We start from the raw sequence: 60,948 nt of genomic DNA on the forward strand, positions 1-60,948 counted from the left end.
CTTACATGTAGACGCCTGACTGGGGCACATGATGGACGCCTACATGTAAGTTTTTTTATTTAAATACATGTAATTGTTCTATTTTATATTTATGCTTGACAAAGGCACGTTTGTACCAGTGCCGAAATGCGTAGCATTAAGAATAAAACCTATTGAACCACACTATCATGTACTAGTGCTACTTTTTGACCCTAGCAGCGCGGCACCACGTTTTACTATGTTATATGTTGTAAGCAATGTCTTTCAGCATTTAAAGTGGTATTCCCATCCAGGCCTCTAACTTCTTCCTGCCCCATTTTGTTTGCAGGCTGTCACATCCAACCCTTAACTACAGCGATCCATTTTAATAATAAAATAAGTTTAACTATAGGGCATCTTCTAAATATGACAGCATAAAAAGCTATAAAAATCACACAGAAAAAAATAAAAAAAGGAGAAATTACCATATTATGTAAAGAATTGTCTGCCTGGTTCAAAAGCAAAAGTTAATCACAATTTGCAAATTTCTGTAACTTGGATGCTTATAAAAAAAAATCAGTTTATTTACCTAATTTCTGTAGTTTACTTAAAGGGGTTGTAAAGTTGGTGGACAATTTTTTGGGAGGGGATAAATAAAACTTTATTAAGACACAACTGCAAGAAGATTAACAAAGAGTGGTAACAATATGATACTTATACTTTTTTTAAAAATTGCATAATTTACTTCATAACTTCCAATTTATTAATATAACAAAAGCTGTGGTACTTACCCGTCCTCTGCACCAGTGATCCAGCACTGCAATTCTATGATCCTCCCGATCTTTGTTGTGAAACAGATACCACCTGACCACTGCAGCCAACCGGAGGCCATAGCAGTCAGGTGCTGTTCCCAAGGCATCACCACTCAGATGCTGAGAGACATGATGCCAGGAGAACAGCACCTCATCACTAAGACTTCTGATTGGCTGCAGCGGTCAGGTGGCAACCATTCCTATACAAAGACCAGGACGGCTGCAGCACAGGGGCAGAGGACGGATAAGTACTGCTGCTTTTGTTATTTTAACACATTGTAAGCTATGCTTTAGAATAAACAATCAAGCAACCGGACAGTCCCTTTAATAAGAGCTCTAATTGTACTGTGAATGGAAACAGTCAGTATGCAGGATTAAAACAGGTGATGTTTCTGACACACCATTCACTTTTTGTTACTGTAAGAAATGTATTCCCTGTGGCTGACCTTCCCTATCTTTCTGATCTTGTCTTTTCAGATCGCCCTGGATGTTGCAGGATGTAAACCTATTGCGAACGTTGTAGATACTGCAGTAGATGTCTTTTTATGCAGCTATATAATAGATTCAGTGGTAAGAAATTTCCTCTTTCACATCCAATCCATTGTCTGACGTCTTCCAACATTCTGATTGAAACCTGTACAGCTCAGATGTTGGAAGATGTCCGGCAGGGTATTCTTACTGTATATTACTGGCTGCTCTGTTGTCGGGGGCCTCTCCAGCATGTCACATACTGCAGTACTGGCTCTAGCCAGCAGATGGTGCCATTGTATAATTACAGAAAGAGAAAGCCCCTAAGAAACCCTGAATCCAAAGTTGGATTGCAAAGGGTTAATAGGAAATGTGAGTTGCAGTTATTGTATAGTACATTTAAAGTGGAACCGGGGGCATATACTGTGCACATAGAATTATCTACCCCTAACATCCAGGATTTTGTTTCTCTTGTGAGATGTACTGGAGTTATTACTTCCTTTGAGAAACACAGCCCAAAACTGAGCCATTCTATCCTATTGGAAATGTGGCCTCTTATAGAATATGCAATGTATCAGCATCAGCTGCCCAGACTATGTTGATTATGTGGAAGCAGAAAACAATAGGCTCAGGGCATCACACAATGGGATGTAGATGAATTGTAGCTTTTTTTTTTCACCCTCTATACTCTATGGGGACAGGTGATGTGATAAAGACACAACGGTGCACAAAGTATTCAGACTGCATGATCTGAACCAGCTAGTGAATGTGAATACTCTGCTAACAAGAGACACATTATATTGTGTTCATTAAATATAAAAAAAACGTAAAACCAAATCCGTCACCTACTTTTAGCCCTATAAGCTGAGCTCTTGGGCTAAAAGTAGGTGACCCATGCAGCCCGGGGATGTAAGTGTTACACTTACCTTCCCCATCATTCCCCCAATGTGAGCACCGAAAGCTGCAGTGCATTGGGTAGTGCGCTAAGTATTCCGCCCGTTTTAATATTATAATGGGTGGACTACTTAGTGCGCCGCTCAATGCACTGCAGGGAAGGCTTTCACTGCTCACATTGGAAGAACAATGGGGAAGGTAAGTATAAGACTTGCAATCCCGGACGAAACAGGTCACCTACTTAGCTTAGCATAGAGGGTTAAAAGTAGGTGACAAATTCCCTTTAAATTTTCACTGCACTTTGAAACAGCTTGTTTTAATATGATGGGCAATATAATAAGTAGCAAAAGTGCACAAGTTTATTTACCTAAAATGATGTTTTTGTGCTATAAAATCACTCCAAAGTGCTGACCCCAAGGGCTTCACTTCCTCCTAATTTACTGTCAGCTTTTGTTGTCAATTGAAATCCGTCTCTAGTAACAGAGCTAACCAGACAGAACACAGGAAATGACTCGTGCTGCCAATAGAAGTCTATAGAGAGGAAGGGATAGGAGGCAGTAACAGAGGAGAGTGACTCATACAGATGCCAGAGAGAACTGGAAATTACAGACACATGCAGAAAAGAATACTGGTGAAAAATGCAGAATGCAAAGTGAAATACTAGCTAGGAATGGGTGCTACTGCCTGCGTAATGGCAGCTTATTCTGAAAAGCCATCTATCTGAAATTGCTGATCTGTTTTAAAGGAACACTCCAGGCAAACCGGCTCCCACTTTATAGCTGGTACAGGGCCTAAGGGGCGTAGAGCATGAAACACTGATTCTCTGGTGGTTGTTTAAATTCTTATCCTGCTCCGGGTCCTGCCTGTGTACTAGACATAACACAGCATATAAGTTCTACTTCGTGTTCCTTAACAATATGTGAATTTTATGAATTGGGAAAGTGATTTTTTTTTCTTTTTTTTCCCCTTAGAATTCCTTCTGGTTCGGTTTGGGAGGCGCTACAGTATTTTTAATCCCTGCTATTATTTTTGCTATCAAGTTAGCAAAGTTCTATCGTAGAATGGAGACAGAAGATGTTTATGATGAGTAAGTGGACCTTTTATTGGAGGATATTATTGGTCTGTGTTTTAATTACATTTACAGTAAAGGGGTTGTTTTAAGATTAAGAATGATCCTCTAGCCAGAGGATAGGGGATAAACTGTTTGATCAGTGGAGGAACAACTGATGGGACCCCCATTGATAACAACGAAAGGGGTCCCATGTCTCCCACGTGAATAGAGCAGCGGTTGAGCATGTGCACTGCCGCTCCACTCATCTCTATGTGACTACTGAGTGCTGTACTTGGCTTCTCTTTGGCAGTCCCGTAGAGAGTAATGGAGCAGTAGTGCAAATGCTCAAGGGGACATGGGACCTCCAGCAATCAGATGGTTAAATGTGTAGAGGGATAACTTTAAATCTTGGAATAACCCTTTTTAAACTCCACCACATGAACATGTATTATGTAAACCACTGGACAAAAAAAAAAAAGAAACCCATCTGCATCCATCGTCTTGCTATTCTATGTTTTTGTATTTTTTTGTTTTGTTTTTTTGTGTAAGAGATCTGGATTTGCCTATAATGTTGAAGCATATAGAGCCTCGTGTGGCGCAGAGTGTAAGCTCTTGCCTACAACCTGAAGGTTGCAAGTTCAATTCCTGCATGCTTCAGGTAGCCGGCTCAAGGTTGACTCAGCCTTCCATCCTTCCGAGGTTGGTAAAATGAGAACTCAGCTTGGTGGGGGGTAATGAGTAATAATTACCTGAAAGTGCTGCAGAATAAGTTGGCGCTATAAAAAACCCAAGATTTATATAAACGAGGTGCTACTCTTTTCTTCCAACTTATTGTGTTGTATTACTAGTTAGATGCAACCTGTGGGCTGGGATCAGCTAGTTCTCCAGAAAGAATAAAGAGAGCCAGTAAAGTGCCCAAACTGCTTCTGTAAATTTCTGGCTACCCCTGAAGTCTGAATATCATCATAATGTTTCTTGGCAATAACATAGAGTTAGTTCATGATGTCATCCCCTGATGTCGGTCATTGTCTATGAAATATCACAAGATGACTAAAGATTTTATTGCACATTTGGTGTGTGGTTGACAAAACCGTCTTGAATTGTTTCCCTGTTCCTCGGGCACATTCACACCTGTAATGACCGGCTCTGTTCTATCTCTCTTGTTTGGCTCCATCCTCAGGCTTCTGCTGTGGCTGAGTAGAGGAAACTGTAGAATCTTTAGAATGGTGTAATTGTAAGAAAAATGTTTTGAGAAACTTGGCAGTGCGTTGGTGCAACCTGAAGCTGAGTTTTCAGATTTTTGTCCAAAGTTACATTTTAAATATCCGTAGTTTGTAGAAACTATTTCCTAAGGAGTTCCCTGACATCCTTTAAGGTCTAGATAGTTTATGAATCTGTTGCACAAATAGAAGATTTTTTTAAAATGGTCAAGGAAGAAAAATCCCTAATGATTAGATTTCAACTGCACAGAAATAAAGTGCTGAAAAGATACCAGGTAGATCCCGAGCTCCTGACATGGCCATGTACATGGGGTAGGTCAGTGATTTTTTTTTTCCTCAAAGGCCTATTTAGATGCAACAATTATTGCTCAAAATTCGCTCAAAAGCCATCTTTTGAGCGATAATTGTTGAGTGTAAATGTACTGATCTTTCACTTACCTGTCGAACGATAAATTTCCGTTCGGCATGAAATCGTCAGAACAGCTGATAAGGACTGCATGTTGTGTTCTGCCCGGGGAGCGCTGATTACATTGTCTCAGCTGTCAGCCCTGTGGCAGAACAAAGGGAATTTATTCAGAGAACAGCAGGTGGTCTGTTCTCTGAATACAGCTCCCTGCAGCTCACACGCTACTAATTGGTACTAATAGGCATTAGTACCAAGTAGTAGTTTTATGCAAAATGATCACTCAAAAGCCATCTTTTGCGCAATCTCTTGAGTGTAAATGCACTTTTACCCCTGGGTGAGCATTGTTTGACATTAGCTGATTTTCTCTTCTCTTTGAAGGAGTTGCACATGGAGTGTGAGATCTTAAAGTTTTTGGGGGGGCAAATACTATTGATGACCTATCTTTAGGATAGGCCAACAATAGTTGATCGTCAAGGACCTGTCACCCAGGATCTCCAGCGAATTTCTCGGGCTTGCAATCAGTGCAGCGGGACTGGACGATATCATCCGGGTTGGAGGAGGAAGTCCAATAAGCCGCTTCATTCCCATTGAAATCAATGGGAGTGAAGCTGCCTATTACACTTTTGGCTCCACATTGGGGTTGGAGCTGCCAATTAGATGTCTGGCTTACTGCATTGACAGCGGACTGGCCAATCTGCTGATTGCCGGTGATCCTGAGCGGTGGATCCTCAGCGCTCAACTATTGAAGACCAGGATAGATCATCAATAATATTTGCCAAGAAACCCTTTTAATTTGTGATTTTTGAGGATCATTTTGTACTGCAGTCTCAAATGTTTCAAATGTTGTTGGGTATGATGTCCTAGATCTGCATGGTGTAGAGTAGCTATACAATGCCCTAGACTTTCGTTGGCTTTGAATTAGTGTAAGCAGACCCTGACTTTGATCATTTTGGACTACTTGTATATGAATTGGCTATTTTCTGTGTATAAGGCATATACATTGTTAATGCATCAGTACTATTAATGAATCTTGGGGCTTTGCAAAATGTCCTAAGTAGATTAAATTAGAGACTCTATAGAATTTATCTTCCTCATTTTAATGTGTCATCAGTAGTAGCGATCATACTACCAATATCCATAGTGATGATTGGCAATCTAGCCATCTTTGTTAGCTTCAAGAAGAATTTTTTTACTTGAAGGATGATAAAATGTCTCACTGAGGTTTTGCCTTTCTCCTTCTTTTTGCTATGTACTGTCTCACTGTGGTGAAATCTGTCTGTCCTAACTAGTTTTTCTTCTCTTATCTCCAGTACTTCTGTTTCAGGGACTTGGCATTTCACTTTATGATAACTGTTTTTACCATTGGACCTCCAATCATGCCTCTTCTGTTCTAATCCACTCTCTGACAACCTCTACCGCTCTACGTTCTCCATATTTCCTCTTGTATCTTGCATTCACCGATGCAGACAATTCATATAGATTGCATTGCATAATACCGGTGCTACAGGAATGCACTGCATTATTCCAAAGGTGCTTCTGGCACTTAAACTACGAACCAAAATCAGGACTGACTCCTTGCGTGACCCACTAGAACACAAGCTTGTGACTTTTTTGTACAAGTAACTTATTACATACTAACTTTGCCATTTTAAAGTAATTTTCCCTCTTTTTATATCTTGTAGTGTTGAAACTGTCCCCATGAAAAAGTAAGCTTTTTATGCTATTTTTGTGTTTTTTTTTTTCTTTTTGTTTTATTTTTCGTTTTTTTTTTTGTACAATCTTTACACAGGGGCTATCTTGTATTTTGTGATACCTTTTAATGTGTCAGTCTGTGCTTATTTCTATGTATTTTATACCAGGATCACTAATTTTCCAATTATATGCACGCTGTAAGATTATGGTAATATAAACTCTCTATATTTTAATACATTTTTGGATTTTTATTGCATGGCACTCTTTTAATTACCCTGTTACTGTCACATAATATCACATAAATATATTATTACATGTCACATTTTATTTTAAAGTTTCCCCATTATTTTCCCTTTTTTTTTACATGAGACATCAATTTATTTTTTTCATGCAATTGTTTTATTACAGTATGGAAAATGGTAATAATGGTTATCATAATGAGTATTTGTATGGTATACGCAATCCTATAATGACCAGGTAAAAAAAAGAAAAAGAGCATGTCTTTCTGGTTTTATAATTCATTTTTATGCATGGTGTTTTTTTTTTCATTTTTGCATGATCTATGGCTGTCCTTGTCACCAGGGCAGGTTGCATGGGCATATTGTAACATATTCTTCCATTTCATTTGCTAATCTAGACAGTTGGTTTAGTTTTTCATTAAAGGGGTTTCCAACTTATTCAATTTTTATCTAAATGCGCTCCCCATGATAGAAAATTACAAACAAGCATGTACTGTACTCACTTCTTCCAGCTCCCCTCTATATCCAGCACTGTCACTCCAGGTCTCCCTGTGATGTTTAGTTTACAGGCTGCTGCAGCCAATCACAGAGCTCGGTGCTTGGTTACTTTTACACATGGGGAACCTGTTTAGATAAAAATTTAATAAGTCCAACAACCCTTTAAAGGATATTTTCAGGCTAATAAATACTTTTCAAACAAGCTGTAGATCTATTAGAACAAAAATAACTGTACTCTCCTTTGTAGACCATCCTTGATGGCCCCGTGGTCCTGCCGCTGGCCTTTGTGTACACTACTACAGCAGTGACAGGTCATCCTAACCCATGAACGAAGGCAACCAATGCTGTTGCAGCTATGATTTGGCAGCCACGGTGCTGCAGTCAGAAATTGGCTATCACGGTCTCATGTTGGAACACATGTCATTGCCGCAGTGGTATAAATAAAGATTGAAGAGCGACAAAGGATCCATCGGTGGTGGATTTAAAAGGAGAGTGAAAATGTTTTAAAAAAATAAGATTTAGATGCCTGGAAACCCTTTAGGCTATGTTCACAATGCACTTGGCACATGCTCTAAATAGAACCATAGATCCCTATATGCCACATGGATGCCAAAAGAGTGTCCTCCTGGCATCCATCTGGTATGTCGATATATGCACTTTACTATATAGTTGGCCACCACTAAAGAAAAAAATACATTGCACGTTAGAAAAAAAAGCATATTTTTCTTGTAATCCAATGGTGGCATACCAGTGACCTATGCAACTTTCTAACCTATGCATCGGTGCCTCGTGTTCATTGCGTGCCTTGGGAGATTTGCCCATCCTACATGTCAAACATAATTATACAAGATGTGAACAAAGCCTTAATAATATTTGCATGTTTTTAAGATATTTGAAAAGTTTAAAATGGAGTCTATACCGGTGTGATGGAAAAGTGGGATGAGCTTGGTTGAACTATACTTTTTTTTTAAGCAGGTCTGATGATTGAGCGCATGGCTGTTGTAGGTTCCAGACAAATGAAGCATGAGCGTCTAGTTAATGGCTGCTTGTTAGTCTGCTTTTCTCCTTGCGTGTCTAACTAATTTTAGAAACCTAAGATTATATACTGTATGTTGTTCTTTTTCCTAAAAACATGTCTAATCAGTCAATAGTTACAAACTTCTATGCTGAAAAGGTTAACAAATTTCTGAAAGAGCTATCTGGTAATTGCCATACTCCTATTAGAGGGGTTGTACCACAATTGGCTTTTATCACCTATCCATAGGATAGCTGATATAAGCATGTCTCACCGCTGAGATCCCCACCGATCCTGAGAACGCTGAGACCCCCACCGATCCTGAGAACGTGGAGGCAGTGTCCTCCTCACTTCCTCACTGTGGGCTCATTGCACCTCCAATAGTGAGAAGGAGATTGAATGCAGCGAGAGTCATGTATGTGCATTGCTACTACATTTATTCCCAGTGGGACTGCCGGAAATGGCCATGCGCTTGTACTTGTCGACTCCCGTCAGCCCCACTGAATAGAATGGACTGGTACTGAACATGAGTAACCACCACTCCATTCAGTCTCCATGTCACTGCTGGTGGGTGCAGTTAGCCCACAGTGCCGAGAAAAGGGGGACATGGGACCCCTGCTCCTGGGTTCGATAGGGGTCTCAGTGGTGACATCCCCACCAATCAGACCTTTGTTATATGTCCTATGCATAAGTCGTAAAAGTGAATTATGATACAACTCCTTTTAACAGAATTCTGAATATATTGTGGCCCAGTAGCTGTTCGGGGAATTCAATGTTGCGGTTTGCCTTTTTAGAATAGTCTTAAAAGGGGTTGTCTGGGATATTGATAAAACATTTTTTCCCATTGATTTCAATGAGGGCTCCACCTGCAGTTACAAACACTGGCTATACACCAGAGTCTGTGCGGCAGCTTCTGCTCTAACCCCTGTGCATAACCACGCTAACATCGGTCACCCGCTCAGCTGATCGAGTGGGATCCCAAGCGGTGGAAACTGGCCGATGAATTATTAATGACCTATCCAGAGGATGGGTCATAATTAGCATTTTGCCTGGAAAACCTCTTTTAAGCCACATTCAAGTAAATGAGGCCGAGCTGCAATAGTAGTTAGTGGGTCTATTGTCCACAACCAAGAACTTAAATATAGACTAAATAAAATAGATTTTACATATATTTATACATTTTGTCTTTTAAAACACACTAGCTCTTACTGCAGATTTAGCAGGGTTCAGTTAATGAATTCCAGAAATGCTGACCTGTTGCATTATGTTAATTTAAATACCGTATATACTCAAGTATAAGCCAACCTGAATATAAGCCAAGGCACCTAATTTTACCACAAAAAAAGGGAAAACTTATTGACTCGAGTATAAGCCGGCACCCCCCCACAGTGATTTTTGGGGAAGGGCTTTAAATATAAGCCCTTCCCTGAAAATCATCCCTAGTTGTAGTAAAAAAAAAAAACTATACTTACCTCTCCGCTGCTGCCAGGGCTCAGGTGCATCTAGTCACTTGGGTCCTGTCACTGTAATGAAGTTCTTTCAGCAGGCGGGGATTTAAAATCCCCACCTGCTAAAATGGCTGCGTCTGATTTGGCTGACTACTCAGCCAATCACAGGCAACGTTCAGCCATTCATTGAATAACAGCTGACTGCTGCCTGTGATTGGTCACAGAGCTCAGCCAATCACAAGCAGCGCTCAGCCATTCCCCTTTTCTCATCACTGTGGGCTTATATTTAAAGCCCTTCCCCAAAAATCACTGCAGGGGTTGCCGGCAGACTATTGCTTTCAATGGGGCTGCCAGCAGTCAAGTATAAGCCAGGGGGGGCTTTTTCAACATAAAAAATGTGCTGAAAAAGCCGGCTTATACACGAGTATATATGGTAGTTATGGAGTGCAAGAAGAGAGGAAGGTTAATGATATATCCAGCTCCTCTGCACCTATAACAATGCATTTTAATGGGGTAGAAACCTAAAACTGTGTATAGCCACAATCCTTAAGTGTTGCATCCAGACAGTACATTGGGGGTTTTGAAAAGCCTTTATTTTGTTAATTAGCGGGTTATGTTTTGTAAGTCTTATTTGTGTTTGTTAAAGGGGTTGTCAGTTTTGGATAATTCCTATTGGAGGAATGGGGGACCTGCTATTAATTCAGAATCTCTTAATCAGTTGTTTAAAATCCGTTTTCTAAAGCAGACAGCCCCCTTTAACATGTGCCTTTGGCTCCCCCCTATATCATCGTTTTGCTTTGCCAGGCGTCTTGCTGTGCTAGCTTTTGTGCAGTATGTAAAGGTTTCAAATTTTACAGCTTAAAACAATGTTTAATTTCCTAAATAAATGCTGGCTTGCACCTAGTGACATCTGTTTTTTGATACTACGTTCCTTGAATTTCCTACTTGAATAGCTTATCTTCATTTGAAAGTGTGAGTAGATTCCCTCGAGCTTCTGCCCCGCCACCACGTCAAGATGATTGATGAAACCTATCCAGTTGTTTGAGATTGCGGAGGTATCCTATGTGTTCTCTGTAGCTTGACTCTTGTTCACCATGGCTCCAGCTTTTGCCTCTATCTTTTCTTGTTAATAAGTCCTCTAAATTTCTATTAACTCGTTTCTTCACAACTTTGTAATTTTTCTAATTCACATAATTCTTCACAACTGTCTTAATTCAATGAAGTAAACCAAAATGTTTCCTATTGTTATAAAATGTGTGTTCATAGCGAAAAGGAATAAAACACAATGTATGTTTTAACTTAAAATGGAACTAAAACTTTTGACATGTCAGAAGTTTAGATTGGTGGGAGTTCTAAGACCGCCATGATTACTAAAATGAAGCGGCCAAAGCTCTCAGCCGAGTAATTTGCCTCTTCGGCTATAATCAGCAGTATGGACTTTCAGACTTTTTATATTGAGCCTGTACACAACTCTGAGCAGAGCCCAAAATAGCAGAACTGGCACAGTGCTCAGATGAGCACTCTGCCACCTCACTTTAGCAATCAGTGAGGGTCTCAGCAACTGAACCCCCACCTATCAAAACGTTTGACATTTCACTATGACATATCAGAAGTTTTTTAAAAGTTTAGTTACACCAAATATTGAACAAAATTGCACAGATCAGGTATCATCCTGCGTCTGCTATCTGTTCTAGCAGTTTCAAACAGCATGCAACTAGATGGGTCAATTATAACTGTGTAGTACTTTAGAGCGAGTAGTGCCTTTTGCGAGTACCTGCCCGCTCGTCCCAAAAGATTCGGGTGCTGGCGGGGGGGGGGGGGGGGGGGCAGGGAGCAGCGTGGGAGAGCGGGGAGGAACAGGGGGGGGCGGGAGATCTCTCTCTCTCACTCTCTCCCCCTGCTCACTCCCACAACTCACCGCTCCCCCCCGCCGTCACCCGAATCTTTTGAGACGAGCGGGCAGGTACTCTCATAAGGCACCACTCGCTCGAGTAGCCTTAGTGATTACACTCGCTCATCTTTAAACTCCACCATTCGTGGAAGTTCACAGCATACATATTTTTATAGCTCCATTACGTGCTGTACTAGCTGTGTATATCAATATACAGTGCAGTTCTTTTCCCTAGTGGTGACAGCATGGAGCCAAAATTATATAATTTAACAATGGCTGGGTAAATAAAAGGAACTGTGTATCAGAACTGATGCCTGATCCCTGTAAACATACAGTATACTGTGAAATGGTGATGGGTATTACCCTTTTGATAAATTACTATATTTGGTAGAAAACCTAAGTAGTTTTGTTTGGAGCCCTATGATTTCTCTGCCCACCCCTGCCTGCAGACTTCTTATTTCACAATCCATGGTCCACTATGTGGACTTATGTAAATGAATGAATGTTTTGAGTAACAGAAGTATATATTAAATACCCAGTCACTACTTCAGGGTCCAAGATGGAAAATCATGCAAGTATGGAAATGTCCTCTAATGAAGTTTCGGGTGATTTTTTTTTTATCACCTGGTATTGAAAACATAAAAAAAAACAAATCCATAATTTACCATTGTTTGTAATATTAAAAAATCTATTAAAATATCTTTTAAACCTACTTGGGCATAAAAATATTAAAATGATGTAGATTTTGAGGGTCTAAAGAGCTTTAAAATGTAACCGTGACTCAAGTACTAAGAACACATTATAGGCATAAGGGTACGTTTACACAGTGTGGTCAAATGGCGTTATTTTGCCAAAAGTGCAGTAAAATTTCTTAGTTAAAATTTTGTTATAATAATAATAATCGCAACAAAACCTTAGATTTGACCGCACCGCCTAAAGGAACCCTAAAGTGTAGCTGAAGCCTATGCCGTGATAAGGTATTTAATTTGATTATCAAAAAGTGATCAGTTGTAAGTGATTCATGTAAACTTTGTTATAGAGCAAACTTTGTGTAGGGTTAATCTCCAAAAATAAAATTACACAGAGTAAATGTTCCTGAATAGAGATGAGTGAGTATACTCGCTAAGGCATATTACTTGAGCGAGTAGTGCCTTAGCCGAGTATCTCACCGCTCATCTCTAAAGATTCGGGGGCCGGCAGGGGGTGGGGAGCAGCGGGGAAGAGCGGGGAGGAATGGAGGGGAGATCTCCCTCTCTCCCTCTCTCCCCCCCGCAACTCACCTGCACCCGCGCCGGTCCCCGAATCTTTAGAGACGAGCGGGGAGATACTCGGCTAAGGCACTACTCGCTCGAGTAATGTGCCTTAGCGAGTATACTCACTTATCTCTATTCCTGAATAATTAAATTGGAACTGGGCCTTCAATGGAACATCCATGACTCCTACAGCCATTCCTAAGATTTCTTCTTGTCATACATTCACCATCTATAAATTGTAAGTGTTGAGAATATTTACGCTCTTGCAAAACCAACTGTGAGCTTTGGAGTAAAATAATCTTTTAAGTATTCCTGACATTACTATCCTTACACCAGAATTAGAAATTTGAATGATTTATGTTTGCATAATTGTGTTTTTGTTCTGGTGAAACTGGCCAAGTTGTCTGTTTTTGGCTTTGTCACATGTAAGCTTTTTATTGTTGTTTTTGTTTAATGCTGCTTATTAAACGCTATTGACAGTGTCTGCAAAATCAAATGTCATGGTATCATGTCTTTTGGGTTTATGTAGCTGATTGATATGGTTATAGAGGTACCAGGTGACAAATAAAATCTAGAGTATACAAGTGACAACATACGTTAGATGTTAACTGTAACCACTACTGAAAATGTGCTTCATGATTTACATATTTTTCATTAAAAATGGCATACATGACTGTTATGGTTTCTAAATTTTAGAATAAAAATCAACAGGCAAAATATTATGAAATTGAGAATCAAGTTAAAACAGATGGTGGTGGTTCCTCATCTGCTGGTCTTTTCACTTTTAAGATGTTGAAGCTTTTATTGTAAATTAGGTGAATTACCTTGCGATTTATAACTACTGGAAAAATTTCTACGAACATTTATAAATGTCACACACAATGCTTCCTGAAAAAGTTGGGAATTCCAAAAAGAAAATCTGAAAGGACTGCCGCATTTGAAAAATGTTTAGCATTAGCCCCTTTACCATTCCTCAATGAATACCCAACTTGATGGGGATGGGAGAAATATCAGTCGAGTTTTGGTCAGGGTGATCCCATGGTGTAGCAGCTATTTTTATAATCATTGACTAAATACAGGGTTATTACAAATGATTAGAGATGAGCGAGTATACTCGCTAAGGCACATTACTCGAGCGAGTAGTGCCTTAGCCGAGTATCTCCCCGCTCGTCTCTAAAGATGCGAGGGTCGGGGAGGGAGGAACGGAGGGGAGATCTCTCCTCTCACTCGCTCCCCCCCCCCCTCCCCCCGCTCTCCCCCGCCGCAACTCACCCGTCACCCGCGCCGGCCCCCGAATCTTTAGAGATGAGCGGGGAGATACTCTGCTAAGGCACTACTCGCTCGAGTAATGTGCCTTAGCGAGTATACTGGCTCATCTCTACAAATGATCTTCCCGATTTGGAACACTCATAACTAATGTTTAATGACATTCAGATACAACTATTTGATATCAATACCGAAACTCAAAAAGTTTTGTTGCACAATATCAAAAATGTTTTCCACATCACAGGTGATCAATGTGAGCCCACTTTGTCACTCACACACATCAAGCCTGTAGTCAAGTTCCTGCCATACACATTGTAGCGTATCACAGTTGACTGATGTAGATCATGCATGGTGGGTGGTGAGCGTGGCATGTAAACTATTTTTAACGCTCTCCCAGAGGTAAAATAAATCACAAGGCACTAGGTCCGAGAAACTTGAAGGTCAAGAAAGAAGTACACTATCATCACGGCCTGCACGGCCAATCCATTTCTTTGGTAGTCGCCTTTTGAGCTCACTGCTGACTTCATTGTGAAAATGAAAGGGGGTTGCATACTCTCGCAGAAAGAACGCCCCCTCGCATTGCCGTTTGGTTTCAGGACCTGTAACAATTACAATTGTTATGCATATCATCGCAGAATCTTCCACACAGTCGGCTGCAGAATGCCCAGTTCTCGGCTTGCTTTGACGGTGGATTTCTGAGGACTTCGCGTGAAATTTGCATGACATGTTCCATTGTATCCATGCTTACTGGTGGACAGACAGATGATTTTCACTTACAGATGCAACCTTTTTCCTTAAAATACGAATTGTGTGCCCGCTGGGTGGACCTTCACCAAACTTTGTTCAAAAGTGATGTTGCAGACTGCTAGGCGTGAAAATCAAGAACACAAAGTGCTCTCCTGTCTTTGTTAGCAGCCATTTTGTCTCCCTTTTTAAGGCTCATTTAGCAAAAAGGTCTAGCAGTAAGACGTTCGCCCATAGCAACCAATCACAGTGCAGCTTTCATTTTGCCTCAGAAGCTTGAGAAATGAAAGCTGCACTGTGATTGGTTGGTTGCTATGGGCAACAAGGTCAGGCTTACTCTTAAATATTTTCATTTATCAAAACTGAGTCCGTTTTTCATTGATATCAAATTTATATATCTGCGTGTCATTAAACGTGAGTTATGAGGGTTTCAGTTTGGAAAGATCGTTTATAATAACCCCGTAGAACAACTTAGAATAGATTATAGTTGAGCAGAATGTTGCAAAAATATCTACTATTGGCAGTAAGAGAAATCAGAAAAGTAATACATATCCAATTAATAAATTAGACTTTCACGTGTTTCCAATCTGGGTGTACAGAGGGATAAGTGAGGAGTGCAGGTATAGGTTGTAAAGTGTAGGTACAGACGGGTACAGGTCAGGGAAATTGGCCTAGAGCAGGACTCCTCATATCTAATAGCAATTCTGTAAAAATAAAAACATTTGAAAAGAAAAAACCTTCCAAACTCTTTTACATATAGTAAGTTATATCTCCGTTTGTTTGTTTCAGTGCTATGGAACAGTGGTAGAAGACAATGGAGATTCTGGTGAGTACAGCTAAACATCCTTGTATGTAGAACATACAAGGAGAGGAGTCGGAGAGGAGGCGGGAGCTCAGTTCACTGCTCCCGGCTCTTCCAGCCTCCTCCCTCTGTAGAGAGGGATGCCGAAAATCGGCCGGGCGTGAATACCCGGCCGATATACGATCGTTTGAAGGCACCCTGAGAGAAACATTCCAAGTTACAAGCAAGATGATAATGGAAAGTGCTTATATAAATTTTGCTTTGGGCCTGATCTCTAAAATTCCACTGTGACTTTGCTGTATTTTAAATGATTATGCTGTTGGATGAAATCTAACACATGAAACAGCTGTTCCTCCATCGCCCCACCACCACCTTCCCTTGCAGGGTACAGAAGATGGGTTCATGGAGGTCTGTGTCAGGGCTTAATAGACTTGTTAAAAATACAATACACTGCATTACTGAAGTACTGTTGTATATTGTAGAAGTGATCAAACTATTGCAAGTTTAAGTCCCCTAAGGAGACCCCCCCCCCCCCCCCCCCAAAAAATGAGTTAAATAATAGAGATGAGCAAACTTACTCGTTTCGAGTAATTACTCGATCGAGCACTGCGATTTTCGAGTACTTCAATACTCGGGTGCAAAGATTCAGGGGGGCGGGCGGAGGCGTGATGGAGCAGGGGGTAGCAGCGGGGAACAGGGGGGAGCCCTCTCTCTCTCCTTCTCCCCCCCACTCCCCGCTGCAACCCCCCACTCACCCACGGGGCCCCCCGAATCTTTTCGCCCGAGTATGGAAGTACTCGAAAATCGCGATACTTGGGCGAAAAAGGGGCGTGGCCGAGTAGGCTCGCTCATCTCTATTAAATAACCTTTTTTAAAAATATTTTTTTTAAAAGTTCAACCCTCCCTCCTTTTCTCATGTAAAAAACGAAATAAAATAAACATAATTGATATTGCTGCATCCAGAAATGTCTGTACTCTTGTTATATATAATGTGTGCCAGTTTAATTATGCTTATTTTTACACCAATAAAATATATATCATAGGGATCACAAGTCCCTATGAAAAATGCCAGTGTATGTATTTAATGTGACATTAAAGGAAATGTAGCACCAGTGTTTTATCCTGCACAGTATAGTGTGTCTCATGAAGAGAATGCAGCCCGTAGTGACAGCATTCAGCGTATTACTTTGCTGTCTGTGGTTGATTGGCCATCTGTCCTCTCCTCGCCTCTTCTCCGGTCAACAGAGATGTTTAACACAGCCGGCCAGTTCCTCAATCATGAACGGTGGAGTGATATACTCAATGCCACCACTACCTGTTGCATTCTCTTCATGGGATGGTCTATAATTCTGCTCATAGGTGGGCAATATGAATTAGGAATAGAAGCAGCAATATACTCTTTTTTTTTTTCTGTCCCTCCACTACCCCAAAATCAACTAGGCACATGACGTCAGTTACGTCACTGCACATGTGCCTAGTCAAAGTGCTAATGACCACTTGTCCGTCTTTCCGCATGTGACGGGTGAGTTAAATTCAGAGCCTGATGGCACCTGTGCATATCAGTTATCGGCTCTTAGCTCCCCCCACTGATCACATGACTGTTATGTCATCACAGGTCATTTATTCTTGTGCACTGAATGAAGGATTGTGTGCGGACTACATCCCCCACAAACTCCTGCTGCCTCAGTTGCTATGGATACAGCAGTGCTCAGTCTGGAATTTTGTAGCTGGACAACTGTGTGGAGAGTCCAATAAATGACACCTCACAAATGTCCACATACATAGTTGGTGGTGCATATTGACCAACAACAGTGAAGCATAGTCCTTCACATCTCCTGAACGTAATATCATGTCATCTCAAGTGCTAATGCCACCAACACCAGTCCAGCCTTTATCTAATTGTCAACCGTTGTCCAGTGGTGAAACAAACTGTCACTGTCGTTCTAACATGTCACCACAGAGGGCTCAACGCCGCCGTGAAGCTATTGCAGCTTATATGACACAACGACCAGCCATGATTTCACCTCAGCTGAAGTTTGTAAATCTCGTGCAGCAGATATGTGAAAGCTACGTGTCAACATGTCTCCTCAGCGAGCTGCTGAAGTTCATAAATCACGTGCAGCTCCTATGCAAAAGCAACGTAGCATCCAGAAGACGTGCATGTAGTAGAGCTGTGTGTGTGTGACGTGCATGTAGCAGGGCTGTGTGTGCGTGACGTGCATGAAGCAGAGCTGTGTGGCGCATTGCACCACCAGAAACACTGGTACTATAATTTCCTAATAATTACTAGTCTGGTCTGTAGATCACATGGCCTTTCCAAATGGAAGATGGAGACCTCAATTTAAGGGATGGGGTTTGGATACAACATTGGAGAGAGAGCCCCTCCAAGTCCAAAGTATCAGACCACCCATCAGTTGGTCTGCTGCTAATTTGCATGGAGCATGTGCTACCGAAAAACAGCAATTTTGGGGGTAATGGAAGGACTGATAGAAAGAAGAAGAGCATGTTGCTGATTCTATTCATGACCACCACCTATGAGCAGGATTAGTTTAACAGCATAAAATGCTGCTGCCAGATTTCATTTAAGATCTCTGATGACTCTTAGGTTGCATTCCCACGAACGTATATCGGCTCGGTTTTCACGCCGAGCCGATATACGTCGTCCTCATCTGCAGGGGGGGGGGGGAGGATGGAAGAGCCAGGAACAGGAACTGAGCTCCCGCCTCCTCTCTGCCCCTCTGCACTATTTGCCATGAAAGGAGGTTGGACGGGGGCGGGGCTAAGTTCAGATAATTAGCCCCGCCCTGCCTCTCCCCATTGCAAATAGTGCAGAGGAGCAGAGAGGAGGCAGAGAGGGGGCGGGAGCTCAGTTCCTGCTCCTAGCTCTTCCATCCCCCCCCCCCCCCTGCACACGAGGAGGACGTATATCGGCTCGTCGTGAAAACCGAGCTGATATACGTTCGTGTGAATCCAGCCTTAAAGATTGCTGGACCTTTAGACTAATTAGTAATTGTATCCTATTATGAATGTAATTTTAAGTCGGTTTCCTTTATAGGTGCAGCATTATACACTGAGATCACACTATTCCAGTCTCCACAGAGTGTAAGCTTTTTTTTTTTTGTAATACGTAAGACACGACTGCCTGACAGACAGTAAACCTTCACAGATTTCCAGTCTTCAAAAATGTCCTTTCCAAGAAGAGCAATTCCATGTGGACTGTAGAGAATAACCAAGTTCCATATTCGTGACACTTCTTTTAATTATATGTAAATCTGTCACTGCCAAGAAGTAATGCTATGCATAGCAGAACTATGGGGTTAAGAGCAAGTGTTTACACTAGTACCAATTTTTGTATGACAATCTTTTGTATTTATATTCACTATTTATTATGGCATTTTAGTTACATGTTCTGTAAAAAGAGGAAAAAAAGGGTAATCGCGTACCATTTCAGTTTGTAAATCTTCACTTGTATGGTCAGTAAAAGTAAACCTTGTTTAATAACTATGTAATGTGGAGTCGTCATTTCATTTTGGCAAGTTAATGATTACATGTTTCCATGTTCTCATCAGAGCTGGCAATCTTATATATTGAATGTATGCTCCTGGGATATGACAGGCTGCTGGTTTACATGAGCCCTTGTGTGACAGTGTCACCTTAGGAATTTATAGGCCCCGTTGTGGTCCTTGAGTCATTTATAGGCCACACTGTGTCCCGACAATAAAATAAACTCCTTTACTTTAAACATGCTCTTGCAACATCCGACATCTTCTGCTTTTGTCTTTTCTGGCTATTATCACGCAGAACGATGCAGGCAGTGTGATGACATCAATGCACCACCTGTGAGACAGTAAAGGCGCCAGACAGCAGAACAGGAAGTACTCGGCTTGTACAGCACCTGACCACGTTTTCTGGGTGCGGACCCTGGCCCGACTCTGAATACATCCTTTGGACTTACTAAAACCAAGGGTGTAACTATCAGGCTACTATTACAAAGCACTTGTGGCTGCCACTAGTGCTCACGTTTTCCTGACAGTTGCTGGGCTAAACTTGCAAGTGCATGTGTAGGACAATTAGTGCTATTACATAAGTGCTAATGAGCCTTATGTACGAGGGTCTGCTGATAAGTCTTTGGCTTTACCCAGAAAGAAACGAGATGGGAAGATGAAACTTTACATTTATTCCACATACTCTCCACTGATGTCAACACACTTCTTACGGTATTCCAAGTTCTGTAAGCCTTGCAAAAAGAAGGATTTTAGTTGTGCCTCAAACCAGTTATCCATAGCAGCCATGGCATCAGAAATGGCTTCAGGTTTGGAAACAGATGATAGTCGGAGGGAGCTAGATCTGGTGAATAAGGTGGGTGGTCAACCAGCTGGAAGCCTTGCTCCACCAGTTTTGCCGTGGTCGCTTGTGCAGTGTGAGCGGAGGCGTTGTCTTGCAGGAACAAGATTCCTTTGGACAGCTTGCCGCGCCTTTTGGCCTTCAGAGCTGCCTTAAATTTGGTCTAAAAGTTCAATTTAATACCTTGATGGTGAAACCACTTTGAAGGTAGTCCACTAGCAGCACGCCCTCCGTATCCCAGAGCATACAGGCCATCACCTTAGTGGCTGATTTTTGCACCCTGATCTTCTTTGGGCGAGGAGAACCACTGTGCCTCCACTCTTTTGACTGCTCCTTGGTTTCAGGGTCATACAAATAAATCCAGGTCTCATCCATAGTGACCAGTCCATCCAGGAAGTTCTTATCAGTCTGGAAACGCTGACAAATGGCCCGGGAAGTTTTCACTCGCATGATTTTCTGATCTGTTGTCAAACATTTGGGGACCCGCTTTGCAGATAACTACTTCATGTTCAAATGTTCATGGATGATGACAGAAAGACGTTCACGAGAAATCCCCATGATGTATGCTATTCCTTTAGCTAAAATTCGCTGATTCTCCATTATGAGATTGTGCACAGCATTGACGATCTCCGGAACAACAACCTCTCTCGGTCGTCCAGGACGTTCCTCATCATTGGTGCTGAAGAGGCCCGTTTTAAATTTGGCAACCCAGTTCTTAACTGTAGAATATGAAGGGCATTGATCCCCCAATGTCTGCGACATATCACCATGAATATCCTTCACAGGCTTTCCTTGCAGAAACAAGAATTTTATCACTCCTCTGCTCTCATTTGCTGTGAATATCGCCTTAGACTCCGCCATTTTGTTTTCCCGCGTGCCTAGATCACTGTTGGCATAAGCTACAAACACAAAATTTAAAAAAAAACATATATTAGACACATAAGGCTTTCATGTGATGTAACATTCGTTACCATAGAAACAAAAAAAGAACACAAAGCCAAAGACTTATCAGCAGCCCTCGTACTTGTGTAATATTACCCTTACATGTTTAAAGGGGACATGTGAGGATCAGCTATTTTGTTGGGTCTGTGCACTATTGTAATGAACTATTGCCAGAAACACCCAGCTCTCAGGTCTTAGCAACCACCAATTATAAGCTGTTCACATACGTATCCACTTTCTGTGCTGTGGAAGCTTTGGTTTTGCACAGATGGAAGAGGTTTAGCCCTAGCACTTGAATTTCTTCACAATGGACGAAGTAATTTATATTCCAGAATTTTTTAAAGATAATTATCAGTCTTCATGATTTTATGATTGAAATTGTTTATCAAAAATTATTTTTTATACTAAAAGTGGTGCTTAAAAGTTTGTGAACTCTTCAGAATTTTCCATATTTCTGCTTATATTTGACGTAAAACTAGAGATTTTTACACAAGTCCTAAAAGTAGATAGAGAACTAAATTGAACAAATGAGTAAAAAAAATATTGTATGTTTATAGAAACCCACACAAGCATCTATGCAGACGCTGTCCTTGATCATATTTTAACATAGAACCTCAGTGCTGCAACGCAACATTTACGAAAAATAGTTTTATGAGTTTTAGACAGTTTTATACACCAGTTTTAAGGGGATTGATGAAGGTTTGATTTGAACTAATTCGGACCAAACCAAACTTTTCTAAAGTTTGCTCAACATTAGTCTGATACTTCAAAATGTGATAAGAAACCAACAACCAAAAAACCTTCACCTACCAAGAAACCAGATCCCAGGGCCATCCAGGTGGAAGAGCGAAATCCCAAAGCCGTAGGGATGGTAAAAAAAAGCATTGTTCTTGTTTCTTGAAGACACTCTGATCCAATATCACAGAGATTTTCTTAGTCTCTAAAAGGTTCACCATTACTGCTATAGATTATGAGTGCCCAAACTGCAACCCAGAACCCATTTATCTACTGCAAAGGGCCAACACGTCAGGGGGTGGGGCTTATCACGATGTAAGATTTTACCCCCGTCGTTCTAAGAAGAACAGCGCCACTTCAAAATAGACAGCGTGCAGATTTTGACTGCTTTTAAGATGCGGAAATACTGCAGAATGTCCTCCAGCGGAAATTTCTGTGGCGCATTTCCGCATCCAAAAAGCAGTCAAAATCTGCATGCTGTCTATTTTGAAACAGCCCTGCCCATTTCCGCCACATGTAAACATACCCCAGCGATAATACCCCCCCCCCAGCGGCCCCAGCAATAATGGTGACCACCCCCAGCGGCCCCAGCGATAATGGTGACCACCTGCAGCAGCCCCAGCAATAATAGTGACCCCCCAGCGATAATAATGACCCCCTTCACCCACAGCGGCCCCAGCGATAATACTGACATCCCACAGCGGCCCCCAGTATAATAGTGACACCCCCCCCCCCCCCCAGCAGACATAGTGATCCTCCCCACAGCGGCCCCCCAGTTTCGCAGTGACCCCCTCCCCTCCCCGCAGCGGCCCCCCAGTAGAACAGTGACCCCTCCCACCGGTGGGCCCCGAGTAGCACAGTGACCCACCCACCCCCCGCAGCAGCCCCCCCAGTAGCACAGTAACCTCCTGCAGCAGCCCCCCCAGTAGCAAAGTGACACCCCACAGCGTCTCCCCAGTAGCATAGTGACACCCCACAGCAGCCCCTTAGTAGCACAGTGACACCCCACAGCGGTTCCCCAGTAGCACATTGACAGCCCACAGCGGCCCCTCAGTAGCAAGGTGACACCCCACAACGGCCCCCCAGTAGCACTGTGACACCCCACAGCGGCCCCAGCAATAATACTGACCTCGCACAGCGGCCCCCAGTATAATAGTGACCCACCCTAACAGTAATAGTGACCCCTCCCCACAGCAGCCCCCAGTATCAGTGACTCCCCACAGCGGCCCCCCAGCAGCACAGTGACCCCCTGCTCGGCCCCCCCAGTAGAACAGTGACCCGACCCCCCCCCCCCCCCGCAGTGGCCCCCCCTCCAGTAGCACAGTGACCCCCTGCAGCGGCCCCCAGTAGCACAGTGACCCCCATCGCAGTGGCCCCCCCTCAGTACCAAAGTGACACCCCGCAGCGGCCCCCCCAGTAGCATAGTGACACCCACAGCAGCCCCTTAGTAGCACAGTGACACCCCACAGCGGCCCCTCAGTTGCAAGGTGACACCCTACAGCGGCCCCTCAGTAGCAAGGTGACACCCCACAGCGTCCGCCCAGTAGCACAGTGACACCCCACAGCAGCCCCCTAGTAGCATAGTGACACCCACCAGTGTCGCCCCAGTAGCACAGTGACACCCCACAGCGCCCCCCCCCCTTCCCCCGAGACCCACATACTTACCTCCTCCTCATGGAAGCACCACTCCTCCTCCGCCCGGCATGCATATTAACTTTTTCTACACCACTTCTGCCCTATTCAGCAATTGCAGCAACCTGATTAGTTGTTTGGGTTGACTGATTCACCAATCAGGTTGCTGGAATTGCTGAATAGTGCAGAAGTGGCATGGAAAACGTTAATATGCCTGCCAGACGCCTCCTGCCCCTGCTCTCGCAGAGCCAAGTAAGACATGTCGGGGGAGGGGGAGGAGGATCACGGCTGCACACTGACATCACAGTGTGCTCCGGGATCAGCAAAGCTAGCAGCGCTGCTTAGCGAATGCCTGCAGGGAACCCACGGCTCCTGCAGGTATTCACTAGCGTGGTGAGCGGCCGACGGTGATGCGTGACAGCAGGGAGGTCTCTGCATGCCGCCTCTGGCACGTGTGCCATAGGTTCGCCACCACTGATCTATAGGTAACCTCAACATTAATTAAATCTTGTATACACACGGTTCATAATTTTGATGCATAATGGAAAGAACCTATAATTCATCTATAGTTAATCACTGCTTGCACTGTTTTGATCATGACCCAATTAACCTGTTACCTTAGCTATTATTCCACTGTGCTTTTCTAAATGGTAATTGCTTTTTGTAAAAGCATAAAACTAGTAATATAATCTTTTTTCAAGTAAAGAACCCATTTCAATAGAAATAATACATATTTCTACTATTGCCCAATTGTTATTTTTATGTAGAATATGCCCTAGTTAGTCCATTCACCATGGACAGTTTCACAAATAATTGGCAGGAGGCATTTGTTTTCTGCTTTTATTTTTTAAATACTAATATTTCCTTTTATCCTTTACTTCATTTTTTAGGTAAATTCCCCAAAAAGTCAGAAAACCCCTTCAGGGGCCGTGATTTGTTTAACAGATATTTTTCTGACAGCTGTCACTGTTAGGGCTGTGCTGTCCATGGCTATGCAGGGCAACTGAAGTTCCGCTTGAGAAGAAAAAGAGCTGTGACCTTGTATGTAGATTTATACAATTACTCGGCCCTATACCCGAGACCTGAAAATGAAACGGCATAAAATGTAAACACTTTCAGGCTTTGCAGAATTTAGAAAAATGGATTTTTGCATTAAAGGGGTTGTCCCGCGCCGAAACGGGTTTTTTTTTTTTTCAACCCCCCCCCCCCCCCCGGTCGGCGCGAGACAATCCCGATGCAGGGAGGTAAAGAAAGCTTACCGGAGCGCTTACCTTAATCCCCGCGCTCCGGTGACTTCAATACTTACCGCTGAAGATGGCCGCCGGGATCCTCTGTCTCCGTGGACCGCAGCTCTTCTGTGCGGTCCATTGCCGATTCCAGCCTCCTGATTGGCTGGAATCGGCACGTGACGGGGCGGAGCTACACGGAGCCTGCATTCTGCACGAGCGGCTCCATAGAAGACTGCAGAAGACCCGGACTGCGCAAGCGCGGCTAATTTGGCCATCGGAGGGCGAAAATTAGTCGGCACCATGGAGACGAGGACGCCAGCAACGGAGCAGGTAAGTATAAAACTTTTTATAACTTCTGTATGGCTCATAATTAATGCACAATGTATATTACAAAGTGCATTATTATGGCCATACAGAAGTGTATAGACCCACTTGCTGCCGCGGGACAACCCCTTTAAGTAATACATCAATTAAAACTACAATACTACGTATTAAATTCCTTACATAAATATGAGGTTTTTCCATCAGTCTGTGATTAGAGATGAGCGAGTAGTGCCTTAGTCGAGTATCTGCCCGCTCGTCTCTAAAGATTCGGGTGCCGGCAGCGGGAGGGGAGCGGCGGGGTAGAGCGGGGAGGAACGGAGTGGAGATCCCTCTCCCCCCCCGCTCACCGCCGCAACTCACCTGTCACTCGCGCCGACAGCCGAATCCTATCCTTAGAGATGAGCGGGCAGGTACTCAACTAAGGCACTACTCGCTTGAGTAGTTAGCCTTAGCGAGTATGCTCACTCATCTCTATCTGTGATCCATGGACCAACTTAAAGGGGTTGTCTCACGGCAGCAAGTGGGGTTATACACTTCTGTATGGCCATATTAATGCACTTTGTAATGTACATCGTGCATTAAATATTGGCCATACAGAAGTTATTCATTTACCTGCTCCGTTGCTAGCGTCCCCGTCGCCATGGATCCGTCTAATTCTGATGTCTTCTTGCTTTTTTAGACGCGCTTGCGCTGTGCGGTCTTCTGCTCGTTCCAGGCACGAGCGGCGTTCTGGCTCCGCCCCCTTCTATGCGTCATCGCGTAGCTCCGCCCCATCACGTGTGCCGATTCCAGCCAATCAGGAGGCTGGAATCGGCAATGGAACGCACAGAGCCCATGGTGCACCATGGGAGAAGACCCGCGGTGCATCCCTGGGAAAGGACAGGCGGCCATCTTGGGAGAAGATTTTTTAAAGTCCTTATTTCGTCGGATCGGTAAGTAGCAAGCGGCTTAAAAACCGCTTTACTTTGCTATTTCATGCCAGGGGGGTGACAGGGGTTATGGGGTAAGGTAAAATTTTGAGGTTTGCCGCGAGACAACCCCTTTAATGTGAACCCGGCAGGTGATTTATGCTGCCCTATCTAAGAACAACATATGATAAAGGAAGAGAAGATGACCTCTGTAATGCATAGATTTATATGATGTGGTGTATTGTTTTTGATTAAAATCCAGAGAAAGTCCTGCCAGAACTCCAAGAAGAAACAGTGAAAGTTCTCCTTACCCCACACAGGCGCATAGACTGCTTTTCCTGTGATCGATCGCTGAGCTCTGTCATTAACTGCAGCAGCCTGTGACTTCCTGTATACAGCTGCTGCAGCCTGTAAATAATACATCAGTGAGGAGACCTGAAGCCATGAGCAGGGAGCCAAGAGATCTGATTATAAGCTGATATATTATTTTTTTCACATGGCGGACCAAATTTTCTCTTTTTTACGCCACCTGCACACGGCACATGCGGATTCCGCGTGCAAATTTTGACCACGGAAGACCTGCGATGGAGTTGACTTTATAATGCTTGTGGTTAATCGCGGATTCAAGAGTTTTTCCGTGAGGATGCATAAGTGAATCATCTGCGCAGAAAAAATATTTTAAAAAATTGCAAGCCCAATGATGCTTTTCCCCACCTCCCTGCCTACCTGGTCCCCAAGTAACCTGAGAAGTATCCGCCAACAAATTCGCAATGCATCCACAATGTAATTGCGGATCAAACACTTCCATAGAGACCAATGGAGCCTGTCCGAGCGGAATCCGCACTAAAATCGAGCATGCTGCGATTTATTTTCCACCCACAGAATCTGCAATTCAAATCCGCATTTCGGCACTGAGCTGCGGGGGCTCATGCTTTTCTATGTGCAGTGGCTTACTGCTGGCTGGCTGACTGAACCGCCACAATGAAATGAGAATTGAATTGTGCGGCTGACAAGCATGCATGGTGCTGCACCACTCTTTTCAATGGGGATGATGGAAATAGCAGAGTATAAGCAGTCGACTATCTCCAGAAGTCCAATTGAAGATGAATGCACAGCACAGAGCATGCTCGACTGCTACTCCATTCAATCACCTCCTCAGTGTGGACTATGCAGTGAGGAGGAGAGGTGGACATGGGACAGCTGTCCTCAGGAACTCTGGACCTCTCAGTGGTGTGAGAACCCCACCAATCAGTCTTTTAATCACCTATCAAATGGATAGGTGATAAAAGTCAAACTTCGGAATACCCCTTTAACCCTATTGAGATGCTGTAGCATAACCTGAAGAGGACTTTCTTTGTACCCAAGGCATCCCAGAAATGTTGAACTAAATTGCATTTGCAGGCAGGAATATCGCTAAAATCCTTGTCAACATTGTGCAAATTCTAGATATGTTTAATGTAGGTGATTGCTGATAGAGGGGGATCTACAAGTCATTTAAATGCAAGGTTTTGCTTAGGGTGACTTTACATGGATTGACCGTTGGGTGCATAAGTGGCCGACAGTTATCCCAAGACTTATTGCTCCTGTGTTTTCACATAGGAGCTGTAGTCGTTCCATGAATGGATACCGAGTGCAACAGAGATCTCTTCCAGCCACCTGCTTCTATTTTCTATCAACAGGCAGTCGCAAGATAAAGTGACTGGTGAGCAAGTTTTTACTTGTTCCTTTCAGTGAGCTGAAATTAAGCAACTAGTGACAATTGTGATCTCTCGCCCCCAGTACCCGGTTGAGTCCAGGGTCTACACATTAAGCTAACGCTAAAAGTTGCTCATTTGGGCAATAGTTGGCCAGTTTAAAGCCATCCTCAAGGTCCTTTTACACGGGGCGACTGTCAGGTGCTTCAGGGTTCAACAGTCGTTCCAGTGATAATCGTTCCTGTACTTTCACACAGGAGTAATCTTGCTCAGTGTATGAAGATGGAGTGAGCTGAAGATCTTTCTGGCCGCCTGCCTCCATTGACAGTAAACAGGCCATCATTCATAGATGAACCACAGCCTATTAATATAAGCAGATTGTCATTTGATTTTTCTGCCTGCAGAAACTGAACGACGAATGACTTATCATTCATTGTCCACTCACTGCCAGCATTTATATTGAATGATTATTATCATTCAGATTCCCATAATCCAACCAGAATCTTATTCTTTAGTGTAAAAGGGTCCTTACTTTCTTTCCTGGAACTGTGGATGTTTACTCAATGTGCTCAATAAAAGCTTTGAATGATACAACTCTGTGTGTGTTATTAGTTTAATCACAAAAACCGACTAGGTCAAAAAGCAAGTCTGAGATCTCAGGTGATAAACTTCAAGAGTAAAAAAAAAATTACAACAAATATAGAGATCAATAGACTTTTGTTTCTAGATTAAAACTTAACTTAAAAGCAGAAGGCCATCCTAATGTACACACTACCTATTCTGGGCACCCGCCCTGATAAGGATGACCCTGGTTGCCAGCCTTTATACTACGATAGTTTCCAGAGTAATATAAAAAAGAAATAGGGAGGTTAGAAAAAAAGAGTAAGGCTACTAATGCAGTAAAATTGTAGTGTAAATTGTTCTTGATGATAAAACCAGTCATATCATTCTAATAATGTCAACATTACAAAACTGTTACACAGGCTGGATGGTTTGGAGTAAACAGTATCCCCAAGGGCTTTCCACAAAGTCTGAAATAAGAAAAAAAGTACACCCAAACAGGATCGAACTCTGATTTACCAGGAGCTGGATGAATGAACACCTTTACAGCAATGTGTCAAATAAAACGGCACATGATAGTATTAAAGCAACCCTTTAGGCTTCGAGAAACAAAGACGGCCACACCAGCTTCTCTGACTACCTGGGGTGCACTGAGCATTAGTATAGAAACTACATCTGCTTTGATGAACCAGTGCTGTCCACATGAGCAGCCCTGACCAGTCAGATCAGCAAGTAGTGGCAGACCACAGATGCATACTAGACACAGTGTGCATCAGAAAGTTGGAGAAGGGGCTTGGCCATCTTTCTTTCTCCAGGCAAGCTTTAAAAGAAGGTTCAAAATTATGCACAAATTAGTTATCCAAATTGCATAAATTCATTGAATAAATAAAGCAATCAAGTTAAAATCCCTAATTTTGAAGATGCTGTCAGTTCATGGGAACAAACCTGGAAGAGAATTTAATTAAATTATAAAATTGCAACACTGTTCCACATACTATGACTACTCTGAATCAGAAAACCGCTTTAACCCAATAAAGATGCTGAAGAGCATATATTAGCATCTAGACATGAAGATTACTACTGAAACAGATCAACTACAAAAGCGGAAGCACTATGGGGGAGGCCCCCCGCCCCCCTGCCAAAGAGCAGCATCGGGATAACTAGCGCCAGACACCAATTTGTTGAGGCCTCTTGTGAGACTGCTGGAGAAGGCTCCGCCTCCAGAATGATGTGGTAGCGACGTGATTAGATTGTCACCACCACAAGATCCAGCCCCTGATAGGGCAGTATATAGAGAGACTAGTCCCCAGCCCTGAGAGTAAGTCCAAAGGCCTGCGGGTGATTTGGTGGTGGCCACTAGACAATGAGAGCAGCACGAGCAGTGCTGTTCCTAGGCCAGGGAACCATGCAGGAGAAGGCCAAGCAACCATATATCGAAAGGGCCCTGATGACTCGGGGTGAAAACTTCTAAGTCACGTGGAAGGAGAGGGAGGCTTCCATCCTGCAGGGGACTCAGTTCCTAAAAAAGTAGACAATGCCATTGATCCAGAACAAAAACAGTGCTGTAGGACACATAAGTCTGGTCCAACAACGTTAGTTTGTGCACACTAGGGACGACAAATGGACGTATGCGACAGATGGAGTATCTTCCCAATAGGGACTGTGATAGAGGATTGTGAATACACACCATTTTTAGCTAACTGGGTTCATAGTTGTAGCAATGTTACATGGTGATATGATGTTCTGTGCCAGGGAACTTTGTAGCAGTGGCACTCTACACTCAAATGAGTTCACAAAGGCTTTTGCCGAAACGCGTTCAGCGTGCACTTGTGAGCTGTATGCTTTATTTTATTCAATAAAGAAGGAAATTTTTAACGGTAGCAGCTCCCCTCCATCTCTATTTTCTGCTCATATGGAATCTGGCCGTTTGCCGTCGGCCACTTGAGGATGGAGCTCCTGTTGGATCCTAGATCTTCCTGCAACATTGAAAGTTACTGCTGGTGAGGTGAGCCCACATCTCTCTTTTTTGGCTGAGTTCACAAGAGTCAAGAGTGTTCAGGAGATGCCTATATGCACATATGGTGTGTTGAGTCTGTAGTAACGCAGAGCTCCTAAATTGGTGACATACTCTGGCACCTACAGTTCATGAGGCTGCGATGATGCCATGCCGTGAAACTTCAAGAATGTCATACGGAGTACAACGATTAATATGGAGTACTACGAGGACAGAGGTTAGTAATGTTTAAAGTTTGAAATGTTTTGTCCCGCCAAAGGGCTCCCCTGATATAGTTATCTGTTGTAATTAAATTACAAATTATGCAACATTTAAGTACGAAATGCCCCCTTAAAAAAAATGTATGCTGCCCCCTTCAGTCATCGCTGTGCCATACACAACACCACCACCTGTTTCAGTATTCCATTCATCAATATTAAATCCTTAAAAAGACTAGAGATGAGTGAGTATACTCGCTAAGGCACATAACTCGAGCGAGTAGTGCCTTAGCCGAGTATCTCCCCGCTCGTCTCTAAAGATTCGGGGGCCGGCGGGGAGCGGCAGCGGAGAGCGGGCAGGAATGGAGGGGAGATCTCTCTCTCCCTCTCTCCCCCCCCCCCCCCCCCCCCGCTCCCTGTCGCAACTCACCTGTCACCCACGGCGGCCCCCGAATCTTTAGAGACGAGCGGGGAGATACTCGGCTAAGGCACTACTCGCTCGAGTAATGTGCCTTAGCGAGTGTACTCGCTCATCTCTAAAAAAGACCCTTAACTGTGCCTGAATGCTTGTGTGCAGGCTTTCTCTAGTAATCTCATCTGTTTGCACTCCAGACTTCTCCTGTCTCTATTTCTGAGACACGAAGTTGCTGTCGGCAGATATTGTACTCAGCCAACTTAGCTCCTAAGGACTGTGGCTTAAAGGAGATGTCCCGAGGCAGCAAGTGGGTCTATACACTTCTGTATGGCCATAATAATGCACTTTGTAATATACATTGTGCATTAATTATGAGCCATACAGAAGTTATAAAAAGTTTTTTACTTACCTGCTCCGTTGCTAGCGTCCTCGTTCCCATGGAGCCGACTAATTTTTGGCCTCCGATGGCCAAATTAGCCGCGCTTGCGCAGTCCGGGTCTTCAGCAGTCTTCTATGGAGCCGCTCGTGCCAGAGAGCGGCTCCGTGTAGCTCCGCCCCGTCACGTGCCGATTCCAGCCAATCAGGAGGCTGGAATCGGCAGTGGACCGCACAGAAGAGCTGCGGTCCACGGAGGCAGAGGATCCCGGCGGCCATCTTCAGAAGGTGAGTATGAAGACGCCGGACCGCCGGGATTCAGGTAAGCGCTGTGCGGGTGGTTTTTTTAACCCCTGCATCGGGGTTGTCTCGCGCCGAACGGGGGGGGGGGGTTTAAAAAAAAAAAAACCCGTTTCGGCGCGGGACATCTCCTTTAACTAAAATGATTGCAACAGGCCCCCTTCCAGCATTAGAGCCTAGCAAATCCAATCAAAGCTGAAGAGGCTCCAAGTCTAAAGCACCCGATTCCTCACTTATCAATACTTTAGACATTTCATTATGATATTTTAAAAGCCTTATATAGAATAATAACTGTTATTGTTAGCCGTTTAGCCTTTCACGACCCCCGGTGACCCTAAGGCCTCATGTCCACGGGGAAAATCGGGCCCGCTACGGATTCTACATGTAGAATCTGCAGCGGGTCCCTCCTGCCCCGCGGACATGAGCGCTAAAAAGGAGAATAAATGACAATAAACTCACCTCCCATCCGCTCCGTTTCTTCTCTTCGCGGCGGCGTCATCTTCTCTCGTCGCGGCCGGATCTTCATTCTTCAGCTCGGCGGATGTGCACGATGACGTCGGTGACGTGCCCCGCGCATGCGCCGGGCCGAAGCAAAATGATCCGGCCGCGGCTGAGAGAGGATGGCGCGGCGCCGAAGAGAAGAACCGGAGCAGGTAAGTAAAATGTGATTTTTGTGTCCCGCGGATCCGGACGGCTTCCGTAGGCTTCAATAGAAGCCCGCGGGAGCCGTCCCCGCGGAAGACCCGCATGAAAATGGAGCATGGTCCAGATTTTTTCATGCTCCATTTTTTTTAAAATCACTTTTATTGACGATCCACGGGTATTTATCTACCCGCGGGTGGTCAATGCATCCCTATGGGGTGCGGATCCGCGCGCGGGAGAAGAGTTAAAATCCGCTGCGGATTTTAATTCTTCTTTTCCCCGTGGACATGAGCCCTAAAGGCAAGCTCCCTTCATGTTTTTCGGTTTTGCACTGCTTCTTTCAGTTGTGCGATTTCCATGCCAGTATCAGCTCTGACAGTATCAGCCATCACGTCCTTTGGCGGTCGGGTCTTTTTTTGCCACTGATCTGTCCAAGCATTATAGATTTTTCTAGCGGCTCTGCTCTCATTACATGGCCAAAATCCGTGAGCTTGCTCATCTAGTACGATACACACCCTTCTCCTTCTTGGATTTAAAATTGAAATCAATATAAATCGGCAACCTGGGAGATAACAGCATGGAGAGAAATGTAAGATATGGGATTTTAAAAAGTCAAATGTAGCGTGTATATCTCTATGAGACATTTTTGACACTGCAAACAAAAAAAATCATCAAAATCTACATGCTGGTTTTCGGCCATGCATCTTGTACAGGTGTAGCCCAAATTTTCAGTGTGTGTTATTTATGAGCCACGTGGCTGAAAACCAGTTTGCAAAACCGCAAGAATTGTCAACTTAGTCCCTGAGCCAAGAATATATTGTAGGACTGTCTCTGGGCACTACCATAAAGAGACTCTTGAACTTCCGTAGACTCCCTGTATGGACATTTACTACAATGTATTGTGGGTTTTCCTTTTTCCTAACCTCTCTCTAGAGCACCACAACCTATATGGTTATAATGGCAGTCGGAACAGTTATATTCTCACATGTACTCTATGGCTGTATAATGAGAACATTTAATAGCATCCTTGCGCTAACAGATATAATCAGAGGCGTAACTTAGAAGCCCGTGGGCCCCAATGCAAAACCTGTAACAGGGCCCCCAACTATAATGCTTTATTCATATGACTGGGCTCCCTATATGGAGAAGAGAGGCCTTATGGGCCCCCAAAGGCTCCTGGGCCGGGTGCAACCACATCCCCTATAGTTACGCCCCTGGATATAATGTCTCTAATCACATAGAGGAAACTTGTCAGAAAACCACCTGCAGAAAAAGCCTTGCTGCCGCCAAGCTTGAGTAACACAAGATACACTTGGGCAGATGTATCAATGTATTTACGCCCCTGCACCAGTTTTCTTGTCTTGTATGAATGAGTCTAAAAATGTGGGTAGCATTTAAAATGTTATTACCTTTTCCTTGCAAAACCTTAATAAAAATGTATGGTGTAAAAAAGAATAAGCGTGTATGGCACCCACAGTTTAGACTCATTCATTCAAGACTGGCAAAGTGGTGCAGGGGCGTAAATACATTGGTACAAAGCAAGGCAATTCTCTTTCTACATCATACTTTTTTAGTAAGGTTTTACAAGGAAACAATAATAAGTAATTTCATAATGAATTCAAACAAACTCATTTATCAAGTTTTTTTCTCTACTCCATGTTGATAAATTGGGGGGATGCTCTGAAAGAACAGTGCACTGATTATATGGTGTGCAGGTATTTAGAAATCATTGCCATTGTATTATATAGGTCTGGGATATCAGGAAAAGGGATCTTGTGTTCTTTTTTTTTAATTTAGGTCCTATGACTGCCTCTATCCATTGATGTAGAAGGACTTTAAAAGGGGTTGTCCAATTGTTAACTACAGATGGACTATCCTCAGGATAAGTCATCAAGAGTAGGCAGCCAGGGGTCCGTTGCAAGGGAACTCCAACGATCAGCTATTCTCTGGATTGGTGCTCTCACTGCAGTGGCCAGACTTGGTATTACACCCAATCATTTAAGTGTGAACCTAGTTTGCTGTACAAAGCCAGACTACTGCAGTAGGAACGGGGTTGTCTTCTTCCAGCAGAAATCAGCTCAATATATGAGCCAACCGACCCAGAGAACAGCTGATTGTCGGCCGTCCTGGACGACTGACCCTCCCCAATCTACTATTGATGGGATATCCTGAGTACACTCAATCAATAGTTTACAAACTGGACAAGCCGTTTAATACTGCATCTGCTTATTAACCTGTTCCTATGCCTTTTGTGCCTATTAAATGAGGAATGCATCACAGAAGGGGAAATCAAGAATTAAAAACAATCACAGAAAAATGGCCGTTACTTACTGACTGAGGGGTGCATATAGATGCATCCTCTCACCATGCAGGTAGCTGACTACCAAATGGAGGAGCCAATAACACCTGTGCAGGACACCGATAAGACAACCACTCACACTGCCTCTTAATAATGAGGGGGGTGGATGATTGGTGTAAACTCCCACACATAGTGGATACAGGGTGCCAGACCATTCTGATATATGTAGTTCACCATGCAGACCAGCAACCTATTAATGATGCCATAATAATTCGGCGTTGTCTTCTTCCAGCAGAAATCAGCTCAATACATGAGCCCACCAACACAGAGAACAGCTGATTGTCGGCCATCCTGGACGACTGACCCTCGCCAATCTACTATTGATGGGATATCCTGAGGACATTCAATCAATAGTTTACAAACTAGACAAGGCCTTTAATACGGCATCTGCTTATTAACGTGTCCCTATTAGAGATGAGCGAACGTGTTCGGCTCCGCCCCTTTTCGCCCGAACACCGAACTTTGCGAGCAATTCCGTGCTCGGGCGAAAAAAGTTCGGGGGTCGCCGTGGCAGCGCGGGGGGGGGGGGGGGTGCGGCGGGGAGTGGGGGGGAGAGGGAGAGAGAGAGGGTTCCCCCCTGTTCCCCGCTGCTGCCGCCCGCGCCGCCGCGCCTCTCCCCGCCCCCCGGCGCCCCCCGAAGCTTTACGCGCGGACACTGAAGTCCTCGGCAAAGCCGGTGTCCGGGTGCGGAAGTGTTCATTAAGAACACGTTCGCTCATCTCTAGTCCCTATGCCTTTTGTGCCTACTAAATGAGGGAGATTCACCAGAATTTCATTGCAGACTGTAAAAAAAAATGGAGTACATGGAGCGTACCTCAACAGTTTGAAAAATATTAGTAGTAAATGCATGGCTAAAAGGAGTTGCAAAGAGTGCTAATTTATTAACAATAGGCACCTTTTTTTGAGCACAAATGATTGATGCATGTGTATACCAGCCATGGGATGTAAGAGGGTGTCTGTGACCGGTTTCACATCTGCGTTGGAACCTCCAGCTGGTATTTTGAACCGGACGTGACTGAACCCCCAGACGGAGGTTCTCTCCCAGATCCAGCTCTATATACCGGAAGAAAACCCGCTGCAAGCAGTGCTTTTTCTTCCTTCCAAGAGCCAGGCAGCTGGGTGGAAAGCGGACGAACCGCATTATAGACAATGGGGTCTGTCCAGAGCTGGAGCTGTTTGGATTCCCCTTTCCTGCTCCCTAGATAGAAGCAGTATCTCAAACGCAGGTATGAAAGCACCCTAAATGCCTAGCCAGCTGGGCTGGTTATATTGTATGCATGTGCCGTTTTGATAAAGTATGTTGTCAAATCTTAAATGCATGCATGTTATTGATTAATCTGCACCTCTGCAGGCAAGATTCTGCATTTTCTGTGATGTTAAAAGGAATGTGTCATCAGAATAAGGACCTATTATATAAATCACAATTTTGTATTAAACATTTTTTAAGAATGTTTGGTGGTTTTCTTTTTAACTATCAGTCACAATCCGTATTAAAAAAAAGAAATCCTAGAATCCTGCATTTTTTCCACTGACCACAGAGCCTAATACTAATTGGTTACATCTTGTTGTGTACAGAAAGCTTTGCAGCAGTCATCTCAGTAAAGTCACAGGCTGGATAAAGCCTCATTTATATGGGATGATTATCACTCAAAATTAGCACAAACAAGGTCTTTTGAGCGATAATCGTTGCGTGTAAATGCTACCATCGTTCGCTTTTCGGCCAAATAATGATTTTATGTTGAGTTTAAAATCCATCATTTGGCCGGGCAGCTGATAGCAGGGACCACACGCTGTGATTCTCCACAGGAGCGCTGGTAATATTGTATTGAGCTGCAGTGCTGTGGGAGAACAAAAGGAGCTGAATGTAGATAACAGACCACCTGCTGTTATCTGCATACAGCAAAGGGAGCCTAATTTACATGGAAATGAAGCTAATAAGCTACTAATGAGCATTAGCGCCCATTAGCAGCTTATGCAAAATGATCAAACTGTCATTTTCCCGATCTTTTGAATGAATTTTGCGTGATCATCTTTGTGTGTAAATGGGGCTTTACACTAGGAGGTAACACCTATATGTAGATTTCACAGGATCCACCATTCACAAGAGGTGATGAGCTGTGACTATTTATTTCCCCTGCCTGGAAAATAACCACCTCACAGATCACAGAAAATAACCTCCACTTATCTTCAGGGTAGGCAATCATTAGTAGATTGGTAAAGGTCTGCTGCTTGGGATGCCCACCCTGTAGGCCAAAGAAAATAACCTCCGAATAGGACACAGAGCATGTCTAGAACAGTCTCCCATATAAGTCAATGGGTCAGCTCCTGTCCATTGTGTGCATGGCCCATGAGGCTGCTGTAAAGCATCTCCCTAAATGCTGTACATGCAGCTCAGGAAAGATGGCCGACCCCAAGTTATGTATAGACAGTGGAATAAAAAAATTCTACAATCAGAACATAAAAACAGATTAGAAAGATTGAAAATGTTTAATTATCTGGTTTTAATTAATACAAGGCAATTTGGGTGATATAGTCCCTTTAAATATTTTTTTTCTGAATTATTGATTTTATATAAATTTTGTGCTCTCTGTGCCGAAAACTATATAAAATGAATGTACTGTGGTCCGTCTCTTTGGCGGTCCAGCGCCACAGTATTGGAAAGGTGGCGTCATCCAGTCAGAAGACCAGGTGACGTCCCGTAAACCTGTCACATGGGCTTCTACATAGGCAGGTTTACAGAACCTCGATTACGTCCTTGTCTGGTCTCCTATTGGCTGCAGTGGGTATGTGGGAAAACAACCAGGTAACTGCCACAGCACTTGTAAAATAGAAGACCAGCACAGCGGCAGGGTAGCAGAGCACAGAGGGATTTAAAGATTCTGTTTTATTTATTTTTTTACTTGGAAAACCCCTTCAAGACCGGTGACACAAAAGCGTACTACACCTGCATTTATTCATCTATAATATGGATTTCCTATGATGCCCTGGGCTCAGACTGGGCCACTCACTCATCCATATTACAGATGTATAAATATGGCTGTTCAGAATGAAATACATTTTCTAGAATCTTGTAAATGTGCTCACGGTAAATATTGTACATTGGACAGTACGAGCCTGCCCCTTGTGGTACATCAGTATGTATATTTTAATAAAGAAGAAATACAATTAATTTATATACAAGATAGATTTTGAGCTGAAATACAATGCCTAGAGATTTAATGATGTCATAGTACAAACACCAATAAGCATTGGCATATTAGCAAACAGATGCAGATGACCCTTCCAGGACCTCTCCATATCACTGTTCACCCTGGGACACATATGATCAACTAGCTGATATACCCGGGTTTCCCCGAGTTAATTGATACAGATGTTTACCTGTTTGCACGGAAAAGTTTATGAAGTTAAGGTTACTTTAGAGGAACCAAGGAATAAAATATGTATACACATAGAGGAGTGTTAGATTCTCCCCTGGCTGCATGTACCAATGTCCCTCTGTAGAATATGCCACCCCTCCCATTCTCCTCATTTAGGACTTAAAGAATGCTAGCGCCAAATTTCACGCTTGCACAACACCGGGAAGTTAAATTGCATTGGGGTGCACTTACTTTTGCAATTAGCATTAATTAATCGAGTTGTGACACCTTAACTTTTCCTATATAGGACCTAAAGAATGGTCGTGCCACATTTCATGTTTGTACGACACCGTGAAGTTACATTAAATAGGGGTGCCAATACTTTTGCACTTAGAATTGAATGATCAACCGCTTTACTTTTCCTATTTAGGACCAAAAGAATGGTTGTGCCAAATTTCATGTTTGCATGACACTGGGAAGTTAGAGAATTAGATTAGGTACATTACATAGGGGTGCCAATACTTTTGCACTTGGCATTGAATAATCAACTTGTGACCCCTTTACTTTTCCTATTTAGGACCTTAGGAATGGTCCTGTCAAATTTTATGTTTGAACGGCATCGGAAAGTTAGAGAATTAGTGCTAAGTCAGTGAGGGCTTTCAACTATATATATATATATATATATAAATTAATTAGTATCCCCCTCTCAGATGGCCTCACCGTGGCTTCGTGCAGTAGCTGTATATTTTTTGAACAAGAACATCTTACTTAACGGGATTGTCTAGCTTTAAAATATTGATGGCTAATCTTCAGGATATGCGATGATTGGTAGATCAGTGAGGGTCTGCTGCTTGGGATGCCCACCGATCAGCTATTCTTGAGGACAATGTGCTCATGCACATGGCTGATGTGTGCAGGGAGCAGACGGCTCCATGCACAGTACAGTGGCTCAGGTTGGTATTTCAGGCAAACCTCCCATTCATTTCGAAAGAAAATTTTAATGTAATCCCAACCCAGTCCACTGCAGTAAGGACGGAGCTGTCTGCTTCTTGCACATATCATCTCCATGGACAAGCACAGCAACTTTCTTTTCTGATTGCTCTAGCTTGCTTATAAATAAGTATACATACTACATAAAACCGAACACTTGAATTGCTTTGTTTGCTTGGTGCTAGTTGGGAACAGATGACATATAGAGAATCTAAGTCAGTAAATGTCAATGGGCATGAAACAACTGAGCAAACCCTATGTTGGATATATTGTGCACCAATCATTCATAGAATCAAAGGGAATCTCTCACCATAAAAAACTGTACTATTGTATAATGTGTGGATGGCTGAAAAGATGCAGATTCCAAGGATGTCAGTCTCACACTAATTTCGAAAATCACTTTCAATCCTCTACACTAAAAGCTTGCAAACACTCCAATCCCTGTATGCTAATGAACCATTTAGTCTTGCTATACTCTTTTGCCCCTTTTCTACAAAGCAGATCAGAGTGTGGACAGGGAGGAAAGCATCCAAGTCTTCAGGGAGGGCAGATCACGCAAGCTGTACTGTATCAGAGTGTAGATCGTGAGGAACAGGAGGGGTGTTGTCTCTCCTTAGGGAGAGCGCCCAGAAGGTTTATGGAGACATCTACAATGGTGAGAATGTCGGGAGGGGCATCGTAAAATATGCAAATAAGGAAGATGGAACAATACCTCTGCAGCGCCACCTATTGGATGGCAGCATTCATTCAAATCAATGTAAAACTTTTTAAGCAAGCCTTTGAAATGTTGATTGGGAGTAGGGAACCATGCCAGAAAACCATACACAGACAACTGTTTCGGGATAACACATGGAAGTCTTAAGAGGGAGGAGGTTAATCACACAATCTAAAGTATCACTGTACAGAGAAGGGAGAGCACCTATGGCAGAATCACACACTCATCAGCATCATTGTTAGCATTGGGAAAAGGAGATTATAAATAGGCTAAAGAAGGTGAAAGCAATACAGAAATTAAACTGTGCTTTTATATGAGAGGTAGTGAGGGCAGCAGCATCCAAAAGATACAGATCTCACATCCAGCAAATATTACAGGGAGGAACCCACAAGAAAAAAGTCTGAAAGTAAGAGCAAGTTACAAACTGAATATTAGAGGGTTGGAAAATGAAGAGTGCATCCTGAAACTTAGTGCAACTTGGTAAACTCCAGGTAACCACTAATACAGGGGCGTAACTATAGGGGATGCAGGGGATGCGGTTGCACCCGGGCCCAGGAGCCTTAGGGGGCCCATAAGTCCTCTCTTCTCCATATAGGGAGCCCAGTACTATGAATAAAGCATTATAGTTGGGGGCCCCGTTCCAGGTTTTGCATTGGGGCCCAGGAGCTTCAAGTTACACCTCTGCACTAATATATGTGCTTGCTATCCATGTAAAAGGTGTCCATGCACGGACTATGAAACTCTTGTAAAGTGAAGTTTGGCGCTCACCACAGCCATGAAGTGTACTCAGTGTCAGTCAACATACCGTAGACTTTATGAACTTATACCACAAGAAAATGTGTTTCTACACTGAACACCATGACTTGGCTGGGTCGTTCCAGTAACACACTGCCCACTAGATTAAAGCAAGGGGGGCATTTAATTTATTGAAGGTTTGTCAGTTTCACGTTTTTTATTGTATTGATTTCTTTTCAACCTACTAAAGTGAATACTAGTATTATCCTGTATAAAGTGCAGCAGGGTGTCAGGAGGTGTAGCATATATTTTATAAGGTCTTAGGACAATATTTTGGAAAGATCTGTCACATATAAAGTAGGCAGATAATATAGGAGTTGAACTGACAGTAGCTATGACATGTCTTCTGTTCATTCAACAAACTGAAGTATCTGAAGGAGGTTATGCAGCCAATACAACAACTACAGAAATGTGATTTCAAATCAAGGCTGAACCCTGCTGCTCAGGCACAGTGAAGGTGGCAAGCGCATGTTTAAAGGGATTGTCTACGATTAGAAAAATATGGCTGCCTTCTTCCACAAGTTGTTCCAAGATATTCCAGCATTACAGATTGCATATGAAGCCATACCTGTGGCGTGGCTTGATAAATTGTCTGTCAGATTGTGGTTAGAGATGAGCGAGCGTACTCGTTAAGGGAAATTACTCGAGGGAGTATCCCCATTTTTGAGTACATGCCTGCTTGCCCGAAAAGATTCAGGGGCCGGCAGCAGGGGAGACCGGGGGAAAATGGGTGGGGGATCTCTCTCTCTCTCTTCTCCCCCCTGCTCACTCCTGCAACTCACCGCTCACCCCCACTGGCCCCCGAATCTTTTCGGACGAGCAGGCATGTACTCGAAAATGGCGATACTCGAGTAATTTGCCTTAACGAGTACGCTCACTCATCTCTAATTGTGGTATAATGTAATACTATGGGCTCAGATGGAATACACCCAAGGGTTCTAAGGGAACTAAGTGACATGATAGCTAGACCGCTATTTCTTATATTTATGGACACCATCAAGACCAGGGTTATACCATTGGATTGGCGAATTGCCAATGTGGTTTCAATACACAAAAAGGGATCCAAAAGAGAGCCTGGTAACTACAGGCCGGTAAGTCTCACTTCAATAGTTGGAAAAAATTTTGAGGGGTTTCTGAGAGATGCCATCCTAGAATACCTCAAGGAAAACACCGGTATAACTCCTCATCAGCATGGGTTCATAAGGGGTCGATCATGTCAGACCAATCTGATCAGCTTCTACAATGACATAAGTTCTGGATTTCTCTAAAGAATTTGACGCCTTGCCGCATAATAGGTTGATATGTAAAATGAGGCAGCTCGGTCTTGGCGATAACGTGTGTATCTGGGTTAAGAAGTGGCTCAGAGGTAGAAAGCAGAGGATGATAATAAATGGCTCATACTCTGATTGGGCCACTGTTGCTAGCAGGGTGCCACAGGGTTCAGTACTAGGCCCCATTCTGTTCAATATATTTATCAACAACCTGATAGAGGGACTGCACAGTAAAATATCAATATTTTCAGATGACACAAAATTATATAAGATAATTAATACAACGGAGGACAAGGTACGGCTACAAAAAGACCTAGACAAGCTGGGGGCTAGGGTAAAAAATGGCAAATAAAGTTCGATATTGATAAATGTAAGGTTATGCACATGGGCAGGAGAAACGGATGTCACCAATATACACTAAATGGGGTACTGCTAGGGAAAAGTGAGATGGAAAATGACCTGGGGCTACTAGAGGATTGTAGATTTAAATGGAGCAATCAGTGCCAGTCAGCAGCTGCAAAAGCTAATAAAGTCTTGGGATGCATTAAAATAGGTATAGGGGCGAGGGACGAGAACATTATTCTTCCACTATATAAGGCACTAGTCAGGCCCCACATGGAATACTGTGTACAGTTCTGGACATCAGTGCTCAGGAAAGATGTTACAGTGCTGGAGGGGGTTCAAAGATGGGCAACTAAATTAATAAATGGAATGAGAGGACTGGAATACCCAGAGAGGCTATCAACATTGGGATTATTTACCCTGGAAAAAAGACACCTAACGGGCGACCAAATAACTGTATAAATACATTAGGGGACTATACAAGGATCTCTCCTATGATCTGTTTATACCCAGGACTGCGATGGTAACAAGAGGACATCCTCTACGTCTAGAAGAAAGCAGGTTTCATCACCAACACAGAAGGGGGTTCTTTACTGCAAAAGCAGTGAGACTGTGGAACTCTCTGCCTGAGGACGTAGTAATGGTAAAATCCATAGAGAAGTTTAAGTGGGGACTAGATGTCTTTCTAGAGCGTAATGATATTACAGGATATAGACATTAGGTGACCGGCGGGTTGTTGACCCAGGTCTTACATTCAGGTAGGAACTGTGAAACTTTGATCCAGGGATTATTCTGACTGTCGTTATAGAGTCGGTAAGGAATTTTCCCCCTGAATCGGATAACTGGCTTCTGCCTCGTTGGGATTTTTTGCCTTCCTCTGGATCAACAAGAGGGTCGAAACAGGCTGAACTAGATGAACATTGTCTTCATTCAGCCTAACATACTATGTTACATACAAACTTTTATTAACTAATAAGCGTATGAATCCATGAAATCATTCCATTTTTCTATCCAACCCTTGCCATATTTCTCTGGGAGAGAATATTGCACAATACAGAGGGACTATATAGGGACACAGAGTACACATAACTCTGTCATGTGTATAAGGCATAAGCTACTTTTATATGGGAATATTATCGCCCGAATTCTTGCTGGAGACAGCGAATTCGGCTGATAACCGTCCCGTGTACACGTAGCCATCGACAGGGCACTGAACGAGAAATCACTGACTTGTAGGAGTTGCTTGGTTTTTAACAAAACTAAAGTCCAGACAACTGTTGGGCCCTATATACAGGAGCCACTCAATGTTTGAGGGACTCCCGTTTACTATGAATAGAGGCAGGTGTCTGGAATCTTCCCCAACCCACTCTGCCTCCATTCATTTGAACGACTACCATTCCTGTGTAAGCACAGGAGCGATAGTCGGGTGACAGTCATCCCTTGTATATGGACCTTTAGTATGTATGGCAGCTCTAAACTATTATTCTGTTGGAGAAAAACATACAAAAGAAAAAATGTATCAGTGTTCAGGGTGCATTACGAAAATGTGTAAGGATGCTGAATGTTAATGTCAATGGTGAGCAAACTCTTTGCTTGACTCCCGAAACACACTGCATGTGTCCTGTTCATTTGCAGTAAAAGCCCTTGACTTTATGGATTGCTGCTGGTAGACGCCTTCCTAATACATTGCAGATGGGTTACGGATTTTGGATTATTCTTAAGTGGACCTGGAAGAGGGTAGGCAGCATCTTTTGCTATCCCCTCTCAGAAGTGAATATCATTGATATTAACATTCAGTATCTTTACACATTACCGTTAGCCATCGCATTGCTTCATCGAGCAAGAAGCATGTTGGAGCTCTGAAGCGCAGCGGGAGGGACCTAGACCGAGCCTGCTAAGTATAAGACATTCCCCAAAAATAAGACCTAGTGCCTCTTTTGGTGCAAAAATGTATATAACACTCGGTCTTATTTTTGAGGAAACATGGTACTTGTCGCGTGATGCCAATCCTCAAGCACAACCCCTGGCATGTATAGGAGCTAGAGATGAGCAAGCACCCAAATGCCCGGGTCCGCGTTATTTGAGTCGAGCTTTTCGTAAAATTCGAGAGCTCTACTCGAGTAACGAACCCCATTGACTACAATGGGAGACTCGAGCATTTTTGTATGTAGAACGCATGGTCCCGAGCTTGTGTTTTGTTTTTTTCTTGGTTTGTGTCTCCCTCTCCCTCTTCCCCTCCCCCTCCCCCTCTCCCTCCCCCTCTCTCTCTCTCCCTCCTCCTCCCTTTCAGACCAAAAATTTTCAAATGACGCGCGCTGCATCACAGCAGGGAGGGGCAAACACAGGCACGTCACAGCGGGGAGGAGCCAAAAGCTGGGGCGGGGTCGAACGGGATTTGATGCTCGTTCGAGTAATGAGCACCATCGAGTACGCTAATACTCGAACGAGTATCAAGCTCGCCAGAGTATGTTCGCGTAATACAGGCCAAAGATAGAACATGCAATTTTTTTTGTGCTCGCATTTCACACGGCTCGTGTGAGCGGCAACATGGGGATCTATGGGGGACTGGTACAGCGTACTAAGCGTGCAAAAACTGCACGCATAATACGCAATGACCATACGTTTATGTGAGACAGCCCTAATTCTGAAGTCCCATGGGCTGAAATTAGAAATGTGAAACAGGCCTGCCCAATGCATTGTATTTTTACACGAAGTATCTTATTGCAGAGCACATTGAAAGGCCTAGAGATGAATTGGCTTGACGTAATTTTCCGAATCAGTTTATTAAATAATTAAGTAACACAAGCAAATAAAAACAAGTTTAAACACATAGAGAAAATTCTTTACAAAAAGATGAACAAGAAAACCAGCTCTCCTGCATAGTGAGGATGCTTGCCTTACAGGTAGAGCCCGGAAGACGGCTAATGCGGGAACAGAGATATGAAAGACGTCTTGGCAGTAACTGCAAAGCAGGTAATTTAGCAGTGAACAATAAAACAACAAAAGGAAATATAGTAATATGGTTGTCAGGTAGCCCATCGTATGCTGGCCTATATCCAGGAGGTGTGTCTCATAAGAGTCTATTGAAACAAATATTGGAAGACTGTGTCGTAATCCTAAACTTAGGTGTGTCCTCTGCACTTTATATATACCTCCCATTTACAACTAGCAACACATGTGACACCACACTGCAACAGAAGACATCCGAGGAGGAAATCATCAAACCACAAGGTATGCGGAATGATATTTCCCTTTAGTCATAGATAGCATGGCATTGTTTTCAATGAACTAGTATGAAAAACTTATCTGAGGGACTATATAGTATCATATATTACAAATAATAACAGAAGAAAATATATTGTATAGGGTAATAAAACTGTATTCATAGATGTCTAGAGAACTAGTCACCCATTGCAGACCAAGTACATACCACTTATTATAAAGAGTTGCAATACACAGTGACTAACCCAACATACATTTATTTAGACTGGTCATTAATATTAGAGGTGAAAGGAAAAGGGTATTAGTTAAATTAATAATTTGGGCAAAGTTGATACTCTGGATTATGTTGGAGGGGCAATAGATGACCTGCATTTTCCCTTTGGTGGTCTTTGAATCCCTGTGTCATGCCACGACCACTTAGGCTATGCACTAGATGTAACACAATGAATGACTTCTTGCCCAAGGAGTTCTCTAAGACCAGGGTAGAACTACGTTGCGAAGTGAGTCATCGCGTGGTTTAACTTTCCCCTGCTTGAGTCACACGTTAAATGGATGCCAACTGCAAATAGCATCTAAGCTGCACCACAATGCAACTTAGGCTTTATTTGTCTAGTACAGAAACGGAAACCTTCGCAAGATGAAATTTAGTGCATTCCTATCCTAGCACACCATCATGTCAATGTCCAGAACCGTGAAGTTTTTTCACAAACTGCTTACAATGCTGTAAAGTAACAAAAAGTAGTCATACTCATCCTACCAATCCCCTGCTGCTCCTGTGCCAACACTTTCTGGGTCCCCCATTGGTCTCAGTTTACTGGGTTCCGGGGGCGATGTGGTGTGTTAACACTACTTAGTTTCCCGCTATAGCCAGTGATTGCAGTAGGTGGAGGACATAGACCATCTGGGAACCTGGGAAGTGTTGGCACAAGAGTAGCAGGGCTTGGTAAGGTCAGAATTACTCATTGTGTTATATTATACCATTGCAAATAATGTAAAAAATATCATGGGTCTGGATACTCCTATTAATGCATATATTTCCATTCTATGAACTCAATGTAGTGTTGCTGCAGCATCTTGGGGTAACATAAAAGAATTGAACAACTGGCAATATCTGGGTTATCATAGGAAAGCAGGACTTCTGTAGCCCTAGTCTAAAACTGTATCACTAACCTTTTACCTTGCTGGACTTGGCAAAGGGACATCAAATTGAAATGATCTCCTGGTACAAGTGCAGCAAAGTTTAACATAACTTTTAATATCCTATAACTTTCTGTGCCGCAGTTTGCTCACCCTTTAATATGTTATAACTTTCTGTGCCGCAGTTTGCTCACCCTTTAATATGTTATAACTTTCTGTGCCCCAGTTTGCTTACCCTTTAATATCTTATAACTTTCTGTGCCCCAGTTTGCTCACCCTTTAATATCCTATAACTTTCTGTGCCCCAGTTTGCTCACCCTTTAATATCCTATAACTTTCTGTGCCCCAGTTTGCTCACCCGTTACATTATTTACAAAGGCTTTTTTGTGTTAAGATAAAAGAACACTAGCTTTCTAAAAGCTTAAGATAACTTGTTGAAGAAAGTTTTCACAGACAAATTAAACTCTGCTACATCTGGAATGTGACAAATATGTGAAACATTCACATTGTGGAAGTTTGGAACCACTAATTTCCCAAATGAAAGTACTCTGTGATTTTTGTTGGAAAACGCTCTTTTGCCAAAAAGGTTATAGAAATGTCTGAGGAGTGACAAAGGGGTGTACGTGAAAATTCACTGATGGTTCAAGATCACAATCTTTGCCAATGTGATCTCCTCACATGCATCTTCTCACATCTCAGAAGAGGATTTCGATTGTAATTTCCCTTAAGGCTCCATCTGGCATAATTAAGGGGTCTTTCCAAGATAAATCTTTTCTTTAAAATCAGGTCCCTCATATGTAAAAATAATAAATCATCTCATACTCACTGAGCTCTATAATTGGCTGCAGCAGCCTGTGACATCCTGTACACAGGCTGCTGCAGCCTGTAAACTATACATCATAACGTAGACCCAGAACTGCTGACAGAGAGAGAGGAGTATGAGCTGGTTTGTTTTACACATGGGGACCTGATTTTAAAGAAAAGAAAACCTCTATAGGCATTCTAATTAAAGGGAACCTGTCATGACCTATGCGCCCCATAAACTGAGATTATGGGCTTATAGGACAGGGGGCACCGAGTCTGTATGTGACTTTCCTACTCATTTGCTTTCCTGTTTCCTTACTGTTCCCTTGTGTGGCCGGCAATCAGTGCCTTGAGTGGACTCTTTCTCTTCATTGCGCATGAATACACTGTCCTCTCATTAAAGACAGTGTGTGTGCACAAGTCTGCAATAAAGAGACGAGTAATCACAATACACGGAGCATCGGATTTGCTGTTGGACTGCAAGGGAACACATAGGCTGATGAGTATGAAAGTCACAACCCTGAACTCAGCTCAGCATTTTGTCTCATGAACCCATAATCTTACTTTATGAGGGACATAGGATATGACAAGTTCCCTTTAATGCCAACATTTTTCGTATTCGTAGATGCTGATATCCTACATCATTTACAATCAGTTATATTAATTATGTCATGCTTTCATTTTTCATAAATAGCACATCATGAAGTTGAAAACGTTTGCCCTACTTACTGCGGTGACCCTTCTGCTCTCACAAATTCTCCTGGTGGAAGGTAATAAGCAAAAAGAAGGAAAAAAGGACAGACAGAAAGGGGCAGGTAAAGAAGAAAAGCAAAAATCTCCCACTCAGAATAAAGAAAAAGAGAGAGGATCTAAAGGTGGGAGAGCCTCTCTTAAAGGAAAATTTCTCAGTAAAGACAAAGCAGAATGCATCTGGTCTGTATCTGGAACGGAGACTGTGACTTTAAATGTTGAATGTACTAAAGGAGACACAAAAGTATCCTGCGCTTATGGAGGAAACCCTACAGGATGCCCAAACTATGCTGCAAATCAGAAGTCTTACTGGAAGCAAATCACTCGGGCTCTGAAAAAGAAGAACATTTGCCAGGACCAAAAAGCTGTCCTAAAGTCTAAGGAATGCAAGAACGGACCACCCGAGGCACACCTAAGGTATCTCCCTTCTAATGTGCCAGTACCAAACCACGGAAGCAAAATCCATGAACAACCTAAACCAACAACTAAAGTCAACATCACTGAACCGAATAAAGACTGTGAAAAGGACACAGATGTTGAGAGGGAAAAATTAGCCAAAGAGTACTGTGGAGGCTCCTGGAGCTCCCTGTGCTCCTTCTTCTTCTCAATGGTGCAGGACAAAAGTTGTTAAGCTGAAATAATCGATTTTGTTAATATTAAGAATTGTTTTTTATTCCTTTTATTTCTATGTATAAATGCTTCTATATTTAAAATGTTAAAGGCTTATCCAGATTACTTCTCTTCAAATCATATACTGCATACAGCTTGTACAAGATGAATCGACTTTCTAATTTGTGGACTGGTAAAGTTAGTGGAACTGATTCAGCGCTGCAGTACTATGTACGTGACGTTTTATATGTCTTTTGTATGAAATAAAGAATTTTTTTTAAACAATGATTGATTTATATGTAACTTATGTACTAAAAAACGCACATATATATTCACATATATTTATGGGAAAAGGACAAATATAACAGACCTGTCAGCTGCTATAAGGTCTGTGGAGAAGAAGGTGGGGGGTGGGGGGGTTGTTCAACTCAGGTTAGAAAAACTCACCTTCCTCATGGGTGGTGTGAACCGAATTCAGGCTCTCCCACTTTGCAGGCACCACTTTTTTTTAACAAGGTATACGGGAACCAGCCTGAGATTGCCCTTTACTCCTAAAGCAGATTGCAAGCTTGTGTGTATCCGTACAAGCATGTGGCTTCTGAGGGGCCCTTTTCATATTGCATGATAAGTATTCATGTAAGATTCCATTATATAGGAGGAACTGCAATATTAGCAACAAAGGGGATTCATATCTGTAACAAGAGGTTGAAAGAGCATGGACAAGAAAAAACAGCAATCTCAATAGTAGAAAAATCAGGCACTGTAGTGGGGGAGTGCCATGGATGATATGTGCCATTGCCATGGGTTCTATGTGCTGTAAGTGAACTAATCAATATTATAAACATTTTTTATTCTTATTTATTACTTGTTTATATAAATGCCTAAGCCGTCCTTTTTCCTACTGCAAAACAGTAATACCAGGTCATATGCAAGCATTGAGGTTATTCTGCTGGGGCTACTCGTGAGGCAATTTCTATGCAATTATCATGATTTAATGATACTATACATATGTTACATTCACACTTTATTTAAGGGGTATTCCTATCTGATAAAGAGATGGCACATCACTTTATGATTGGTGACAATGGTCTTGAGAAAATAAGGGGCAGCAGCACTGGTGTAGCGCTGTGTCCTCTCCACTCCTTTCCCCCGCACAGCGGTGCTTTCAGCCAACCGGCTGTGCTGAGAACCGCAGCTGGCGCCATTCACTTCAATGGGACCATGCTACAGTTCATTGCATAGTAGGGTGGCCGAAGGGCCACAATGCAGGGAAAACCAGTGAAGGGAACACAGGGCTACATCATTGCTGCAACACTTTCTTCTCAGAATTGGTTGGGGAAACCATCTAGCAATGTGCCTTAACTTTAAAAAATAAGAGTACCCTTTAATATTTTCTGCGACCTCAGAGATGTTTTATACTTTATAAGGTATAACTTAAAGGGGTTGTCCCGCGCCGAAACGGGTTTTTTTAAAATTCAATAGGCCCCCCGTTCGGCGTGAGACAAACACAAGGGATGGGTTAAAAAAAAAAAAGGTTTAGTACTTACCCGAATCCCCGCGCTGCGGCGACTTCTTACTTACCTTACCAAGATGGCCGCCGGGATCTTCACCCACGATGCACCGCGGGTCTTCTCCCATGGTGCAACGTGGGCTCTGTGCGGTCCATTGCCGATTCCAGCCTCCTGATTGGCTGGAATCGGCACACGTGACGGGGCGGAGCTACGAGGACCAGCTCTCCGGCACGAGCGGCCCCATTCACCACGGAGAAGACCGGACTGCGCAAGCGCGTCTAATCGGGCGTTAAGACGCTGAAATTAGACGGCACCATGGCGACGGGGACGCTAGTAACGGAACAGGTAAGTGAATAACTTCTGTATGGCTCATAATTAATGCACGATGTACATTACAAAGTGCATTAATATGGCCATACAGAAGTGCTGAACCCCACTTGCTATCGCGGGACAACCCCTTTAAATGTATACTTGTAAAACCACTTTTAATTGAACCTTCCTACATTTATAAATACATTTTAAAAAGCCCATAAATAACTTGCTTGCTGTACTTTATCATGACTTTATAAATGTGTAACATATTATTGTCTTTGTCTACATTTACAACAAATACATACAGATCCATCAGAAAAAGAAAGGGAAATAAAGTCACGAAAATCTGACTCTTCAGAATCCTGTGTGCGCTCTTTTATGGTTCAAATGATTTTTATTGAGTTTTCCAATGCAAAGACATGTTACAGCATCGTTGGAATAACTGTTGCAATAAAGAATGATGAAGCCTATTTAAACAGAAAGAAAGGAACATATGTTGCCGGGGTCCCTGGGCTTGCCGTCGATGTCCCAATCCGCCTCACACCTATTGGGCCTAGGCTAAGCACCTCCAGGGCCATGGGGCTGGCTTTAGAATATATAAGATACAGGCAAGTAAATGCTGAAACCAAGTACACATAACCAGACAAGGGGCAACATAGGTAGGATAAGGTGGGGGGAAAAGGGGGGGGTCTATGGTCAGAGGTCAGGGGCCCAAGGCCAAGTTTCCGATTATGTAACAGATCTGCCAAACCTAAGAGGATATTGCACCTGTTTGGAGACAAGTTTTTAAGTCTGTGGAGTTCCTAAATAGAATCCACGCCGTCCAAGTGGTAAAGTAGTTTTGGGTGTTACCTTTATCTGTTGCGCTCAGATCCTCCATTCAATTTATATTGTCGAAGGCTTCCAACCACAAGATCCTCATGGGGGGAGAGGAGGACCGGGATCATGGATAGCAGGGCCGCCTCTGGTGAGAGGATCACGCTATCTTTGTAGACTGCGTTATAAAGGCTGATGATATCCTGCCACAGAGGTAGAACCAATGGGCAGGACCACCAAATATGCAAGAAATCGCCTCCCCCACCATGGCATCTCCAGCAGGTGTCCGAGGTCAGGGGGAATATTTTTGCTAGGTGTGCAGGAGTCCTGTACCACCTAGACATGATCTTGTAATTAGTCTCTTGGAATTTAGAGGTGGTCGCCAGTGAGTGTGTTAATGTAAAGGTCTTGTTCCAGACCTCCTCCTGGAAGGGTCTCCCCAAATCTCTCTCCCAGCTCCCAACAAATCCCGGGGGACTGTCGCGTGTCTCCACGGCTAGCAAAAGACTGTACAGTGTGGAGACCCTTGTCGAGCCTGTTGTAGAGGAGACACACATTTGTTCGAACTGGGAGGGGGGGTCTGGAGGAGGGCCATAGGGCCCAGGGACAAGATGAAGTGTCTAATTTGTAAGTACTGGAACCACGCTCTGGCTGAGGGCCCCCCCAACCAGGATCTCGCCCATTGGGCGGACTCCAAGAGTCGATAATACATCCCTGACTCTTAATACCAGGGTGTCCATCTTTGTTAAAAGAGGGGATCCCTCTAGTAGAACGGGAAGGTCGGGGTTCCCCGCCAGTGGTGTTAAGGGGCCACGGCGAGAGACCAAACCCGAACGTGTGGCAAAACCATTCCATGCCTCTAGGATCTGTTTCACGAGTGGCGAAAGTAAGGAGGTCATACTAGCCAGTAAGGGTGGCAGCCAGAAAGAACCCATCGTAAGGGCGGGGAATTTCTTGCACTCCAGCTCCACCCATAGTTTAGCGGGATTATTGTGAAGAATATCTAGGACGCATCTGCATATGGATGCCCTGTGATAGATAGAGAAGCTGGGTAGGCCTACTCCTTCCTCCCCTTTCCTTCTGATAAGGGTCTTAAATTTAACCCTCAGTCTCGTTCCACCCCAGGCAAACTCCGTTGAGAGCTTGCGGAGTTTTGTCAGGTACGCTTTGGGGATTCTTATCGGTAGAGTTTGGAAGAGATATAGAAACTTAGGCATAGCGTCCATCTTTAGTGCATTAATTCTTCCAAACCATGATAACGTAAGTGGTCTGCATTTCTTCAGGTCTCTTCCAAAACTATCAATCATCAGTTTAAAGTTCGCTTCGAATAGGGTTTTAGGGTCGCTGGTGAGATTAATGCCCAGGTATTTAATGTGGTCCTTCCTCCACTTCATAGCGGAAAAATTGCTGATCGCCACTACGACCTCCATTGGGATTGTTATATTAAGAATTTCCGACTTGTTTATGTTGACTTTAAAATTGCAAATTTTACTGAATCTCTCAAATTCCTCTAGGGCAACTGGGATTGCGATCCGGGGGTTTGTGTTATACATTAATAGGTCGTCTGCGAAAAGGGAGAGCTTATGTTCAGAAGTCTCTGATTGGATCCCACGTATGTCTGGGTTGTTCCTAAGGGCGTTGGCCGGAGACTCCATCATCAGGACATAGAGAAAAGGTGAGAGGGGGCACCCCTGTCTAGTTCCATTCTTTATTTTAAGCGGGGTAGAAAGGGCAGCATTCACTCAGACTCTAGCTGAGGGGGTCGCAGTAAAGGGCCATGACCCAGGTAATAAATCTGGGCCCTAACCCGATCTTCTTCAGGGTCGCCTCCAGGAACCCCCAATGCACCCTATCGAATGCTTTCTCTGCATCAACAGATAATAAGGGAGTCCCTGAGAGGCGAGCACGCGAAATCAGTGAAATTGTTCTAATGGTGTTGTCCCTCACCTCACGACCCGGGACAAAACCTGACTGTTCCCAGTTGATCAAGATTGGGATAAGGGGTTTCAGACGAGATGCCAGGATCTTTGAGAACATTTTGGTATCAATGTTTAGAAGGGAAATGGAGCGGTAGTTAGAGCAGAGTGTATGGTCTTTCCCTTGTTTGGGAATAATTGTGATGGTTGCCTGTACGGCCTGGGGTGGGAAAGGGCATTCCAAATGTTACCTTCCAAATGATCGACCTCCTCTTTAGGGAGCACCCCCGGTGCGAACCTGTCTAGGTATTCCTTAATTGCTGATGTATCTTGGGTCTATTCAGTATCCCGGTCTCTCCGCAAGTTATAAAACTTTTGATAATATTGTTTAAAGCAATCCAATATGTCCTTATTGGAGTGAATTATTCCCTTAGATGGAGAATTTAGTGAGGGTATATAAGGAGTAGATGTCCTGGGATGGAGAGCCCTGGCCAAAAGTCGGCTACATTTATTCCCGTGTTCGTAGAAGCTCCCGCGCCATCTATCTCTAGCACACAGTGATTGCTAGTCTAAGATGGAGAGGATCTTACCCCGGGTGTCTGAGATATCGGCATTAAGTGTCTCAGACGGTGCTGTCTTGTTGGAAGACTCGAGATTGCCCAATCTGGTCAGTAAACCTCTAAGTCCTTGTGTACGTTCTCTTTTTAAACAGGAGCCGTGGGAAATAAATACTCCCCTTATCACACATTTTAGGGCTTCCCATTGGATAGGGCGGGAGGAGGAGTCTAGGGCATGGTCGGCCACGAAGTTCTGGATTGTTTTCTTTATTTCATTTACACAAAGAGGATCCTTAAGGAGGTTGTCGTTAAGGCGCCAAGAATGGTTTGTTCTCCCCTCTGTGAGACCCTGGAGGGCCCCGAAGACCGGAGCGTGGTCAGACCAAAGGAAGACTCCCAAAGAGCTAGTGGGAGCTAAATCTAAAAGGTCGTGTGATATAAACAGGTAGTCTAGGCGATTGTAGTTGTTGTGGGCTAGTGAGTGGAAACTATAATCTTTTGGTTTTGGGTGTAAGAGCCTCCAAAGATCTACTAGTTGTAAGGATACAAGGGCTTTTTTAAATTTACGTAAATCAGTGAAAGAGACCCCGGACCTACCCACTGAAGAGTCCAGGACGGGCTCAAGGCACAGGTTGAAGTCTCCTCCCAAAATTATCCGTGATCCTGCGGCGAAGCTCGAGAGTGCGTCCATGATCCCGAGACCGAACGGAATCTGTGCATGGTTGGGAAAATAGACATTTGCAATGGTTAGAACTCGCGCGAATAGAGATTTTGAGGAAGACATATCGTCCTTCTGGATCGATCTCTGAGGAGATAACCTGATGGGGCAGTTGTTTGTGTAATGCTATCAATGCTCCACAGACTTTCCTCTTGGGGTGGGGGCTGTGAAACCAGGTAGTGTAATGATTGGAGGTACAGTTAGGTATATTACCTGATGAGAAGTGTGTTTCTTGTAAGAGCGCTATCATGACCTTATTTTTGTGAAGATGTTTGAGAATCTGCCCTCTTTTTGACGGTTTATTTAGGCCTCTAGTGTTGTACGAGCAAAAGGTCAGGCTATCAATTATCATGTGTTCGAGTTTTGAGCTCCCGCCTCTGACGACCTAGTGGAAAGGGGAGAGGGGGGATGGGGAAGAGGGGAAACATAAACAAGCAATACATCCGGAAATGACCGCAACAAGGCAGGCAATTCCCTGAACATCGTCGGGAGACAGACCACACATAGTGTTGTCCAGCCTGATGGGGAGAGTAGTTAGAAACAATAACGGGGCAAGGTGCTCCCGTCCGTCACCGTTGAGAACATATAAATTACCCCAAGCGGGGTCACCAGTAAGAACCAGGTTGCTTAATAGTAGAAAGTAACAGGAAGCAAAGCAGAACGTTATGATGCCACAGAACCGAGACCATCAGTGATTACGCAGGTGAGCACTTAGGTAGACAGGAGTTAGAGGCACGGAAGAGGAAAGGATCATAGCGAGAAGAGAGGAGAAAGGGCCGCTCTGAGAGTCAGGCCCGGCCAAGGAAGGAATCCTCCTCTAGGGCTTAGAGGACTGGGGGACAATGGGGCTCCATACCAGTCCAGTCAGATCGCGGTAGTCCTGTGACCGGTAATTGTTTCCTCAAGTCTGTGAGAACCTTTGCCCTCGATCCTCTCCTCTACGTGTAGGCCCGACAGTGCGCCATGCCTCTGTTGCTGTAGGGGCCGGGAGAGAAGGCAAAGACGGCCAGTCTGGGAGGGAGAGCGGGAGTTCAAAAGTCCCCAGAAAATTAGGAAGGTCCCCCAGGGAACAGAAAGTGGTGGATTTGCCATTCTTCCATGCCACCAACTGGAATGGGTAACCCCATCTATATGGTATGTCTTTTCCCTTAAGAGCCTCCAGCAGCGGCTTTAAAGCTTTGCGAAGTTGTAAGGTTCTTCTGGCTAAATCTGGTAACAGAAGGATAGGCGCATCGTGGTAGGACAGGTTTTCTGTGCTCCTAGCTTGTTTTAAGATGTCCTCCTTAACTTTGTAGAAGTGTATACGACAAATAACGTCCCGTCAGCGTTTTGGGTCGAGGATCTTTGGGCCAAGTGCTTTATGTATACGGTCGATTTCAATAGGATTATCCCCTGGGTCTCTGGATCAGAGACCCGAAAAAATCCTAGGCCCACAGCTCCAGCTGTGTATTGGTGATGTCTTCTGTGAGGCCCCTCACGCGGATGTTATTCCTCCTGTGTCTGTTTTCTAAGTCGTCGATATGCGGAAAAATATTAGATATCTGGGTGGAATGGGTCATAATGACTTGCATGTGAGACTAAAGGATTGAGCTAGTATGTTCCTGTGCTTCTTCTATAGTTTGTACTCTGTGACCGATCTGTTGTATATCTTTTTGGATCTGCGTCACTGCTTGTTTATGTGACTGTTCAAGGTGGGAGAATGAAGAGTTGATTTCAGATCTAGTAGGGAGTGCTCTAATATGAGCCTTCCAGTCCCAATCACTGTCCTCCGTATGCAAGTTCGGAGAGGGGGAGCGAGAGGTGCCACTTCCCCGAGGGTCCTGGAGGGGGTATGGTTGCCACAAAGGCGCACCAGTGGTCCTGTACCTATTTGGGGGACTCTGGTATGAGGTGCCTATATATGTGGGGTGTGTACCCCTGGTACTCACACTGTCCTTGTGGCTGCCGGCTAGGGTATGGTGCAGAACAGGCTTCCCCTTTTTACTTGTGCTACTGCTGCTGGGTGGTCCACGTGTCAGGACTGGCTGCATCGTCGCCATTTTGTGCTCGGCAGCTTTATCTATTGTGCAGGGAGCCGCTGTTGCACACATGTTGAGGTCTGCCTCCCCCTCCTCCATCTCGTCTGCTGCCACCTATGGGGTGCTGTCTGTGTGCCTCTGGAGCCCCTCAGCCGAGAAACCTGGGACCGCTGTGAAGGTAGGGTGTGCCTCCTGTCCCTGCATGGCTGCCATTGTAAGGACTTCAGTGGCGGCTGGGCTCTTCCCCGTTCTTCCCTCACCTCCATAATCAGGCGCCGGGTGAGCCGCTGGAACACCGCTCCCTCCGGTGAAGTGTGAGCGCGGGTCCTCTGCAGGTGGAGATGCGGGCACTGCCTCAGGGGTATGCTCCTCCATGTCTGCCGCTTGTCAGTCGTCGGGGGCCGCGGGGCTAAAGAAGCGGTTTATACCGCTGGAGTCTCTCTCCACCGAGGCTGCACTGCGGAGCTGTGACCTTTTCCTGTCCATTGTGGGGTTATTTAGTCCTGTTTGCTTCCTTTGATGCTGGTGCCTGGCTTGAAGAAGTGGTGGACGGAGCGGGTGCTAAGCTGAAGAGTGTCTTTTCCCGCCAATGGTAAGCCACGCCCCCCCGTGTGCGCTCCTTTATACAAGTCTTGCTTGCTGCAAACCCAACACTTTTGGGGGGGTATTTCTTGACCCCAACGGCAGGGATGGGGTGTAAAAAGTGGTACTCTGTGAGCCTTCACACCTCCTCAGACTTGCTGAGGTGCGGTGGTCTCAAACAGAAGGCGCTCAATAAGCTACTCCGGGAAGTGCAGGAAGGTGAGTGTTCCCTGGGAATGTTTGTAAATTGCGTAGGCATTACAGGTAGATCAGCAGAGGGGCCTGGGACTGAAGATGACATCGGGGGATTTCGCTGGAGGCCTCATGTAAGAAGCTATATCTCCCCTCACCGATCGATAAAAAGGAGGCTCCATAGAGAAACATGGGAGATAAAAAACGCAAGGTCATTATAAATTGATTTGTAGCTGCATCATTAAGAGCAACGTGTGCTTGTTCTCAGTGAGAGAAACCAAGTAATCTTGTAGATATGATACCTTTTAATGGCTACAAAAATGCATAATGTTACAGCAAGCTTTCGGGGATATCTTGCCACCAGAAAATGGGGAAAGTTGTGGTGTACTGGGGATTAATACAAGAGGCTAGCAGGGGTTGTAGTTCACATATTGCGTGACAGGGTGGCTTCACTAACCTGAGGGTCCAGGGTTCCACACCATACCCTTTTGTCAAGGGAGCTGCTTCAGTTATACGGAGTGCAGGATGGATTTCTGACACTGAGATTTTGTGAAACAGCTTTAAAGGGGTTGTCCCGCGAAAGCAAGTGGGTCTATACACTTCTGTATGGCCATATTAATGCAGTTTGTAATGTACATTGTGCATTAATTATGAGCCATACAGAAGTTATCAGAAGTTATTCACTTACCTGTTCCGTTGCTGGCGTCCTCGTCTCCATGGTGCCGTCTAATTTTCAGCGTCTAATCGCCAGATTAGACGCGCTTGCGCAGTCCGGTCGTCTTCTTTTCTGAATGCGGCCGCTCATGCCGGAGAGCGGCTCCGTGTAGCTCCGCCCCGTCACGTGCCGATTCCAGCCAATCAGGAGGCTGGAATCGGCAATGGACCGCACAGAAGCCCTGCGGTCCACCGAGGGAGAAGATCCCGGCGGCCATCTTCAACCGGTAAGTAAGAAGTCACCGGAGCGCGGGGATTCAGGTAAGCGCTGTGTGGTTTTTTTTTAAGTCCCTGCATCGGGTTTGTCTCGCGCCGAACGGGGGGGGCTGTTGAAAAAAAAAAAACCGTTTCAGCGCGGGACAACCCCTTTAACTTTACTGCAATTGCTTATGTACATTCCAGGTTACAAGTCAATCAAAGCATAATGTGAGGTATTACAAATAAGCAGTAGATGGATGATCATTTGGTTATCATGACTTTAAAGGTAGCTGTTTCAGCAGATTAATTGAAGATACAGCCTATGATGCTCTTGGACATGTCTCTTACTTAGCTTGTAGCAGGAATATCTTTGCTAACAGATATGACAATTCTTGACATGCACAGTCCAATTTAGATTAACCTCTGCTGTGGGGCTCCACTCAAATTGCATTATAATATTCACTTGGTACTCACGATTCCGTTCCGTCACGTGGTATCTGGAAGGACGCATGCGGGGACGATTCATCAGCGTGCTAGCTGACTAATACTGCTCTCCACCAAAGGTTACAAACAGCATACGCAGGGAGGTCCTTGTACACGTTATCCTCTTTGTCTTTAGCTCTGTCTCTCTTCCTCAGAGTTCATGACACAGTAAGATTTTGTCGCGTTGCAACAATGTGACAAATCGCAAGCTCCTTCAGCCCATGCTTTCCAATGGGTTAATTCACACGTGCAACGTTTTGGAGTGTGCGACATCCCAACACAACAACCTTGCAGGTCTCGCGATATGCATGCGACTCGTGAGGTTTTGTAGCCCATGTTTCGCTATGGAGCTTTCCTTTCTTGCAGTGCGATGCAACTTTGACAGTAGGAAATCTGACTATCACAGCCATAACCTGAACCTTAGCTGCAGAAAAAAAACAAAAACGGTATACATCACCTTAGAAGCACTGTCCGACTCTGCTGCATATTTTCCCCAAGTCTCTGGCACTATTCTTCTTTGTCTCCGCTGGCCTCCTGGAAGTGCTGCCTCTGATGGGCTGACGCTTAGCCAATCACAGCCAGCGCTCGATGAACCAATCACAGCCATTCATCGAGCGCTGGCTCCGATTGGATAAGCGTCATTTTTCAATCCCCAGCCAGAAGAGATGAAGAACAGTGCCGGGGACCGGGAAGAAGCTACAGTGGAGCCTCGAACAGCGCTTCTAAGGTGATGTATACTTTTTTTTCTGCAGCTAGGGCTTATTTTTGGGGTAGGGTTTATATTTCAAGCCCCCCCTCCCCGAAAATCCTTGCATGTGGTGCTATAAAGCCACGGTATTTTATTAGCACGACAAAATTGCGGTATCACCGTGAGAAACCGCAGCGATATTGCATGGACCAGAGATGCAATATCGCTACAATGCCGTTTTGCCCGTGTGAACAATGCCTTAACAATATATGAGAGACCTAGCAAACGTAGCAGAGTTGTTAGTGGCAGCCAGTGCTGGTGGCACAATACTGAGTTATAAGAAAGGATGTTCCAGAACTGTTTTATTAGGGGAATACAAGTATGCACTAAATCAGACATGTTAAGAGAGCGGACTGCTCCTCTTTAAAGGCAGGGAGGATTGTAGAGGTCCAAATGTCCACAGCACCAGGATTACAGTGTACATATGAATAAAATAACTTGAGCCGTACATTCCCATGTCTTAGCAGAACTAAGGAAAGAACATTTCTGAAGTTACAGTCCTTTTAGATTAATGCCAACATCAGCTTACCGATAAACCAGTTAAACGGCTTTAGATTTCTTCTCTCGTTGTATAATGCAAGTAAGATTTCTGTGAACATCTGAGAAGTCCAAAACCAAGAAGAGACCAGAGTAGTGGTGTAAGGCTGCGTTCACACTGGTGGTTTTTCGACTGATCCAGTTTTATTAAAAACGGATGTGAAATGGAAAGTATCTTAACTCCTTAAGGACCAAGCAAGGTAAAGATACAGCGCTTCACCCTGGGCTTTAAACCCCACAGATAGCAAAAATACAACGCGGGATTAAAGCCTCTGCTCTTGCAATCAAGCAGGAGCAGGTCGGGTTCTCAACAATTACAACGGCTTGCGTCAATTTCAACGCAGTTACAAGAACCAGCTACGACACAGAGGTCGAAGCAAAGACTTCTGCTGCTTTCGCTATGACCTCTGTGTGATAGCGGCGCTGTCAGGGGCGCACAATCAGCTGATTGGTCAGAATCCCAAGCCATGGACCCCAGACAATTAACTTTTGAGGACCTATCCTTGGGCCAAGGCCAGATTCACACAAGCATATACATATCTGCAAGCAACTGTACATCGTATACAATGTGCACAAAATTTGTGGCATGACATATCTTGGCGCGCATTTGTGCACCGCAAGAGCGCACTGAAGTTATTGGGTATACGTAAATATGCGTGACATATGTAAAAAAGCTGCGTATTTGTTGCACATATACGCACAAAATCAATGTGATTTTGCCCATTTTTTGTGTGCGCAGACACACTGTGCATCTTGTGTGCCCTATTTTTTTGCAGAAAACAAAAAACAATCTCCATTCCTAGAAAACCCATTTAAAATGTTATCACCCAAAGCCAGGAGTTGTTAATTTGTCTACCTTAACATGAATGAACAAGTGAACAACGCTTTTCAGTGATTCAATATATGGATGACTAAAGGAACAGGAATGCTGTACTAGAGAATACGTTAATCATTGCACGAAAGGCTCTAAACGTTTAAGGGGGGCATTTCCAGAATAACTTTTATCATCTTGCATGGCATAACTGCTAAAAGTCTGATCACTGGAGGTCTCACTGTTGAATGGGGGTACTGTGTCCCCATATACTCCTCACCGCACCTCCCACAGTGAGGAGGAGCTTGAATGGACTGCCGGCCAAGCATGTGCGCTGCTGCTCCATTTATTTCAACGGTAGGTACATCATTCAACTATTTCCATCAGTCCCATGGAGTTGAATGTTTGGCCACCACTTCATTCAGATTCTTCTTACTGGAGGGGGGAGTGCAGTGAGGAGGAAAGGAGGGCATGGCACTACTGTTCTTGGGATTGGTGAGGTCCCCAATTGTGAAT

The 60,948-nt window shown here is 43.9% G+C and overlaps 2 protein-coding genes across 3 annotated transcripts in view; both read left to right on the top strand.

Moving 5' to 3' along the window:
- PROM1 (prominin 1) overlaps positions 1-10,724 on the top strand; it is a 128,754-nt gene extending 118,030 nt beyond the window's left edge. Inside the window, exons 22-26 of the mRNA XM_066574636.1 lie at positions 1,248-1,340; positions 3,104-3,219; positions 6,492-6,515; positions 6,910-6,978; positions 10,655-10,724. Of these exons, the coding sequence (XP_066430733.1) occupies positions 1,248-1,340; positions 3,104-3,219; positions 6,492-6,515; positions 6,910-6,978; positions 10,655-10,724 (372 nt within the window). The remainder of the gene's footprint in view (positions 1-1,247; positions 1,341-3,103; positions 3,220-6,491; positions 6,516-6,909; positions 6,979-10,654) is intronic.
- A 33,932-nt stretch (positions 10,725-44,656) lies between these two features.
- FGFBP1 (fibroblast growth factor binding protein 1) lies at positions 44,657-48,607 on the top strand. 2 transcript variants are annotated; one of them, XM_066573257.1, is made up of 2 exons: positions 44,657-44,770; positions 47,655-48,607. In XM_066573257.1, the coding sequence occupies exons 1-2, from the start codon at positions 44,738-44,740 to the stop codon at positions 48,339-48,341; spliced, it is 720 nt and encodes a 239-aa protein (XP_066429354.1). In that variant the 5' UTR covers positions 44,657-44,737; the 3' UTR covers positions 48,342-48,607. The 2 variants fall into 2 exon arrangements, with proteins under 2 accessions (XP_066429354.1, XP_066429355.1); XM_066573258.1 differs by lacking the exon at positions 44,657-44,770 and adding an exon at positions 44,886-45,028.
- The last annotated feature ends 12,341 nt before the right edge of the window (positions 48,608-60,948 follow it).

The sequence above is a fragment of the Eleutherodactylus coqui genome, chromosome 7 (assembly GCF_035609145.1).
Source record: "Eleutherodactylus coqui strain aEleCoq1 chromosome 7, aEleCoq1.hap1, whole genome shotgun sequence".
In the NCBI taxonomy this organism is placed as follows: domain Eukaryota; kingdom Metazoa; phylum Chordata; class Amphibia; order Anura; family Eleutherodactylidae; genus Eleutherodactylus; species Eleutherodactylus coqui.

Bases quoted from the DNA above. Each gene is read 5' to 3' on its own strand.
- FGFBP1 (XM_066573257.1), top strand. From the start codon at position 44,738: ATGAAAGACGTCTTGGCAGTAACTGCAAAGCAG. The intron at 44,771-47,654 runs GTAATTTAGCAG...TTTCATAAATAG, and splicing joins TGGCAGTAACTGCAAAGCAG to CACATCATGAAGTTGAAAAC.